At 32.8% G+C, this 72,089-nt stretch overlaps 1 long non-coding RNA gene across 1 annotated transcript; it reads right to left on the reverse strand.

Annotated features, from left to right (window-relative positions):
- Nucleotides 1-7,296: 7,296 nt before the first annotated feature.
- Nucleotides 7,297-27,827, reverse strand: LOC123657845. The gene is made up of 2 exons (XR_006743779.1): nucleotides 27,755-27,827; nucleotides 7,297-7,331 (listed from the first exon to the last, which is right to left on the reverse strand). It is a non-coding gene; the product is annotated as an uncharacterized LOC123657845 (long non-coding RNA).
- Between the last annotated feature and the right edge of the window lie 44,262 nt (nucleotides 27,828-72,089).

Genomic DNA, 72,089 nt, shown 5'->3' on the forward strand with positions numbered 1-72,089 from the left:
GTGTGAATGTCCAACGATAAACTAGTTGAAACATCTCTTTTATTTACATGGAGTGTATAACTATTGGAATTTCCATGAGCAAGAAAATAGTAAGTAATTTCCTCACCGTCTGCGTGCCAACTGCCTATTTTAACGACGAATTAAACGATTCTTCTATCGCACATTAAGTCGATAATTTGTAGACAATTGACGTGCCCCACGGTTTTATTTTAGTCTAGTCTATGCATATGTTTATAATTCCCACGACTGTATCTATTTTATTATTTTTTGGTTTTTAGTACATTTATCTTAAAACATTGCAATGTATGTTTAACATAAAACCGTTTAACTTAAAAAGTTTTTTTACCTATTTTTATTTTCTAGTTTTTAGTTTTTATTTCGCATTCTGTTTAATTCATTTAGTGCTTCATTATTGCAAGGCCCATCTTAAATATTGAGGTTGTATAGTGCACTGTATTCTTCTTGTCAAGCCCTTTTATTTGATACCCATATTGGTGGGATTGATAAAAAATTGTTATCAGACATTTGGTAGCGGCGGCCAGCTTAGATTTCAATTTTGCATAGTAAATTGTATTCTACTTGTTGAGACCTTTCATTTGATACCCATATTGGTGGGATTGATAAAAAATTGTTATCAGACATTTGGTAGCGGCGGCCAGCTTAGATTTCAATTTTGCATAGTAAATTGTATTCTACTTGTTGAGACCTTTCATTTGATACCCATGTTGATGGGATTGATAAAACCTAAGTTATCCACCATTTTGTAGAGGCCGCCATCTTGGATTTTAATTTTATATAGTACATTGATTATACTGGTTGAGCACTTTCATTTGATACCCATATTGATGGGATCGATAAAACCTACGTTATCCGCCATTTTGTAGCGGCCGCCATCTTGGATTTCAATTTTTTATAGTATATTGTATTCTGCTTGTTGAGTCCTTTCATTTGATACCCATATTGATGGGATTAATAAAACATAAATTATCCGCCATTTTGTAGCGGCGGCCATCTTGAATTTATAATGATAATGAATACACATAATTGTATTGTCACCAAAATCCAAAGTGTATACAAAATTTCAGATTAATCGGTTGACAGGAAGAGGGTGAAATTTGAATTACTAAATTTGACCCAAGAATAAATAATAAAAAAAAAATAAAACAAACGGGGTGAGCTAAATAAAACCGTTTAAAAACCACCGGTGTTTAGGCGCCTACATAGCGCACACAACACTACACCAATGTTGTTAAACAAATCACCTTACGGAATTACAATTAAAGAAGCTCTTTTATCATCAATCTTAAGTTAACAGATTATATTAAATATAATAAATTAAAATTAATATTTTTTTTAATGGAACAGGTAATTTTTCTACATAAAGTTACGATAACACTCATTTGTTTGTAGTTCATAATAATTTATCGAAAAATTTAAGTTATACGAGAAACGGAAAAAAATCACATTTTTATATAACTGTTAAAAAGATTTCAGAACTTCTTTTTAAAGTTTCGTTTCTTTAACCTAAGAATAATCCTAAATTATACTTCGAAATCGACACATTCGTGGTACATTCCAGACACCAGTCACCTTACCTCCTTTAATACAAACGGAATATCGAAATTACTAGAACGGAACAAATTTCAGTATTCCGTGTCCAGATTCATCTGTAGTCTATTCACTGAGCAAATCCAAATGCAATGAGGGTTTCCTAATTACTACTTCTCAGCTAAATGAAATCCTGTCACGGAAGGTACTCACGCGATACTCGATATTACACATTTTATTTTTTCAAATTACATGCCATTTTGACATTTATTTGTATACCCTATATGGGTTATTATTCTGCGAATTGTATCAAACATATTCATGATAGCGTAATTACCTGGAGTGCTACTTATTCATATATTTGTATAAATGAATCAAGAAATAAATGAGAAGTAAATGATATTATTGTTAAATATGATTTTAATAAAAATTAATAATTAAATAAAAGAATCTCAGTTGACTATTTTTTCTTTATTTTTTTTTAATTCTCTAAATTAGAACATTATTTGTTAATTGTATTTTTTATCTGTATTATTGTTTAGTTTTTATAGTTTTTACTCAAACAGTGACTATAATAGAATTCGATTTATATGCTAATCATTTATATGTGTATCTTAAAAACCAAACTAGTATAGTTTTCACCCAATGTGACCGCTATGATGATAAATTACAATAATATAAAAAAAAATATATATATATATATATATATATATATATGAGTATCCCTGTTTGTAAGATGGTTATTATTATTTACAGTAGTGGGGAACCAGTCGTGCTTAAATTCGACATACCTAAGTAATTTTTTGTAATGAAATACGTATGTTCCATTTAGGTTAAAAATAGCTTTATATAAACATTCTTCAAAGGCAGTTTTGAATTGTCCGTCAATACATAGAGAAGTTATATTTTATCAAATCAATTATTATTAACTGTCGACTTCAATTGCATCTAAAACAAGTATTGGCGAAAGGTAACATATTTATAGGGATATTATACCTAACATTTAAATATATAAATAAATAAGTAAGTAAATAAATAAATAAACATCCTTATTATAGTAATCATCAACCAAAAATAAATATATTAGTATAATATCTTTCCCATTCCCAGTATTTCACTACTAAGGACATGTCATAAAGACAAATCACCTTTTTAGACGTTATGAATAAATACATATATAATTATATTATATAGAAATGATACAGGATAATGATATCAGCCTGCCTTCTTGGTTATGATGTTATAATAAAATTGTCTCTTTCACATAATCGTATAATAGCACGTATTTCAATGATTCGAATTAAAATAATGATATAAAATATTTGTGAATTCATATATAATTTTTAATACAATAATATTTAATAAAAAAAAATCATTAAACCTTTCTCGAAAAAAAAAAGTTCGTTGAACATGTTACTAACAAATTTTTCATAAATAAGTACATAATATAAAATTTTCTGAATAATTTATTTTAAAAAATCGTCTAGGACTGACTATCTAATGTTATATCATCATCATCATCACCACATCAGTCTAACGCAGTCCGCTGCTGGACATAGGCCTCCACAAGTTCGCGCCAAAAATGGCGTGAACTCATGTGTGTTGCCCATAGTCACCACGCTGGGCAGGCGGGTTGGTGACTTTGTCGCACCGAAGACGCTGCTGGCCGTCTTCGACCTGTGTATTTCAAAGCCAGCATTTGGATGGTTATCCCGCCGTTGGTCAGTTTTTTGGGTTCCAATGTGGTAATGGAACTGTGTTATCCCTTAGTCGCTTTCTTACAATATCCATGAAAAGAGAGGGGGTGGCTATATTCTTTACTGCCGTGGGAACACAGCTTATGTTGTTAACCTGTAGCTTATTTTTGTGTGTCACACATTTTTTTTAGAAGCAAATAAAAAAAATATAATATTAAAATTGTATATTTACAGACCTGAAGTTGATGTCGGATTTGACTACAAGGGAGGCATTAGATTACGTGACAAATGAAATGCGAGCTCGCAAAATCATTGTTTTTAAAATATATTGCGCAAAAAACGTAAAAGGGGTGACGATATATTTTTATGTGTGAATAAGCTATGTATTTCAATCTGGAACTTAAAGGGGTTTGAATAAATCTTACAATTAAATCTCAATTTTATTGATGGTCTAATTAAATATTATTAATTAATATTAAATTATTAATTTGTCATTATAATACGATGTTTTTATTTGTAATTAAATTATTTAAAACCAAAGTACATTAATTCTATGAAATTTGATAATTAATACTAAAACCACCCCATTCATATCTTTGTCCTTGATATTTGGTGACTAATATATTAATGTGCTGTGTGGCTACGGCACCAAAGAATATAGCCACCCCCTCTCTTCCCGTGGGTGTCGTAAGAGGCGACTAAGGGATAACAAGGTTCCACTACCACCTTGGAACTTAAAAAGCCGACCGATGGCGGGATAACCGTCTAACCGCTGGCTTTGAAACACACAGGCCGAAGATGGGCAGTAGCATCATAGGTGCGTCAAAGCCAGCCCTGCGGTCACCAACCCGCCTGACCAGCGTGGTGAATATGGGCAAAACACACGAGTTCGCGCTATATCTGGCGCAAACTTGTGGAGGCCTATATGTCCAGCAATGGACTGTAATAAGCTGGAATGATGATGATGATATATTAATATTTTGATTTTAAGGATTGAACAAATACAAGATACCAAGCAATATTTTACACATAAACAATTCCGAACAGATGCTAGATTGTCACAAATTCAAACGTAAGCAATTCAATCTGATTCCGCTAAGTTTTTGAGTGCTAACTTTGTTTTAAAGTTAACGCTAAGATGGTTCACAGCGGTGTGGGAAAACATTGTACAAGAACTTGCATGTTTCAATTTCAGTTAATTTAAATCCGTGAGTATACGACGAGTAGACGACGAAATGAAGAAAACGCTATCATTCTAACCGCGTAAAGGAATTGATGTTTCGGGAAGATTTGATTAATGAGGATTTCTCTAAAGTTTTATGCTTAGATACTTTGTATTGATACCGTGAAATATATTGTTATGAAGCATGAGATTAAAAGGTTTTTTGGGAATTTGCTACTATTAAAGTACCATGTTTTATACTAAAATGTGGCAAAGCAGATACAGTAGCCTGAAATAGCTGAAAGTAGCTGAACTGCGTATAATTAAATGAAGCAGTACAAGTACCACTGCGGGTTTATTTTGTTCCTTCGTAGAAAAGGGCTTAAAGCTGAACACAGCAGAATACTCTACTATGTATTAGACGAAAAGTAATAAAATACACACGACAATGGCGTTCTGGTGTAATGGTGCATATGCTGTGTCGGCGGTGCCTAAACATCGGTCACGGGTTCGATTCCCGCTCCGAGTTGATATTTGTGTTTATACAAATATCCACTGCATGCTTCGGAGAGCAAGTTAAGCTGTCGGTCCTGGTTGTTATCATGTAAGTACACCTGATAGCGATCGTTATTCATGGTCGGGAATATATCTGCCAACCCACATTGGAGCAGCGTGGTGGATTACGCTCTGATCCTTTTCCTGAGCTGAAGCGTAACACAATACAAAAGTAAACTGCCATATTGTCCGATGAATAATTTCTCAAAGAAAGAAAACTAACATTTATTAAACTCAGTGAAACTTATAACCTTTTTTAACTCAAACTAAACTGGCATATTTTTTTAACATACGGTCGGCAAAAAATCCTACGGCTCACCTGAAGGTAAGGGATTACCGTAATTTATAGACATCTGCAACACCAGAAGCATCGCAAGCGCGTTGGTGACACTATCTCCAATTCCCCCAGGAGCTCTGGTCACCTTACTCACTAACTTAACTTACACTTCTGCTTTCAAGCAGTGATGTGTTCCTCATCACTGCTTGAAATCAGAATTATTTAGTTGTGATCTTCCGTAAGGTCCGCGGTACTACCCCAGTTGGGCTGATCCATATTTTGAACAGGGAACTCCTGCTGTGCCCTATGATTAAAAACAAATTATTAATTTATATTTAATATAATTGTATTTGCTCGCAAACGGAAAGAAACCGACTTCAATTACATCGACAAGTAATACAACGTAGATCGACAAAAAAATAGTCAAGTAACTACGCGTTATCAAAGATTACTCAAAAATTAGTTATCAGATATCGGTAAAATTGAAATATGACCAGATGATAAACATCAGCTTTCGATTAAATTAAAATTATCAAAATCGGTACACCCAGTAAAAAGTAATGCGGATTTTCAAGAGTTTCCCTCGATTTCTCAAGGATCTACTCATCAAATCCTAGTTTCCTTATCATGGTACTAAACTAGGGATATCTCCTTTCCAACAAAAAAAGAATTATTTAAATCGGTACATCCAGTAAAAAGTTATGTGATATAATACAGCGTAGGTTGACGAAAAAAGCGTCAAGTAAAAACGCATCATTAGATATAATTCAAAAAGTAGTTCTTAGATTTTAAATAAATTTAAATGGGACCAAATGACACACACCACCTTTCGATAAAAATCTTTATTGTCGAAATCGGTCCACCCAGTCAAAAGTTCTGAAGTCACATACATAAAAAAATACAGTCGAATTGAGAACCTCCTCCTTTTTTGGAAGTCTGTTAAAATATTTAACGGCCTATTACAGTGAATTTAATTTGTAGACGGTTAACCATTTATTATTTCTCTCCGTTACATTGAAACAACAAACTGAGCAAACTATGTAATTGGGTAAACACTTGAAACTAAATTTAAATGAGACCAGGGTATTAAGAACCTTTAAACGCTTAATTGAAAATATATCTTTATGAATTACTTTGGAATATATCTTGACAACATAATTTACAGTCTGTAACATCCCACGGCTGGGTATAAACATTCTTCACATCGCTCAGCTCTATTGAGGGTTGAAGAATACTCGTTACACATAATAATGTGTAACGATCGCTTTCAGGTGTACAAATGGAACTGGAAGCTCTCCGAGGCATGGTAGAAGACCCACAGAGACAGACATATAAATCGGAAAGAAATATTTTTACAAACAAATATCCATCCCGAGCGGTATCGAACCAGCAACCCGTTCCTATTCAGGTGCCTATTCGCACCACTACACTAATTATTCTGCAAAACTCCAGCTAAAAGCTTGTTAAATATATACTTACTTGAATTAAAGATATTTTACCTATCTTGTTCAATATTATATAGCCATCGCAATTTGCTTCTTGAAACACCAGTCGTCACTGTAAGTTAAATGGCTCTTAAAATAACTTTTCTATGTTTTTCCAAGCAATGATAGTCCACAAAGAATATCTTCGTGATAAAAGAGATGCCGTGAAACCTATTCAACGCGGTGCAACTTCAAATACAGACGAGAGCTAGCGAGTTTTCTAAGAACTTACTCGAGTTATAGCTCGTAGAACTTATCAGCTCTGTCAGCTATGTTAACACGCTTATGCTCATTATAATACTATTTAGTCACCAGAAGGTAGAACTTATCTGATTTAATTTTTTTAATATCTTCATTGCCAAACCAAAAGGTTTTTATCAGGTGGTCCAAATCCTTTTTTTTAAATTATCTTCTGCTAAGTACATCGAATATTGTTTCTGAAAATGTTTATAGTAGCATAATACTTATTCTAGAGGCCCATAAGACAGACATTAACGCTATGGCTCACGTAAAAAACCTTCTTACAATATTCTTTGGACACTACGACGCCACGAACGTGTTCATTTTTTTTTAATGTCACTAGGTCGGCAAACAAGCGTACGGCTCACCTGATGGTTAGCGATTACCGTAGCTTATAGACACCTGCAACACCAGAATTATCGCAAGCGCGTTGCCGACCCAATCCCCAATCCCCCAGGAGCTCTACTCACCAACAGGAACATAATACTGCATGAAAACAGTATTATTTTGCTGTGATCTTCTGTAAGGTCGAGGTACTACCCCAGTCGGGCTGCTCCATATTTTGAGCAGGAAATTCCTGCTGTGCCCTACCTCAGTTAATAATTTAAAAAAATCCTCCATCAATAATAAAATTTTACCCGTAAGTTAATCGTATATAGGACAAGTGTTATGATATTTGAACAAAAGCCAATTAAAAGTTCATGGATGTCGGATGTTGTATGAACACATGGGTACGTACACATACGAAGGAAGTACATTCTTCGTTAAGGAACTTTTTGTTGGTATGAAATCACACACGTCCTTAGCTATCACACGTATCTTTTGTCATAAGCTTTAATTTACACTCACTATAGTATGTAAATGGTCGGAAATATATTTCAATAACAATATTTAATTGGCTATAAAATGAGGAAGTTTCCAATTCTCCTATAATTTCTGGGTATGTTCCCATACACAACAATTTGGATATTATATTTAAATCTATGTATCATATAAATAGGCAAGCAGCTATAATTCGGGCAGCTGTATCACAGTCATATACTATACAGTAGTATACTATTACGGCTGCCAACGTTAACCTGTATATGTTTTTGTTTAAAATGTGAATACTTAATGTGCTGTAAATTGTTTTGTTAAAAGGACTAAATAAATAAATCATTATTAATATTTTTTTTTTATTAAATAGAAAAACAGATCTTAATGATTGTACCTAAAATAATCAATCAAAGACAAAGTTTGTTAAAATTTTCATATCTTTTATTTTTTGTCTGGGGAAAATCCTCATGGACCCCTCCGGCGCGGGGGCACCAGAAGGGATTCAGACTCATACTGGAAAAAAACTGCCACGTGTGTTCCGCCGATGCGCCTATGTGGCGGGGTTGCGTGGACGCTGTAGCATGCCTCCGCAAAGTCTAACTATATTTAAGCTGTAAATAAAATTGTGAGTTGTAATCTACAATATACATAGCAAAAATAAATACATAAATAAAAAGAAAAACCAGTAATAAAATAAATCTATTTAAATATTATTTAAACAATTTTTTTTTTTTTGACCACGCTGCGAAACAGCTAGCTACTTAAGATCGAGCAAAATATAAACTGATTTAAACTACGTTTAACTGTTATAGGAGTAGCTAAAGTTTTATACTGCGAGTCGTATGATCGTTTCACGTGGAAATTTCCACTTCTTATAATAAAAAAATTATCCATAATATTTAAAGTCGCAAAACTAACATTTGATGCGTGAAAACTAGAAGTTTGGTCTACAATATCTTATTTGTGATCATTTCTCATATAACTTGGTTTTTATTATAAAAGCGTGAATTCCTTTATCAGGACCGCGTTGCCTTTAACCGAACGATTCTTAACCTATGATTTTATTTTATTTCGACACCTCCGACGCATAAGGTCTTAACGCATTTTTTATTGAAAATCCATATTTTACATTTTCGTAATAACGTATATGAGCTTTATAAATTCCTGAAACCAGAATCTTAAAATTACTTTTAATTAACGAGTTTTAGAAACGCTTATGGTCGTATATTTTGATAGTCACCGCGCATATAGTCGCATTTCACGTTACGACGATAAGCATTGTACTATTGGTTCGTGCAAGACCAATCAAGGCCAGTTACCGCCGTCGTATGTCACTGACAGTGCATATAATAAGATATGCAAGTAATAAGAAATTTGAAGTGTTTTACGTTATGATATTATCAAGAGTGTGTTATGATATGTTGATTGTATTATATTACCACTACTTACGATCATCAAGAATTTTAAAATTAGCACTTAATGAAAATGAAAAAAATTACTTCTAATGAATCCAGTCAAATTGGTAAGTTTTGGTTTTTGATTGATTGTTTTTTATTAAATAGTTAGAAATCATATCGCTATACAAACTTATTAGATTAGATTTATTATTATATTTATGTGATTTTTTTCGAAATTTATAATTTTAATCTAGTTCCACGCATAACGTCGTAATATTATAGTTACGACGTTATCCGTTATTTTTTTTCCAGAGTTAACGGTCGTAACTAGTACTTACGACAATATGCGTCGTTATTAAAAAACAAAATCTGTGTTCTTATAGTCGTATGTAGATTATACAACGTTATGCTTCGAACTCAATATTAAATAAGACTTTATGCCATTTTTTATTTGCTAAAATCATAAATAAATTTAAAATTTTGTACCATTAATATGTTGTGGTGGTTAATGAAATGTAAGTGTGTGTTTTTTAGAATCACCTGTTCAACTGGAAACCGAGCATAACTGGAATTTGTACACGTCAATGGTTGAGGTCGATGAAATTAAAAAAAGTTCCCAAGAAGTACGACTAGCATTAAATAATTTATATAATACTAGCTCAAATCAAGACATGAAGAGTTTTATGCCTATCGAAGGATATGGTGAAACAATTAATGTGGCTTTAGAATCCGAGGTACTGTACGTAGTAGATAGCAATCAATCTCAAATTGATAAAACATTATTCCTTCACCCCTAAGCGAACCATTTGGAGTCGAAGAGTGACCTACTCATGCTTGTCCATCTGATCACAGCCTGGTGCCAGATTCGAATATCTGTTTATCAAACACCAATACCAGAGCTGACACACCTCTGCATAGTGACGCCTATAGTTTTATTTCTTCACATTGTTCGTCGGTTGAGGGAACACCATCTCTCTAGTCGAAAACGACTCAAGCGACGAGATGATTGGAAAGATGTAAAACGAAAATGTCTTAAAAATTTAGGTAAAGCCTACATAAGCAAAAAAGACAGCGTCAGTAGAGATGTTAAGGTGATTAAACTTCCGTGTACCTCAACACGTCGCCTTAAATGTCATCAGAAGTTCAGTTCTCAGCAACTTTATGCGTTTTGGAAGCTTGGTGACCATACTAGACAGCAAGATTACCTACTAATAATAAGTAATACATAAGTAATACTCATACCACTACCAAGGCTGAATCTAGACGTAAGGAAACTTTGAAATATTCCTTCCTACTAACAGAACCTAATTCAGATAATAATAATATTGTTTTGGTGTGTAAAACTATGTTCTTCAATACTCTTTTTATAGGAGAGCGAACAGTTAGTACAGCCGTGTCGAAGTGGTGTTCAGGTGCTGGATCTATTTCCCCAGACCATCGTGGCGGTTCGAGAGTTGTTATCATAGATGAAAAGATTAAACAAGGAGTAATAAAGCATGTACAAATATTTCTACCAGATGAAAAACACTATGTGCGCAAAAAGTTTACGAAACATTACTTAGATAGCGGACTCACGTTTACAAAGATGTTTTCTTTATATAATGAGTGGTGTACTAATGAAAATATAAAAAGAAAAGTTAAAACAGCTCGGCAATATATGGATAGTATAAATCACAATTTAAATTATTCATTTTAGAAACGGAAGAAGGATATTTGTAACGAATGTTATGCTTACGACACAAATAAAAATAATATGATAGAAGAAGAAATAAATAAACAAAAACAACATATAATATCAAAAAAATTAGCAAGAAATTTTAAGGAAAAAGACAAAAATTAGCTGTAGAAAGTAAAGGAAAAATAATTACAGCATGCTTCGATTTTCAAAAAATTCTGAATTATTCTCATGGAAATGTAGGTTTATTTTATTATAAAAGGAACAAAAGGAACCTATCGGTGCATAATTTTACAGTTTTCGATCTAGCCAGTAAAGAAGCATATTATTGTTACATGTGGCGAAAAATTAATGGGAAGCACCATGCATGCAAGTTGTGTCTAAAGTAAAAGATGGCGCTAAGGAACTCATTTTTTGGTCAGATAATTGTACTCCGAAATCGTATTGTGTTTTCATTTTATACTTATGCTGCAAAAAAATATGGTGTAACAATAAATCATAGGTTTTTAGAGCAAGGACATACTCAAATTGAAGCAGATTCTGTTCATGCTAGAGCGAAATTCAAAAAATAAACTATTATATACGCCATAGTAATGGTATGCTTTAGAAAGATGGTCAAAAGTTAACACGCCTTATATAATGTGATTAAGATGAGTATTACAGATATTTATAATTTCAAAAAGTTATTGGATGGAAAAAACCATTAATAACAAACTAAATTATAATAAAGTTGATTTGAAAAAAATATGTTTTTATTGCTACTAATCTTATTTTTTTATAAGTATGTCAAATTTTTTCATCTGCCGTTTATGGTGATCAAAGTTTTGATTGTTTGTCTACCAAGAATTACGTCGTAACAATTTGCAACTTGACGGTCTGTAAATTTCTTACCACGCATAAAGTAGCAACCCGGCGTAACTTGAAGGCAAGGAAATTTTACTCCACGCATATCGCTGTAACTCGTCGTAACATAATAATATAACACTTGCATCCCTACGCATAAAGTCTTAAGTATGTAATTTCCGTATTTTTTCATTAAATTACAATTCATTTCCTATAAATAGTGTTTGTTTAAAGATGACTTATGGCACCATTAATTATAAGCTTGATTAAAATTTAAATTTCTTTCTCGTTTTCGAGTAGTGAGAAAAGTAAACTTTAAATACCCATACTGTAAACTTGCCATATTCTGTATACGACCTTATGCGCTGGAGGTGTCGATTTGATCTAGGAAACAAACAGTACAAAAATACAAAAAATTAAAAAAAAAACTTATACAATATATCGTTTCCAAAAGTATACATTAATGAGAAATAATTTATATGATTTTAATCTTAGTGTTATTCTTCATAAACCAACCTCAGACAATACAATTTGATCGTGTATTTGCTTTGGTGGACTTTGACCCCTCTCTATTTGCTCATTGAATTTGACTAACTCTGTATCTATGGGCAAACTAAATAGTAGGTACTGATAGAAGGCATCGCTGACAGAAAATCTTTTCAGTTTTACAATACAGAGATCTTACAAGAGTCTAGATTAGTTTTTACAATACGTACAAGACCTAAATTTCGTCCTAACACCAGAACTTTAATCACAGCTCGAGGTCAATCCGCGGGCATTATTAATACAAATTACTTAATCGAGGCTTTAAATCAAAATTTCAAATTATGCTCGAGACCGAAAACGAGGGTTGTACTATGAAATCGCATTCATCAAAACTTGGAAATTAGCTCCCTTTCCTAATTAAACCTACCGGTTGTTAGCGCCGACCCCGAGGCCTTCGGATCTTGCGTAAATATTGAGTTCGAATAAAACTTTTATTATTATAGACTTATTGACGCCTAATATCCTTTTGTTGAATAGAGTTGATTCAAAATTTGAATCGAGGTCCACGTTTCACCTTGAGTAATTGTTTGCTAAGGGCTTTTTCGGGTAGGGCATTAGGTATTCAAATAATTCGGTGGTGTGGCAAAGTGTAAGACGTCGAGTTCGGTAAATTTTAAAATGGTTTCGTTGATTATGAGTTACTTTATAACCGTCTTCTAACAAAAGAGGAGGTCCTCGATTCGACTGTATGTATGTTACCTTAGAGCTTTTGACTCCGTAGACCGATTTCGATAATTTTTTTAATCGAAAGGTGGTGCGTATCGTGTATTTTTCGAGTTATATCTAATAATTCGTATTTACTTGACTATTTTTCATCAACCTACGTTCTATTATACCGTATAACTTTTCACTGGATCTACCGATTTTGATGATTCTTGTTTTAGTTAAAAGGTAATACTTGCTTCTCTTATTTAAATTTAATTAACATCTAATGATTACTTTTTGAGTAACTTTTGATACCACGTGTTCACTTGACAATATTTTTGTCAAAACTTCACGCTGTTACACATAGTTCTCTCTCAGAACTTTCTGGATTTACCTAGATAAGTTTATTTTGAATATGTTCTTTTCAATAACATACTTGAAAGTTGTCTAAAAATGTTTTTTTTTTCTTTTTTTATATATTAGGTCAGCAAATAAGCGTATGGCTCACCTGATGGTTCGCGTTTACCATAGCTTATAGATGCCTGTAACACCAGAAGCATCGCAAGCGCGTTGCCGAATCGCCCCTCAATCTTCCCCAGGAGCTCTGGTCACCTTACTCACTACAGGAATACAAAACTGCTTAGAACCAACATTATTTAGCTGTGATCTTCTATAAGGTCGCGGTAATTCCCTAGTCGGGCTGCTCCAAATTTTGAGCCAGATATTTCCTTCTGTGCCCTACTTCGGTAAAAAAATTCCGATTAAAATTTCATCACATGTATAGATTACCTTTCAATAATGTCGGTGTTCCCAACTTGCTCTGCCAAAGTAGAAGTTAGAGACTAAAATTCGCCTGAAAATTAATAGAAATCTCATCAAGATTTAGGTTTCTGTTCAAAGGCTGGTAACGAAACGTAGTTACTGTTTTATACATAGAATAGAAGTTTAATGGAAATGGTAAAGTTTAATAGATCGGTCAGGGAATAATAATCGTGGAGCGTATTATTCCGATTTTAACACGAACTTACTTTTGATACAATTTATTGTACTGTGTCTTCCAGGAACCTTCACATTGTAATTCGCAGTTTCAATAATAATTAAGCAATATTTTGTTGTATGAAAACTATATTTAACTTTTATGTATACACAATACAGCAAAATAGAACAGAAAGAAGATTGATTGATCATCAAATCCTTATCCTTACTTATAAGCCTTTAAAGTTCACAACATCTTTGCAGTTATTAATTAGAGCTACAGATGGTATTTCTGCATATCTGTTACTCTTTGGTCGAAGCCAATTGACGCTTAGTTATTCCACATGCGATGTTCAATTCGAAGTACAAAGTAAACCGTAGAGCGTGTGTTGTTTTGTTCTACTCGATACGTAATCGATTTTTATTCGAATAAAGTGTGAAGAGAGATAATGATTACTGTACTCGTAATACCAGTAGAGATATCCGATTCTGGGAGCTTGTGTTGATTAAAAATAAATATGAACGAAAAATACAGACTCATTGCTAAAGATATTGTGGATTAACTTCGTTCGTCCTACGGTTTTTATAGGGAATATATTTTTGAAATAAAATTGAGTTTACAGTAAATTATTTTTGTTAAATAAGAAAACAATTTCAGACACATAGGGAAATATCTAGCTCAAAGTTTGGAGAAGCCCGATTAGGATAGTACTCGACCTTAAAGAAGATCACAGTTAAATAATACTGTTTTCAAGCAGTGTATTGTTTTTGTAATGGTATGATGACCAGAGCTCCTGGTGGAATTGGGGAGAGGATCGACAACGCACTTGCGATGCTTCTAGTGTTATAGGCGTCTCTAAGCTACAGTAATCGCTTACTGTCAGTTACCCATAGACTTTTTTGCCTACCTATTTGTATAAACGTATTCATAAAAAAATATTGGTTAATGAGAAAAGTAAATTTAAAGATAAATTAAAAAGACAGTAACTCCATACACAATCGATTTTTTCGATGATTTTCGATGATATTGGGAACAATGTTACGGATCCCAAATAGGATCTGACCATTTTTTATAAATAAGGACATACAAGAGAAATCTAAAAAAGCGACGCTGGGCATCTGCCAGGCTCTATGCACTTCCTATTGAGGAGACCGCGCAGATGTGATGCAGGTTTGATTGCCTTTAGTCGCCTTTTGCGACACCTTAGGCAAAGCAAGGGGAAGCCCTTCTAGTCTTCCGGGAAACACACGGCAGTTTTATTATTATTATTATAGGGTTTTTGATTTATTTACGACTGAAACAGACTGTGTGTATACGTAACTGCTTACTAAACGATTTGTTCTAAAAGGATTGAAAATCTAATCTTCCACACCATCACTGCGAGTTAACATAAATTACGTGATAGGAGTAATCGTTATTAGGTATTTTCAAATATTAAGTTGTTTTTTGAAAAATTATACTTGCAAGTAGCAACTAAATCTTTAGAACATAAGACTGAAAGTATTCTTAAAATAAGTCGTTAAAAGTATTGACATCAACTTCAACCCTAATAAGATTTAAAAAAAATGTCACAATAAATTTACAACGAATTGACAACTAACAACAACTAAATATTGATCCTTGTTTATCAAAGTTACGTGTTGTTAAACAATAATTAAATAAATATTATGTCACTGGAAATAAATTTCAATTATATAAGTCTGTTTCGGGTAACGACATAATGTTCAATTCACGATCAAAGTAATAAGTACTAAAACATGAAAATCCTATGAAAGTAAAGGTGGCTATTCACGTTTCGACACGCGTGATATTTTCTCTTGTTGTCGATTGTGACAAAGTCACTCGTTCAGAGTGCCTAGTGCGAGTTTTGTTTAATCCGTCTCGCAATAACGGGCGTAAATTTTAACTTTATTTTGCATGGAAAATTCGGGATTTCAACCTAGTTCTCGCGTTTGCCGCTAGATGACTCTGTACCGATTGTATCGTATACTATTCTTTATTGTCTAGGCTACACTGTTTAAATTCCCATACAAAATAATCTTCACGTATAAACGCGTTTCTGTCATGTTTCTGTGAATAAAACTCGCACTAGGCAATCTGGTCTTTAACCATCATTCAGACACATTCCAAGTCTATTTACATAAATTATACTCTAATATGCTACGGAAGTGATTTTATATAGTAACAAATGGTATTTAAGAAAAATGGTCTTACGTCTCATTTTTCTAAGTACAAATAATATTTTTTTTATATTATTTTTTATAAATAAAAAAATGTGGATTAAGAGATATAAAATATATATATATATATATAAATTTCAATAAACCTTTCGTATTACTGTCTTGGCGTGAATGCATTCGTACAACCGACAACTTGCTTCTTTAATATTTTATACGAGTTCAAGACAGTGCAAGATTTTCTCGGAAATGCTCAAAGTTCGTTTCCACTGCTATCAAGCGTTTGAATAAAAATTCAGTTTAACCGTTTGAAAAAAGAAGTTGCCTTTTTAGAAAAATAACTGTTTATTTATTTAGTTATTTATTTATTCATAGAACACCAACAAAGTATACCTTGCAGACACCAACCCTGCCCAGCGTGGTGACTATGGGTAACACATGAGTTCACGCCATTTTTGGCACAAACTTGTGGAGGTCTATGTCCAGCATTGGACTGCGATAGGTTGAAGTGATGATGATGATGATGATTATCAAAGTATACACCATACATCAAGTACACCATACAATAACAGAAAAGTCTGAATGTAACTTAAATTATAGGTGATAACTATATTTAACTAAACTAACATACACTAATAACGTACATACATGAATAGCACACACATGACTAGAACTTAAGATAGTGGTTTAAATTACAATTAGCTAAAATAATAATAGCAATAATTTGTAAAAATATGCTTCAATAAAACCTTGATATCCTTTTTAAAGTAGAAAGTATTAGTAAAACAACATAACGAGTAGATATTAGAAACTTTTAACAATTTAATAATTGTATTTGCTCGCAAACGAAAAAAACCGACTTCAATTACATCGACAAGTAATACAACGTAGATCGACGAAAAAATAGTCAAGTAAATACGCGTTATCAAAGATTACTCAAAAAGTAGTTATCAGATCTCAACAAAATTTAAATGTGACCACATGATAAACATCAGCTTTCGATTAAATTAAAAATTATCAAAATCGGTACAATTCAAATAGGAGAAGCAAGTATTACCTTTTGACTAAAACAAGAATCATCAAAATCGGTACATCCAGTAAAAAGTTATGTGGTATAATACAACGTAGGTCGACGAAAAAAGAGTCAAGTAAAAACGCATTGTTAGATATAACTCGAAAAAAAGTTTTTAGACCCCAAATAAATTTAAAGACCAAATGACACACATCACCTTTCTATTAAATTTTTTTTTTTGTCAAAATCGGTCCACCCCGTCAAAAGTTCTGAAGTCACATACAAAAAAAAATACAGTCGAATTGAGAGCCTCCTCCTTTTTTGGAAGTGGTTTAAAAATATTCTGCTGTTCCTTCATTTGAATGGATGTAGAGATATATTATTATAGCTGTATGTTTTTAACGCTTTGTATAAGACCACGACGATTTGTAGAACATAAAATAATAGCAAATGACTGATGGCAACATGTGGCATATACTCGATTCCCCCAAATAGCAAATATTTGCATTTGCCATACAGACATACGTCGCGTTTTTAGCGTGTCTGCTTGTGTATTGTGTATTTCGAGAGCCCGGCGCATAATTCAAATCTTGGTAAAGGCCGTCATGTTTGAAACCTTTATTATTTAATAAGGTACGTTGAAACATTTTAAAAAGAACATCATCATGTACAGCACGACAATTCTTAGAATAAATATTAAGGTTACGCTTTGTGTAAAATCGAGCTGCTGAAATTATATGCTACATTGGCTATTAATATATGTGTTTTGTCAAACGTCGCTCTGGTGTAGTACTGAGTGTGTCGTGCCCAAACACCGGCAATTCCGGGTCTCCGGAGATTGGCTATTTCCATCTGTACAAACATGTTTTTGCCGGTCAGGTCGTCTGTCTGTGTTGGCCTCGGAGAGCACGTTAAGCAGTCGCTCCCGATTGTTATCATAGACATCTGAAGAGAATGCCACCAACCTGCAGTGGAGCAGCGTAGCGGATTAATCTGCGACCCTTTTCCTACATACTGAAGGAAGCCTATACCCATCAGTGAGATGTTACAGGCTGAATCATAACATTTATAATATTTCCATTACCTGTTATATATTGATATAATTTAAAATGCACATTTAGTAAAGTGACGAATGAAAACAAACATTTCGGTTTCATCAGACGGTACGCCGTGACCGCTATTAATCTAGATGAAGATTAATTTTAGTGCCTATAGAAAACTTTCCTTAATAAGAAATGACAGTTATTATAAAACTGTTACATTTCATCTAAATATTACAACGTCTTACAACAAACCAAATTAATTATTTAAATTTAGTAATTTAAATGCAGAAATAATAATATTTTGATATGCAAATACATATACTTATTTTAATTTTAAAAGTAATTATAGTCTTAAATCACTTCAGCGTATCGCAGTCCACTGGTTGACATAGGCCTTCACAAGTTTACGCCAAAAATAACGTGAACACATGTGTGTTGCCCATAGTCACCACGCTGGGCAGGCGGGTTGGTGACCGCAGGGCTGGCTTTGTCGCGCCTAAGACGCTACAATTTAGTCTTACATTAAAACTTAATTAAATTTTAGTAATGAAGGTTTCTTTGTTTTATACAAATTTAGTTTGGAAATCGAGATATATGGAATTTAAAAAAATATTTTAGTAAGTACTTCATAGAGAAATATAGATGAAAAAATGTAGATTTTTATGAATTGAATTGAATTATTATCACTGAATTATTTCAAACTGCTCTGACGTCACGCAAGAAGAGAAATAAATATGGCACAACTTCACAAGCCAACACTTGGGCCGATCGTTCCTCTCTATCGCTTGTTCCGCGCTTTCACTTGCACGCTCGGGCTCAGGCGGAACGTGACACTTTTTCGTGCGTGGTACCGTTATTCATCGATTTATAAGACGTTATCACATCAAAAATTAAATCAATACTCAATAACTTATTGTTAGTTTCATAACTTTATAGAAAAATGTCTAAAAAAATTATAGAAGTAGAATTACACTTATTATAAGAGATATTTACAATCTTATTTCTTAACTTACGGTACCAGTTTATATATAAAAAAACACACTTTAGACCACACGACTGAAGTGAAACTTATTCAGCTCCATCTAACTTATATCTCCCTCTTAACTTCCGTTCACCATGCCCGATCACACTTTTCGTAACGCTCTCATCACGCATTCACCAACTTACTCTCCAAGTCAAGCGTGCTTAAAGAATTTTCACTTCAAAATATATATAAAGTATATACGAGAAAAATAAAGAAACATACATCGTTCCACCTTGTAGCAAATTTACAACGCGACCTGCAAACTTGGCGAGCCATAAACAATAAAAATTCTCATGACTCCGTTACGAGCTGGAAGTTGTAAATATAGTGACAAAGTTATACACAATAAACGCTGTGAACTTTGATTAGATTCTGTTTTAAGGGTCTATTTTAGTTTGTTCTTTGTTAAAGGTAATGGTAGAGAATTTTGTTTTTGTTTATTTTTAATAATAAACATAGAGTCCATACAAACTAAACTAAACTAATTGTCACACTTGACTAGCTCATTGGCGCAGTTTGTAGTGAAACTGCTTTCTGCTCCGCTTGTTATGGCTTCGATGCCCGTCTGAATCTGTGTGTAATATTTGTATTTATGTATGTATTATTTCCATGTATACCTATAACATAAGCATTAAGTTGCTTACAATTGGAACAGACGTTGTGTCTATGTTATAAGAAATTTATTTATTATTACATCAAAAGTAATGGAATATACATTAGTCACATTTTTATCTAAAAATTGCTAAAGTGCTTTATATCAACTTCAAAGAGAAAAAATTAAGGTCGTTATTTCATACGAACAAACATAAAATAAAAAATAATGTTTATCAGTTCTTGTAGGTCTCCCTAACGTGCTTCGGAGAGCACCTTAAGCCGTCGGTTCCAGTTGTTATCACGTACACCTGATAGCGATCGTTACTCATAGTAGGGAATATATCCACCAACCCGCATTGGAGTAGCGTGGTGTATTAAGCTCCAATCCTTCTCCTACGTGGAGAAAGACGGTTATGTCCAGCAGTGGGATGTTACAGGCTGAAGGTAGGTTTCTATAATAACAACCGGAACCGGTAGCTGGACGTACTCTCTAAGGCATGGTAAGTGAGACCTAGAAGGCCAGAAAAGAAGACCGGATTGATATATTTCAGTACAAATATGTAGCGAGAACCGCACGCCGCCTTAATCAAAGCATAATTTACAAAATGTTTCATAAATATAAACACTATTTAACGCGATGTTAATGTTTCTATAATAGCGCGAAAACTTAATGAATTTACCAACCATGAAACAAAACCGACCACATTCATAGAAACATTCGAAACAAACACTAAATCAGTCGTTTCCAAACGATAAAACTGTTACATAAATTATTCATCCACTGGAAACTATTCTGCTGGTAAAGTTATCTATTTGTGTTATTAATTCCTATAACTTTACGAATAAACATTCGTGTCGCGAAACACGAGACAACTTCCGACAAACAACTTTATTGGTACGAGTTCCGACTTGATTCGACGATGGATATGGAAATATTCTGTTCCTATGAGAACCCTTTTATAACCTTTCCTTTAACCCCGTTGAACTGAAGTATTTGACTTGGGAACTCCTCCGTTCTTAAAAACCAGAGTAATATTATACTCAACCACCTTTGTCAATGAAAAGACCAATTAGGGAAAAAAATTGTGGCTAGAATTTTACAATAACCGCATTTAAACAAACAAATGAGCAATATAAACACATTCCATAACCAAAACATGTAACTACAAATATAGAAAATTAGTTACGAAACAAAATAAATAGTGTTTAAATATGTAGAGTACTATAATATTACTACAATATTACTTATTTTTATTGTATTTTTATTTTACTGTAAATGTAACCATGATAACATAATATCCATTAATACTAGCTGTTAAAACTTGTAATTGGCCGTAATTTAAACTTGTTTTTTTTTAAGTGCTTTATAATTGTAAACTAGCTGTAAGTTTTCGAAATTTGAAAATAACATAAAATATATTTTTCAACTTACAATTATCTCATACAAAAATCCGTTAACTTTTAATCTAAATTTTTTAATTATGCTACACCTCTGCTGTGAAGTGGCATGTATAAGATCGTATTTTAAATTTGCTTTTGTCAAAGGTATAAAAATGGAATGTCTGCCCGAAATTAAATATAGGACAAGTTTGTGGTACTGATTTTTATTTTTAATTTCATTACATGTGACTTCTTATTTGCTGTATATTTTATTTTATAGTTTTAAGATATTTTAAGTTAACTGAGGTAGGACACAGTAGGGAATTTCCTGCTCAAAATCTGGAACAGCCCGACTTGAGGAATACCTCGACTTTACAGTAGATCACAGCTAAATAATACTGCTTTCAAGCAGTGAGGTGTTCCTGTTGGTGAGTAAGCGCTCGGTTCGGGCGGGCAACGCGCTTGCGATGCTTCTGGTGTTGCAGGCGTCTATAAGCTACGGTAATCGCTTACCATCAAGTGAGCCATACGCTTGTTTGCCGACCTATTTGTATATAAAAAAGTTAGCATGACGACCATAGAGGGGTCATAAACGACGCGTTAACTCAGCGGTCAGAGTATTGGCCTATAGCTGTTTGCGTTGGCGTTTGCAACAGGCATACATTTGTATTAGCCATACAGATGTTTGCCGTCGTCTGGGTGTTTATGCTTGTGTATTATATTTATTCCTTGTTTCTGGATCCTAGACACAGGAGTAAATCCTAGTGGGGAGGGGGGGCATTGGTTGGGAAGCGTTTATTATTATATTATTATTTAATCAAATTTAGACGATGAAAGAACATTACGATCTCAAATTAATCGAAAGATCATATTAATACCTTAATTATGTAATTAAGAGCTTTATTGAATATTCGCTTCAACCTTAACAACATCTCATTTATAGCAAGTTAGCTAATAAGACAAAAATAATTAGAAGATGAATGTTTCGGACTTGAATGACAGTCGGATCATCTTGTATTGTATATTTTTTTTATATGTGTCTGTATTTTAGTGTAAATTAAGAATAAACAAATAAAATAAATAATTCTATTGCAGTAAAATAAATACAAAATGCATTATTATATATAAATATGAATGAACTCAAGTGTGTTTATTTGTTCCTCGTTAGCGAACATTACATTTGAATTTTAAATGGGTGAAGCAAATTATGCAATCTAGGAAGTAATCGAGTGAGGTGAAAATCTTGTAGTAAATTCGACATATCCGTAAACCACAAGAGAGAAGCTGGTTTATCTCTAAATACGATAAGGAAATAAACGAAAGGTATTGAATTTAACTATTTATAGCGTCTTTGGTGCGACAAAGCCAGTACCAACCCGCCTGTCCAGCGTGGTGACTATGGGCAAAACACATGAGTTCACGTTATTTTTGGCGTAAACCTGTGGAGGCCTATGTCCAGCAGTGGACTGTATAGGCTGTAATGATGATTTATACAACATATCATTTCTAAGCAACATAAAAACATTACTCAAATAAAAGCAGAATAAATCGCTTGATAGACGTATATAATATTAAAAATCGTATAACAATTATTTTCCATTCAACTATATATATGACTTTAGTACATATAACATTAGTACAGAGAGATGGAAAAACGACTCTAAAACAAATTCAAGCAGTATCATAAGTATGAAATTTTGATTATGGTGAGATAAAATAAGCAGTAAAATATTAAGCGCAAGTTTGAAAAAAGAGCAGATAAAGTTGATCGTAGAAGGCTGTAGTAACACAGAAAACAGAAGGCTGTAAGGTCATGAGTGCTAGTAAAAATATGGGCTATCAGACATCTCCCTTTTATTCTAGGGGATTACTGAGTGACTAGTAGATAAAGAAAATAAAGTCACTCAGATTGTCCAGTTCTATACGACTTCCTTGCAATAATTGTGACCAAAAATTACGTAACGAAAAGGAACTATTTCATATTCCAGAAAACCTGCAACTTTATCTTGACAAATATGTTAATACAAAAATGTATTGGCTTCACCTTGTACTTACTCTTGCTCATATCTATTAATCAGTAAATGTTTGAAGTTTTAATCGACACGTCAATTGACAAAGTTACGTTGGCGTTATTCTCAAGCAAATTTTCCAAACTATTTAAATACAATGGGTTTCCAATGCAAGAACTTTACATTATCATGTTATTTATCTGCCTTTGTTCTATTTGTGTTTCTAATTAAGATGGATATTCAAGAATGATTTAAATACCTTAAGACGAACAAATAAATAAAATTTAACATATAGCTGATAAATATTTTGAAATATATTACATTAGCCTAACCCCACAGTATCAGTGTGCCTCCGACTTAACTTCATACGAAGATAATTAAACAATATATTTGAATATAAGAAACCCAGGTATGCCCACAGCCTTATTTTCTGTGTACGGCACACGTGCAAAATTTCAACATCATTTCGGACGAAGATGGCAAGCAACGGAAAGCGACCACCGCAGAGACCACCGCAGCGACGGCCACACCGTGGAAACCTTTCTTCAACTTCGTTTTATTAAATCATTCTTCTACTTAACATCAGTAGGGAATCACCTCTTTAGTATTAAGTTTAATTATAATGTAGATTAATAAATTATTATAAGTAAATTGCTTTTTTTTGGCATCTGCGGCTGCAACAATCGTAACTGGCGCAGTCGGTAGGATAGTACTCGCGGGCCGGTTCGCGAGATTCGGGATCAAAAATCATCACGACGCGTGCCACCCGTGTGGTTTTCGAACTACGATCGAGTACTATACGAAGAATCTACAGAAGTTGCAGCCAAAGAGAATCAAGAAATCGATTCGGCTAAGAAAAATGCAAAGGTAAGGTACCTTGAATCTTTCAAGTTCCTTACCCAAACCTATCCTATAAGTCTTTTATTATAATTAAATAATCCATAAAAATTATATCGCATAATTTTTATGTCTGAATTTTAGTCGTATTATACATATTTTATACAATTATATGTCTGTGTTTTAATTTCAATTCACTTATTATAGTTAAATAATCCATAAAAATTATATCGCATAATTTTTATGTCTGAATTTTAGTCGTATTATACATAATATTTTATATAATCATATATCTGTGTGTTTTATAAATTAAATTCAAATATATTTAGGTAAGCCATAAAAATTATATCGCATAATTTTTATGTGTGAATTTTAGGCTTATTATACATATTTATAATTATAATTTATATAGCTACGAGTATGTGTTAATTTATAAATTCAAAAATTTTTCATCCGCGAAAAATTAGGAATAGTGGGTTAAGTAATATAAAGTTAAATTCAAAATAAAATATGCTCATCTTGCTCAAACACTACTGATATTGAGTAACGATGTAGATTATATTTCACAGGAGATAATTAAATTACAGAATATTCTAGCGTTTGTTAAAACTCCCACTTTACATCATTCGGATTTAGATCAAACCACCTTGCGCTCTATTATAGATAAGCTGTCATTATTATACGGCAGCGAACATATAATTAATTTAGACATAAGAAAATACTATGACATAAATAGGTAGGATCATTTTATGTAGGTAATAAGATAGTTTTAGTCTTTAAATTCCCAATAGTTATATCTTATATCTATAATTTATATAAGTTATCTATGGTTCCCAATAAATACCATCAGGTCCTATCACCCACCTTTCCATTCCTAGTTATCCATGAGAAAGAATTCAGGTACATAGAGGCTGAATGCCCGAAGGCCAACAAGTGGCATTTATGTATAGAAAAGCCGAACCCTCTTAATCAATCAGAAGACTGCATACAACGACTTATAACAACGCAGGAGCGCAGCCCCTTATGTAAGCCTATGACTGTCACTTTGAGCCACGCAGCATATGAAGAATTGGATGACAAGCATTACACAGTCAGTTTTCCTGAATCAACAAAGGTCCACTTGTTCTGCGAGCGATACTCCTATGAAACACTTCACGGCAGCTATTTCGTCATAATCCCTAAGCAATGTTATATGGAGACACCACAATTCACTATTTCTAATTCCAAGGATCGCTTAAAAGGATAGGCACTGAAATTATTGAATATGCCTAATTACACCACTGCCGATCAAAGCTTACAGCCTGCACTCACCCTTAACTCAGTAAGCTTAAAAAACCTTCAAGAAATTAATACTAGAATCTCTATGCAGCAACCTATAAAGTTAAAAACCGAAGAAAACTATGGTATCTATCACACTACGATACCTATGTATGTAACCATACTATTAAGTATATGCGCCCTTCTAAGCGTATACTATTGAAAACGCCGTACCAGGCCACCAGCTAAAACAACGAAAGAAAATGAAGAAAATAATCCGGAAATGCAAGCTGTCTACGCGGTCCCAGGTACCAGAAGGGTGGATCCTGATAATCTTCCAGCGCAGTTTACGACATCAGTCTTCAACAGTCGCTGTTCTACGGGGGGAGGTGTTACATTAGCCTAACCCCACAGTATCAGTGTGCCTCCGACTTAACTTCATACGAAGATAATTAAACAATATATTTGAATATAAGAAACCCAGGTGTGCCCACAGCCTTATTTTCTGTGTACGGCACACGTGCAAGATTTCAACATCATTTCGGACGAAGATGGCAAGCAACGGAAAGCGACCACCGCAGAGACCACCGCAGCGACGGCCACACCGTGGAAACCTTTCTTCAACTTCGTTTTATTAAATCATTCTTCTACTGAACATCAGTAGGGAATCACCTCTTTAGTATTAAGTTTAATTATAATGTAGATTAATAAATTATTATAAGTAAATTGCTTTTTTTTGGCATCTGCGGCTGCAACAATCGTAACTAATATAAGCAACATATTTTGGTTTTATTTTAGATATGAAATATTTATTTGTGTGTTATCCTTAAGCCATTGATTATTATTATTTTATTATTAAATATTAAGTACGTAAACCATAATATACCTATTTGACGTAAAAATAATTAAACTCGAAATATTTTGTAACTTTTTTACATATTTATTTGTGTGTGGGTAGGCGCAACGGTCACAGCACTTGTTTGTGGCTGTCACTCTAGCGTTTGAGGGTTCAATCCTCGCACATGACAAACATTTGTATTGGCCATACAAATGTTTGCTGTAGTCTGGATGTTTGTGCAGTCTTTGCGGGTCTCCCCACCGTGCCTCGGTGAGCACGTCAAGCCGTCGCGTGTCGGCACGGTTTGTTATCATGTACACCTGATAGCGATATTAGTATAGGAGTAGCGTGGTAGCTTAATACATTACGATCTGAGGGGAAAGAGGCCTATGTCCAGCAGTAGGATATTACAGACTGAAGTGGGTAGGCGAAAAATAGTGATATCATTCTTTCAATAACAAAAAAAATTATTTTACCCTCTAAAAAGAGGTTTTATTGTCTACCAGTTACTTTGTTTCAAAACATATGTTTTAACATATACTTGCTTTGGATATAGCATCTCACTCTTGACACTAAGCCTCTATACAACAAGCTGCTACAATAACACCATCGTCAAAATTTTTATTGTATGAACATCAATAGATACTGGTCTCCTTTTCAAGAAATTACGCTTTTGCTCAATATCGGGTATAATGACAAAATACAATAACAACAATATATTCCACTGGTGACAAGAGACCTGGTGCATTTTCCCCCAGGGAATCGGCATAGCTATTTTACGGGGAAATGCTGCCAGTATTCTAGACACCATTCCACTTTTGCATGATTTATACCGAAACTATCTGTACATACTTATTTAGTTCGTAAGCTGTGGATTATAATATGTAAAATATTGTAAAATTTCAATTTTTTTTTCATATTTTTGAATAACGATTTGATATGAACAAAAACGCCAACTCAGAACCGAGCTGAGGTGGATAATTATCGTGGTTCTATAAGTTTCTGGTTAATGTGGCAATGAACGTAACGTACTGGGTTAGTTCCGAGCAATTTCCCTCCATGAATCACTAGAAAGCATTCAGGTAGGAATTTGAGACATTAGTTTCTACTTAATGCCTAGTGCATTAAGGTGCATAAGTGTTGGGTTTTTGTTGTTATTATGCCATTTCTATTTTGATAGTGTAATAAATTAAAATACCAACATTTCCTTTTACAGAACCATATTGCGTTCTGGACGTTTGTTTTCTCATTGTGTTTTAAAACCCTCAGCTTTCTCATCCTTCTCTTATTTCACATGAACGTATATAGCACATGGAAATAAGTACTTGTAGTAAATAGCACAAGATGAATCTTGAGGTTAAATATTGCATACAATTAATACTTTTATATCTATATTAATATTATGAAACTGAAGAGGTTTTTTTTGGACGAGGTGATTTCAGAAACTACTGGTTCAAATTCGCCCATTGCCCGAGAAAGGCTACGGGCTATTGTTCAAAATAAACGAACGAAACCAGAGGGAACAACTAGTATTCGTATTTAAACAAATACAATAATTCACAGCCATTTACTAAATCATGAATATTTATAAGCACGCGTGGCGGTTTGGAGTATTGTAAACAGTTACATGCAGTATATTTCTGCAACTGTAACACTGTGTCACGTAAAACCGAAAGTTATGTTGTTTTTTATTTTTATACAACTAGGTCGCGTCCGACTCACCTTATGGTAAGACGTGACCGTAGCTTATAGAAGCCTGCAACATGAGAAACATCGCAAGCGCGTTGCTGACCCTTCTCCCAAGTCCCCAGAAGCTCTGGTCATCTAACTAAGCATAGGAACACAAGTTTCACAAGGATGCTGGGGTATTTCTTCCTTTACAGAGTGTGCCAGCAAAATAAGAATTATTTGTCAACGCATCTAATCTTCCTTCAGATAATTAAAAATAACTACTTTTTACAATATACATATAATAATACAAATCATCGACATTTTTTTTCCAAATATGTGAATGACAATAAAAAGAAAAGTTAAAAAAAGAATAAAGACATTTTTGTTCATGACTAATTCTTGTGTTCCGATGTAATTTCTCACAAGGTCGTAGTCGTGTTTAGTTTATTTTTTGCCTGGTTTCTAGAGTCACACAAATCAGATTTTTCGTATGAATAATCTTTTATTCGATGCTTTTAAAGAGAAATGACGTTAACGTTTCTCTAGCTTAGAACATTTTCATGAAAAATGTATTGTATTTTTTACCAGGTAAAAAGGGATTTGAAATGTGACAAAGAATACTATTTAGGACGTAACATGTACGTACCGTCGTCCATTAGCGCGTTCGCTATCGTATTCTATAAGTACTCTATACGAAGTTAGTTTATTCGGTAAAATTATGGTTATATTTATTTATATACAATCATATAATACCATCACGCCCTTCTTTTAACTTAGCTATGACGCTTCGCTTCAACCTGTAATATCCCACTACTGGGCAAAGGCCTCTTTCCCTATGTAGGAGAAGGATCAGAGCTTAATCTACCACGCTGCTCCAATGCGGGTTGGCGGATATTATTCCCTACTATGAGTAACGATCGCTATCAGGTGTACATGTTATCAACCAGGACTGACGGCTTAACGTGCTCTCCGAGGCACGGTGGGGAGACCCACAAGGACTGCACAAACACCCAGACCACGGCAAACACCTGTATGGCTAATAAGAATGTTTGTCATGTACGGGGATCGAACCCGCAACCGACAGCGCAACAGGCACAATCCATAGCTGTGACCGTTCCGCCAACGCGGCGTCTAACTTAGCTATATTAACTGATAATACGCTATATCAAGGTAATAATTAATTTAAAAAAAAAAAAGAATTGATAAAATTTGATATGAAATATTTTTCTATTTGTCTATAGTTTTGACAGTTGGTTTACCCTCCCATAAGTTATCACTTCGAAAAACAAGAGCGGTGAATCTAGTATTAAAAGTATTAACGTTTTTAATTCTATAAAATATATCTTTAGAATAAAAAGATTTAAAAAATTATTGATTTTTTTTATCATCAGTCATACATTACTCACATACTTAATTGAAATTCAGCCTCGACTTGGTTCCAATTTATCATTGTCAAACACTAAATTGCATATAAACTCTAGGATAAAGTGCTAAACGAAATTAAATTGCTTTAGCACGGTTTGTGCGTCCGAAATACGGATTAATGGTCAAATGTGTCGACATATTCCCATTTGTCTATCGCACGAAAAAATTTAGAAGAAAGTGAACCACAAATATTAATATCAAATACCGAAAATTTTGCAGACCTTAATTGAATGATTCATTTTCAAGTGCATTATCTAATTTTGTACATTAAAGTTTTTATATAGCGTTCACAGTTGCTAACGAAAAGTTTAAGAGTTTTTGTCCTAAGAGCATGAAATGGATGGCAATATTTCGTTAGTTACTTGGAAAGGTAGTCTAAACCGTGTTAAAAAGGTTATATTATTGTTTAAAAATCTTCAACTTCTGGTACTGGTCTTAGTTTCATTCAGTAGTATCAATTTAAGTAGATTTAATTGGTTCTCCATATTATTTGTATAGTCTCTATCTTAGGTGTTTTAGTCTTGTACGGGTTAACGCACATTGAGCAATATGATTGATGATTTTGAAAATTAATAACCCCTTTAATTTAGCTGATTTATCACGAAATTGTTATTTGACTGATGCAGATTTCTAATGAAATTAATATTTGTTTGCTACGAATGAAGTCAAATGACAACTGTACTTCTGCCTATATATATTCAAAATAATCTTAATAAATTTAGTGTTAGATCGACTTTCATTGGGGTTGGTATCCCTGGTTCATAACCTTCCTTCACATGTCATCTCTCACTCAAACATAGACTGTACCATACAAGTCTCATCAGCGCATCTTCGATAGAAAAGTGAATTTTCTAGCAAAGTGCGTTCCCATACTATATACTAGTTACTATTTCAGTAAAGTAATTGTTCAATTAGATATTACATCGTTACTTCAGGTATTCATTGATTCATATTAATTCCTACTTCTCATACTTTTTGCAATCACTCGTGGTTCATATACCGTGACGGTTACGCTCGCTTTCCTTTCGAACCCACCAATCAGTGCGCCTGATCTCAATCGCGCTATTAAAGTTTTTAATTTCATTTAATATATATACGAAATAATGTGAAACATTAACGGGGAGTCCGTTGTTACTGAGAAGACCGGCGTTGGCGAGGGCCGGACTCAAGTCTCGCTCTCAAAACCTGTAATTAATTAATTGTTAAATTAGTCAGTAGAGTGGTTCTGTATAGTTCAGTATTCGGAAGGTTTCAGATGAATGTCTGATGTCTATTAAAACCCTCTTCTTCGTCAAGTAACAAGATTGACTTCCTTTTATGTTAAATAACAAAAGTAAACGGTTGTGAACTTAAAATATTAATCTAACTTACGTATCTGCAAACTTTGATTTTACTTTTATCATATATGTATTTTAATTACATTTTAACAAAGAATAATAAAATAAAATGATTGTGAATAAAATTATGATCATTATTAAGTTCTATGGTTTTTTATTTACGGCGCTTCTTTACTATGTGTATAAAACTGTTATTTTAAACAAAAAAATGTACGCAAGTTCTTTTTTTAATAACAAAAAAAAAACGGTCGAATTTTAATAAATTAATTAATAATACTTCTACTTATTAGTTACGTATTTTTTTCAGTTTCTGCTATTAAGTAAAATTATATAAAACAAACTTGACCCAAAAACGCTAGACTATATTGAGTAAAATCGTCTATTCTTTTTGAGCGCGTAATAAACGTAAAGTTGTAAATCTTTTCACATACTCGTAAAACATTTTACGATCCGTTTACGGATACGGTACCAGGATATAAGTAAAATCTTTAAGACCACTGCGGTAATTAAGAATGTACTTAGATCACGTTTATGTTCGACTTTATCACGAAGGGATTAGTATTATCTTAATATACTCGTAACTGTCGCGGCGTCTTGATGACTTTTTGAATCGCTTAGTACCAATTTTTCTTTAATACCTACGTTACTTAAAAAGATACTTGTTTTCCTATACCTTTTCAAACAGATATGGTGTGACGTTTTGGAGCATATGTATATAATATCGTAATGAAATCGCACCTTAAAACATAAAAGATTTTTAACACTGAACCTAGAACCCCCTAAATTGACGTGTTCAAATGAGCACGCTAACAAACAAATGAAATCTAGAGATTTCATTCCTCGATATATTATAAATTTCTCTATTCTAAATTAATTGGTAAAGTAATTTTATTACATTTTCGCGATGAAATCTTTAAGCCAAATTTATAATTTTGAATTTAAGTTGACGCGAAATCAATAAAATATAAATTTCAAATCAAAAACATTCCATTTTGATTCAGAATTTATTCCACGGAAATCTAAGCAGGAGAACCTGATACCAGAGAATTCACGAACATAAAATTATTTACTGAATGTTCATAAAATATTTTTATTTCTTTGCTTACTGTCTTACCATACCTCTTCCAGAACTTTACGATGTTTTCTTTATCAAAAAATATACCTTTGAAAACTAGAATTCAATTCGAGCACGCGTATTTTCCTGGATTTCCATTTGGGAAATCTGGTGTTATTTTTCGACAGCTACGGTATCAAATTCAATGTGATATACATATGTTATTGAAACAGACTCTAAATATTCTGTCAATGTCATTATGTATTAAAAAAGGGCTTAACTATTATTACGGAATCAGAAAATAACTAAGTGTATTATCAATTTCATACTTGGCTTTAGATTTTCCTAAAAATGTCTGACGTGCTAGATGGGTGTCCTCCTAACTCTTCACTTTGACGAAATCTAAACAAATATTTTATTTAAATTTTAAGATATAAGACAATAACAAGAACAGAAGAAAAAGTTAGGCGCAGAAGTCACAGCGACGTAATTCTAATCTTCGCTCAAGATAATCACGCATAGATCATATTGTGTATTCCAGGACCCCAAACCAGTAAATCTGTCTTTTTGGGGCCTGTTGGGACTTAATTATTTATTCAAATCGAGATAATAACTTTTATAACCTCGGTAAGGATCTAAATATTCTACCCTCAAACACTTCAGCACAGCTCATAAAAAATAAAAAGGAAATCCATGTAACAAATCTTAAAAATATAACATTTTGCAAACTTCATTTCCATATTTATCCCGTAGCAATAAACCGTTACGCACTAATATCTCATCCGACAAGCATGAACGGAACTTCACCTTATATATTTTTATGAAAGAGCCTCCGTCACTCTTTTCCCGTTAGTTTCCCTCGGGAATTCGGAGTTCGGAAACCCGCAGCCTTACACGGATAACTTGCTTTATTGTATGTCAAAAATTTCACACAAAAAACTTTGCATTTACAAACGAGAAAAGTATAAAAAAGAATAAACTACGGCGTATACGATTTTTTCATGAAAGCTGCTGTTTTATTTTTCAAGCACAAGTGTATTTTCATAATGTATCGGTGTTTTTAAATACTAAGGGAAACATCTAAGTAATATTTTATAAACACCTTTTTTATTACAATAATTATATAATTATATTATATTTTATATATTATATTATAAGCTAAAACTTCCACTTTGAATTATAAAATTTCATTCTCTGTAACGAAAATCCGAGGTTATCATGTTTTTAACCCCCCGGGTCCACTATATATTTTCATTAGATATAATTATACAATAAACAGATCAAACCCATGATAGTGAACATTAACTGTTTCACTCAATACCATTGATTATGGAAAAATTTAATTGGATTGAAAGTCTGAAACATATCTGGGTATATCCTTCTGTATATGTATACATATAGTATTGAATCCGGTACAATTTTCACAGTTACGATGATAAATTATAAGGCGTCTGTTGATACAATTAAAAAATTTATTACGCCTGGAGCCTGAACCATTACGTTCTTTTTTATGATTATCTATTTAATCGTCAAACTGCAGCCATTACTGTTTTATGTTGGATCGTTTGAAGTGAATTGTCTATTTAAGATGTTATTTCATTATACCCAAAATATTTTTATTTTACCAAAAAATAAGCTGACCTAAAAAAAGTAATAGAAGTTATCGTTACATGTTATGTCAGCGGATACTTTTTGAAGTGAAACTCTTTAGAATCGTTGTGATTTGAAATTCGATGAATCAAAAATACGTCACGATAAAGGAACCAACGGATAAATGTATAGAATAGAATGGGATTGGAGATTCTACATTACTTACTACATAATGTATGTTACATTACTAGCTACGAGTTTTGCATGGCGTCCACGACCTTTTTCATGAGAACGTGATTCTAGGACTTTTCTGATGTTTCACTACTGCTGTGTGTGAATGGCACATACACATACACACACACACTCACACACTTTTTTTAATAAATAAGTTACAAGATGTGACATTCCAATGTGAGAAACATTTTCAATTTTTTCTTATCCTCATAGAATTTAGTAGCATTTTTAGTAGTATTTTAGTAGCATTCAAGTGCACATAACGTAGGCTAAAACAATTCACTAAGCGACTGAAAGATATCCTGGTAAATGCAACGAACCTAGAACTGCATTCAATTGTTAAAGTAATTCCTATCTCATTGAATGATTTTTTATCTATAATACTTTATTAAGTGATTTTTAAGCTTTTAAGAAGGGTCGCCTAATATAGGCCTCATAAGAAGGCTCAAAGTCGCTCAGCGGGCAACGCTCGGTATTGCCACCAAGGTAACCGACATTGTTCGAAGGATCGCACAACTGAAGTGTTAATGACCAGGGCATATAGCTCGAAGAACAAATGGCCGATGGGACGGAAAGGTTCTCGAGTGGCAACCGCTTATCGGACGCCGCAGCATTGGCAGGCACTCCACGAGGTGGACCAACGATCTGGTCAGGGTCGTGGGAAGCCGCTGGATGCGTGCTTTGCAGGACCGATCGTCGTGGATAACATTAGGGGAGGCTTATGTCCAGCAGTGAGTGTCCGTAAGCTGATGTGATGATGTGATGAAGAAGGATACCAGCAAATTTGAGGTAGGGCACAGCACACAGCACAGAAATTTCTTGCTCAAAATATGGAGCACGTGTAGTACCTCGACATTACGGAAGATCACAGCTAAATAATACTGTTTTTAAGCCATCGCTCCTGGGTACCTTCCTAGAATTACAGACGTCTATAAGCTATGGTAATCGCTTACCATCAGGTAAGCCGTACGCTTGTTTGCCGACCGTTTACATAAAAAAAGCTGGTAATTCTGTTAAAGACTCCCCAGTGTCGAAGTTTTGGAACGTACAAATCATTTATTCAGAACGGACATATTTTTAGCAACGATGAAAACATGTAACCTCTTACAGAAAAAGGAATTGTAGGGAAAAATGTAAAAGCCCATCGACCCTCCGAAGGTCGGCCGCAATATGTTTCATTGAAAGTCACTTAGGACGAATCGTGAGGAGTTAGGGTCATTTATAACTTCTAGATCCATTTCGATAGTGAATTTGTTTAAACATTTGCTTTTAAGCTTTTTGTTAAGCACGCTATATTGATATCATATAGCTGAAGAATTGTTTCGGTTATACAAAATTTTTTGTAAATAATTGTGAGAAAGAGATGTGCATTCAGTAGTCCTTGAAAAATAATTATTTTGAAACAGAAAAAGTTTTTTTTTTTAAGTGACGCAAAAAGTGCAACGCAACTTAAGTGCAACTTAAGTGACGCAGTTGTTCTTAGTTCTATCACTTGCTAACACATCTGTTAGCAAGTGATAGAACTAAGAACAAGCAAAGTCATCACTTTGCTTGTTTTTATACGAAACAACCGAATTAAATTTACATTGAAAAGTACAATGAATGTAATACATATTATTGCGAATAATTTTAAAACCACCTGTCGGATCTCGCTCAGATTTAAAACAAACCACACGACAACAAGCTTTCGAATAAAAAAAGAATTATCAAAATCGGTGTACCCACTAAAAACTTGTAACGCAATATACATAGAATTTACTCTGTCTTTCTCTCTTTCTCTACTCTAATCTGTTCGGTTTTTTGTTTAAACGCGATAATCGCAGGGAATATTGGTTCTAATTTTAAAATATGGTTATGATGATGATGGGGTGTCACTTTCTCTTTTTTTTAAATATTGTAAGTGTTGAACTGTATTAATGTAGTTATATCTAAAGTTCAAATATTTTAGTTATTTATGTTTTTTTGTGCTTTTAATCATTGTATTCCAAAGTGTTATGTACACTTGTAAGTGACATACATATCAGATACTTTGTTATTATGTATTGTTGTTTAATTTAAAAAAAATATAAGTATGTTGTAAGTGTAATTAAAATAAATAAATAAAATTCTTCTCGTGTTAGATACTCTATTTACCCAGGAAGGTTATATAAAATAGGCTGTATAAAATATTAGTAAGTTTTTTCCTTAAATTAACGCGAGTAGAACCGTGGAACACAGCTAGTATTAAACATAAGAAGGTCTATAAATGTGAGCAAATAACGCCTGAAAAATACCCGGTAGATCGCTATTCCCTTATCATAGATGAGTGACAAAACGATTGGTTGGAAGCGGTCGGGATGCGACATAATACGCGACAACTTATATTTATTGTAAGTAAAATTATGATTTCATATATTTCTGCCTTATCGCATTTCTATGGGGATTTTACTTTATATTTTTTACATCAGTAGAACAGTTTTTGCTTATTGATAGACTTCATACTAGTTGGTCGAAAAAATAATTATAAATCAGTTTTTGTTTTTTAATCATTTTTACAACATCTACAGGCTTTTAGTTGCCCATGCCTTTTCAACTACATAAAATATTTGTTTTACTATTGGCATCCGTTTTTTTTTTATAATTTAACTTCAGACCAGCAGTTTTAAAATGGTCTATAATTTTTTGCTATTATAATACATCAATTTGTAAATATTTAGTTCTTAAGTTGTGAATTGTAAATATGTATGTATAATATTGTTTTTTATTACTTGTAAAAAAAGCACTTCGTATTATCGACATTCGACTTACAATTTTAAAAACAGGCTTTTCTTTCGTTAAAGACCTCTAGAATACTTCTTTTATTTACTTCTATTATTTACAAGTTTACGCCAAAAATAACGTGAACTCATGTGTTTTGCCCATAGTCACCACGCTGGGCAGGCGGGTTGGTGACCGCAGTACATATATATATATATATTACGCATGCTTGGCTTAGGGAGTAAGCTGATGAATGCGTGACGAGGCCGTTACGAAAAGTGTGATGAAGATAGAAAGAGAGAGAGTTACACTTCGTAAGTTTTACTTCAGTCGTGTGATCTAAAGCACACTCGTTTTTTTTTTTATTGTAAATATATAACAGTTTATGGGTCTACAATGATGTTATTATGATACAATTGAGTCAATAAAATGTTAAACATTTGATAGATTACTGTGCTCTGGGTACTGCTGCTATTAATATTAAACGTTCTAATGTTGTGACAGTTATTCTTAATACACTAAACAGTAAAAATATAAGAAGAAACTAGATATAATTTTTCATATTTCAAAAATATATTTAAATTAAGATAACATTAAAAATATATATCATTTTCTATCTAGGTAAACTAAATACATTCGAGGTAAATTTTCATCCTCTTATTATAACTTTTTTTTGTTATTTACTTTATGCAAGCGTAATTTTTTTTGCAGATAAAAAGCTGTTTAGTAAAAACTTAAAAGGTTCTGTTTATACTCTGCTGTTTTACGAAATTTGTTTACCTTGCGTATAAAAGCTAATGCATGGATTAAACGTGAAACTTTCAAAATTATACATTTAAAATCTACGTAAGTCGTGAAGAGTGTTTCAAAAGGCCTCCCTTTAATATTAGCTTATCTAGTACTAATCCTTATTTTAATAACGTTGCCATTTCTCACCTTGTTCTTAAAACTCTCTCCTAAAATCCTGCCCAATTTTAATAAAGTTTTCCACTATGCCATTAAGTTCTTATCTTGCTATTGATTTTGGGCTCGAAGCCAAGAATTTGGAGCAGAGATTATTCTAAATTAGAACATCTAAAGTACGAAATACCTCAACTTAAATCAGTTGGTCATATATCGCGTTCTCGTGCGGGAATTAACTGAATTGATAAACTGTGACATTTTTTTTAGTTTTAGTTATACTAATGCTTATAACACACTCAAATATAATATGTACAAAGGACAGTATACTTTTTAACAATTTTCAGTAAATAATAATTAGACAACCTGGGAAACCACAGTAATTTGAAAAAAATATTTATCAGTTATTAATAGTTATATAACGCCATTCAAGTAACAGTCATATACCACAATATTTAGCACAAAAAATTGAAGGTAAGTTTCTTGTAAAGGCATATTATAAAGATCGCTTCAGCCTGTAATATCCCACTACTGGGCATAGGCCTCTTTCCCCATGTAGGAGAAGGATCAGAGCTTAATCCACCACGCTGCTCCAATGCGGGTTGGCGGATATATTCCCTACTATGACTAACGATCGCTATCAGGTGTACATGATAACAAGCGGGACCGACGGTTTAACGTGCTCTCCGAGGCACGGTATTATAAAGGCACGGCATTATAAAGATATAAAGATAATTTTCTGATAATATTATACCTTAATTAGAAAACATTTTTTTTTAAAGTAATCAAAGAATTCCATCACATTTAAACGTGCCTTGAAGTGCGATTTTATACAAGTCTGGACCAGCGCCCGCCGGATAGGCTCAGGGCAGTGCTTATTCAGCTAAACGTGCTTTGGAATAATATGGATACGTAAAGTTGCACTTTTGAAATTTATGTCTGTGAGCTGAAATAATTTATTGGATAGAGCATAGATTAGTCAAAAATTTCCGACAGATTTTTCAAGTGTATAGTATTGTAGCAATTTAGAAATTAATAATATCATTTAAAATTCTTTCAATTAAATCAGCGGTGAGTTACGGTACAAAACTTTGTTTTGTGTAATAATAATATAATAAATAAATATAATAATTATATTCCATTGTTTTCAGCTGACCAACAGATGAAATTCTATCCAACGTTGGGACAATTTCAGCTTGTATAATGAATGATAACCAATTTAAATAGTTGTAATATGAGTATAGATTTATATAGAAAAAAGTGTGCTTTAGACCACACGACTGAAGTAAAACTTACGAAACGTAACTATCTCTTTCTATCTTCACTAACTTCTATCTCCCTCTTAACTGTTGTTCACTTCGCCCGATCACACTTTTGTAACGCTCTCATCATGGATTCACCAGTTTACTCCCCGCGTGTGTAAAGAAGTTTTACTTCAAAATATATAGAACGTCACACAAAAAAAGACTACCAACTATGTACTTGAAAACGTTTTTATAATATTTAAAATTGGAAAATTTGGGAAATATTACAAAAATGTTTTTAATTTATTTATACGAAATGTTCTGTTGTGAATTTAAGAAAAATTAAAATAATTTCGAAATCGAAATCAAAAATAACTTTATTCAAAATACTTCAAAATCACCTTTGAATCGTCATGTCAGAAAAAAAAACTGTATTTTGTTATGAAAGTGATATCTTACATGAGATAATTTTTCACTAAATCCACACGTCTTTGTATTATAATCTCATCTTTTATACTAATTTATTTTTAATACAAACTCTAAATTTATTTTAATTTAAAATCGTGCCTGACATCTATCGTTTTGTCGACGGTAGATCCATATAAATATATCGCTTAGAGACAATGCACCCAAGAGACAAGTGGATCGTTAACGTTGAAAATCATCGATAGTATTCTCTGTACCCCCGAATGCAGATCTGTTCCGTTTTTTCTTTCCACTATCCTTCTACGAATCCGATACGATTAGTCGTCCGACAGCGATATGAGAATTTTGAAATTGGAACTTGAAATTTTTATAATTGTTGATGTTTTTATAAGTCTTAAAAATATTGTTAACGAACCTGTTTGTACCTTCCACCTCATTAGTGACGTGGGATATTGTATTTTAAAATTAGAAATAGATAGATGACTTTCCCATAAGAAAAACTATTTGTATGAAGTATATTTTCATCATCATTACAGCCTATCACAGTCCACTGCTGGACATAGGCCTCCACAAGTCTACGCCAAAAATAGCGTGAACTCATGTATTTTGCTTATAGTCACCACGCTGGGCAGGCGGGTTGGTGACCGCAGGGCTGGCTTTGTCGCACCGAAGACGCTGCTGCCCGTCTTCGACCTGTGTATTGCAAAGCCAGCAGTTGGATGGTTATCCCGCCATCGGTCGGCTTTACAAGTTCCAAGGTGGTAGCGGAACTGTGTTATCCCTTAGTCGCCTCTTACGACACCCACGGGAAGAGAGGTGGTGGCTAAATTCTTTAGTACCGTAGCCACACAGTAGTAGAAGTATATTTTAGCATTTATTATTATGGCGAAAAAGATCTCGCTCAAAATGTGCAGCAGCCCAGTTTGATAAATTCTATAATATTCCAGAAAATTACAGCAGCGATGTAATTTTGCAGTGATGTGATCTATCCTATACTTAGGAAGCCAGGGATTCTGGAGATACACCGTGTTGACAGTAGGGTTAGGATTGCTTTTCATGCTCCTAGTGTTGCATCGAAATGAAATGAAAACATTTATTTCGCCATGAGGACACAGACTTAATGAAAGTCCAAAATAATATCATTTACAAAAAAAAAAACTCAAAAATAATAAAAGAAAGTTAAGGTTGCAAAATATCATAATAAATAATAATAATCATAATAAATATTTACACAATACACACACGGTCGTCTGTTCCTAAAGTAAGCAACTTAATTAATGCTTGTGTTATAAGTAACAGCCGACTGGTATATAGCTACATATATTTTTTTTTTCGATAAACATACTTATAAATAATACATATATAAATATATAAATAAATATTTATATTACACCCAGACTCGGGGTGGGAATCGAACCCACAACCCTCGGAGCAGAAAGCAGGGTCATTACAAACTGCGCCAACGGGCTAGTCGCATATCAGGCAATAAAATAAAAAATTACATCTTAACATTAGGTATTTTACAAACTTAGGTAATTAATAGTGTTATAAGCAACCTTAACTTAGTCAAAATATTCAAAATTAAGTTACTCAAAATTTCTAATGTCTTGATAGACATTATCTTTCTATTACATCACGTGCATCATCAACCTTACGTTTTGTTTTCAAGCCAAATGATAAAAAAAGCTTACTCATGGTTACGATATGTTCTACGGGTTAAAATGACTCAAGTTGGAAAAACTAAGAAATTTTTCTCTATAAAATTTAAACTCAATAAAGTTTTTCTTCCCAGCGAAAACTGAATTTGAATTCCATTTAAGTTATTTCATCACAATTTTATATTATAAACGTTAGATTGAAGAATAATATTACAAAATGTATAATTTTATCTCAAGTTGTTAGACTTACATAAATTCTTCTATTATGAAGAGTGATTTTGAAACCTTTTAAAAAGTCAATTTAAACTTGATTTTTCTCAATTAATTCAACTCTTGTACAAACGACGATGAGGAAAAATATTTATTTTACGACGATTTTCGTGAAAAATCTTCTTAAATATAATTGCTTCTCGAATTTCAATTATAGTAAAAATAATTATTTTGTTAAAATAAAAATGATACATATTATAGACAAAAAAAAAATTTCATTATCAATTAGAAAAAAAAAGAAATCCATCACATTATTGATTATTTGTATCAAGTTCTCCTTTAACTTAAAATTTGAATTTAGAAAACGAATTTTTTTTTAACATTTTATTTTGTATGATATATAAGAACTAGCTGACCCGGCAAACGTTGTCTTACCGCTAAACGCTATTTAAAAATAGGGGTTGATGGTAGAGGGTTGAAAATTTAGGGTTGTATGTATTTTTTAATGTTGTATCATAAAAAAATAGAAATTATAAATTTTGTCAAAAAAAAAATTTAGGGGTGGACTACCCCTAACATTTAGGGGGATGAAAAATAGATGTTGGCCGATTCTCATAGATACCGGATAAGCACAAAAAATTTCATCAAAATCGGTCAAGCCGTTTCGGAGGAGTATGGCAACGAAAACTGTGACACGAGAATTTTATATATTAGATTTGATATTTCTTTCTAAAGTTATTAGATATTGTTTAGCTCACTTGCCCTTAGCAGTCCACTACTGGTCAAAAGGCTTTCCCAAGTCCGGGCCAAACGCGCAGATTGTGTCGATAATATTTATTATCTATTATAATTTTAATTTCAAATTTTTAATAATAAAAGATATAAAGTTTAACGTTATTAAATTGTATATATATGCACATAATATGCATGTCTAATTAGAATAAAGATAATATTTAAAAACTTAATTTCGTAATTGTTTAAAAATTTTGCATAAATTGCTGATAAAAACTCTTTAATACTTTAATAAATAGTTTTTAACTGCTATTCAATTGGAACTGATTTTATAATTAAGAGTGGATTTTTTTTTCTTTAAGTATTTCAAATTTTCAAATACAATTTTTTTATTGTTTCTCAAAACTTCATAACTGGTGCTCTCAAGCAGAATTGGGATACTATGGTAAGGAAAGTAGCCAGAACTCCCGACGACGGTCGGGGTAGGGTTGCCAACACTTGCGATTCTCTGGTATTGCAGGTCATGGTAACGCAATCATAGCCCACGGTAATTCGCCAATAGGTGAGCTATACGCGTATCAAATTGCTATCGCTCCTGGATTATTGATAGTAAAGAGGCTTTAAAAGAACTCGAAACGTAAACAACAGGCTATCGAGAACTATTGTATAAAACGATCGTAAAAAAAACACCATGGAGATTAACCGACTCATTTAAAATGATACAAGGCACTCGACGCGGTTGCCAAATACTCCTGTTTCCTACTAAAGCAGAGTCTTATTCTGATTATTATGTACTTCTCGTTTCGTTAACTTAAAAATGAATAAATAAGTTCCACAAAATTTTAAATCACTATTATTAGAAAATTCCTTAGTTTTTGACTTTATAAAATATATATGTACAATATGTACATATACTACCATATGTAAATACCTATTATATTATTACTTAATGAGCTGCACTAGATTCTAATATGGTACGAAATTTTGATAGATAGATATTATTTTAACGGTTATATGATTCGAAAATCACGATGTTCCAGCTTCATTGATAGCATCAATACTGTCATCCAGAATATGCCTTCAAGCTAAAGCCGCTAAATTTAACTGAATGCATAAATAACGTGCTTAATTGGGGATGAAATCATGCTGCAGTTTTGATGAACTGGCTGCATTTTTATGTCGCCTTATTGGCTGTGTATAGAGTTGAACTCGTTAAATTCTATCACAAAGAAATAACGAGATTATAAGTTCACTATTATCTAACTTTAAAATTTACGTAAAAACTTGGAACATGTTGTATATATACTCTTATGTGATTTTATCACAATGATGAAACAAATTTATAAATGCAAGTCTGACTTTTGAATGTATTGATTTTTTTTTTTTTGGTATCGCAGGGAAACCCATTTACGGGTGATATCCAGGACGCCCGGGTAAGCATTCCTAGACCGTATGTCGGCTTCAGCACTTGGGGGTGCAATACCGACCAAACCCCTGCGGGAACCTTCAGCCGCATTAATTGGAGGGTCCCGGATCTGCAGACAACAGGATCCCCCCAGCGACAGGCTGGCCTCAGCGAAAAGGCCAAATTTCTCCTCCATGGGGACTGTCTGGCTCACCTCTGAACAATCCAGACGACGCCATGTCTAGTAGAACCGGGTTCCCATCCTGGCCCGAGACTGTATTTTATAACGTGCTTAGCAAAAAGCAAGCTTTTAACTAGTGGTTCTACCGATAGTTCTTTTGATTATATTTTTGAGAGAGTTCCAATCAAGTAGGTTTTGGGTTATCCCTAATAATGTTTATTGCATTATACTTTTTATTGTAAATTAGAGTCGATGTTTTTTGTTTTTTTGAGCAAACACAAATATTCGTTACTTACTTATAATATGCTCTTCTAATAATTGCTTTCAATTTCGATTAGCCTTTGACATTTTATTGTTAACATATCTAAAAGTTATCAGGTTACATAATAAGACAAACATGTTAAGGTAAATACAAAAGCTACCATACTTCAAGCAGGCTATATAAATTAATAGTTAACTTTTTTGTTATTGTACAATAGTTAGATTTATTATTATTTAGAACCAGCTTAACTTTGCTAAAAGTACACGAACAATAGATATTAATCGTTTCTGAACTGTCTACGTTTGCTTACATCAATATTTTGAAAGCATTCACCATCGCCTAACTTGGAAAATTCAATATTTTACCAGCATCCAGGCCGAAACGGTTGCCTTCAGAAAGTAATTTTCGATAAAACAATTTGTCGTGCGGCCGTTCCACACATCTGTGACGTGAGTGATTTTCCGCTAACCCACGGGTAAGTATTTGTGTTTTCTTTTATTAAGGTTAAACTTTTAACTTTTATTTCTGATAGGTTTTTGATATATGTTTTTGATATAAGTTTATGATAAAATTCTGTGGTCACTTAGATTGATAAAAAATTTAATTATATATTTCAATTATAAAACATATGCGAAATGAAATAAAGGGTGTTCTCTTACAGACAAATATAATTTGTTTTTTTTATAATATTATCTGAAAAGAAAATTTTTCAAAGGGAATCCTAATAAATAACTCGTCATAAAGTTTACACCTGTCTCGTTTGATTTATGTAGCGGGATTTGTTTCAGTCTTAATCAAAACGTATTTAGATATGATAATATGTTCGTCCAAGTTTGAATGACTTTTAAGTTCCTGGTTGGCAATAGAAAAAAAAAGAAAGAAAGAAACGTGTAAAAAGAGGGACGCGTTAATCGGCAAAGTTATACGAGTCGTTGTCAACGGCTTAAGAGTTGAGTGATTCCGGATTTTCATTCGGTTCGGCGGAATTCAGTTCGGAACTGCGATTAATGACACGAGTCAAATTTGAAAAGTCGCGAAATCCGCTTACGGCGCTTTTTAATAGAGTTTTGGGAAACCGAATGTTCTTATACAGACCCCTGGTTTATATTACGTGAAATACGGTTCGTTCGATTGTTTTAATATCGAAAATTACCTATTCATTGTCAATTTTCATTTAAGATGTCAATGTACTGGTAATTACTTTTCCTTTTTGAATACTAAATCTTTTTGCAGTCGAATGTCTGCCGTTTCGCGCTTTGTATTGCATTTTGAATATTTTTGACAAAATTGTATATTATACTAGCTGCACCCTGTTTATTTTTTGGTCGTATCAACTCAGAAACCTTAATGGGCTGAAGCACAACACTGCTGAAGATCACATGATCAAATTTACGATTTTATAAAGGACATACAGACAACAAACCAGAATCTACATAGCGAAATATTTATAGATTTGTAATTACTATTAAATAATGCCTTAATTATGTGTGTATATGACTATTAAATAATTCCGCGTGATTTATTTTAAAACTTCAGATTACCTATACGTGTTATATAAGTTAAATATTATGATTTTTTCCAATAAACAACAAACTAGTTTCGTAACGCAGTCATTCGAGCGATGATATTCGACGTCAGAAAGTTTGATGAAGAAAAAGTATTCGAAACTCATACTTTATAGATGTAGTTACTTTAACTTCGAGTAGGTAAAATACTACGATTTTAAAAAAGTTTTCGCTGTTTTTTTTATTATTTTTTATTCCTACTTTAAATTTGTTGTTTGAGAATATAAAACATTTGATCCACTTTCTTATTTATTAACTGACCTGAGAAACGACGTGGTTGCACTCGCATAGAATTATGACAATTTACAGTTGTGTTGTCATTTTAACCGACTTCAAAAAAGGAGGCGGTTCTCAATTCGACTGTATTTTTTTTAATATATGTTTCATCAGAACTTTTTACTGGGTCGACCGATTTCGATGACTCTTTTCTTAATCGTAAGGTGGTGCTTATCATGTGGTCTCGTTTAACTTTTATCGAGATCTGAGAAGGACTTTTCTCGAGTGATATCTAATAAAGCGTATTTACTTGACTATTTTTCGTCTACCTACGTTTCGAAATTGAAGTCGTTTTTTTTTTTTTTTGTTTGCAAGCAAACACAATTATTATGTAGTTACTAGTAGTATCAGCGCCTGTATAAATTAAATAGTAAAAACTGTTAACAACGACTTTGCTTTCAGATTTCCAATCGACTATTCATGTCTAGTTTAAGGTATTTGTTTAATTTGTTTTAGTTTCTATTATTTATAAATTATGTTTTTTTTTGTTTTTTATTTCAACAATTTAGAGCTTGTCCAAGAACATACAGAAGATTCAAAATTTCTGAAAGTTCTTAAAAACTGCGTATTGCTTCATATAAAAAAAAATAAACGACGGCCCCATTAGGATCTTCTCCGGGGTTGCGGAAACTCACACCATACACAATCACATACGCCCAGACCATGACAAACATCTTAATGGCCAATACAAATGTTTGCCATGTATGGAAATCGAACCCGTGAGCGCTAGCGCAACAACCAATACTGCGCTATCGTCGTCAGTAATTATATATTATTATTAAAAACTAGCTGACCCGGCGAACTTCGTATCGCCTAACACAAACTTTATCATATGGTATTAAAGTTCAAATTGACTTTTAAGTATTATCACAAATCTTTTGTATGGGAGTATAGAAAAGTGTTGCTTTTAGACTTTTTCAGGAAATTTTTTTTTAGAATTTTTCTCTCCGTAAGAACCACCATCCTCGTACTTCAAGGAATATTTTAAAAAAAGAATTAGCGAAATTGGTCCAACCGTTCTCGAGTTTTGCGCTTAGCAACACATTCAGCGACTCATTTTTATATTATAGATACACATCCTCACAATATGCAAAGATGCTACACGTCAATTACACATATGACGCACACTTTGGTTTTAGTACAAAAAGTGGCGACGTTACATTTCAGAGACTTGTTACATTTTATTTTTTGTGATATCCTCTCCTATTCTTTGTTTATTCCGATTGATAGCATTTAATCTCTCTCAACAAAGAAGTCACCTACGCAGAATTTAAAAATTGTACCGCTGTACAACAAAATAAATCTAAGGCTAATAAAATTTAATATAGACATTAACCTACATAAGGTTGGAAAAATACTTCAAAGCTGTTTATAGATATTTAAAAAAAAAAAAATTGTTTAAAAAGAAGTTATTCTGACAGAAAGCAAAGAAGATCGACAACCTGTATAAAATTATATATATATACATTAATTACAAAATTTTCGGAGCGTAATTTAATTTTAAAGTTGTGGATTAGAAATTAATTTTATGGATCTTAGTTGTCTGATATAAACAATTTTTATTTTATTTTTTATTAATAAATAATCGTAAATTTAGTCACAATTATCCAAATGACAAGCAGTGCTGTTAAACCCCCATATATATTACCAATATAATCTTGTACCAATTGTATAAATATTAAAGATCTTTTGTTAATGTCTACACTTATATTTTATAGACTAGCCCGTTGGCGCAGATTGTAGTGGCCCTGCTTCCTGTTCTGCGTGTTGCGGGTTCGGTTCCCGCCTGAATCTGGGTGTAATATAATATTTGTATTTATATATTTATATAATATCTATTATTTCTATGTATGTTTATCAAAACAAAAAGTTATAACAGTCGGCTGTTACCTGTTACACAAGTGTTAAGTTGCTTACCATAGGAACAGACGATCTTGTGTGTATGTTATATGATATTTATTATTTATTATATTATACTAAAATAACTTTCCCAGAAAAAAATGCTTAGCGAAATACCTAAATCACGTTTACGATTATAATCCCTATTTTTTTTAAATAAAATTACATTATGTGGCCTTTGTGAACATATTTTTTTAATTTTTCTCAAGATAAACAATCTTTTTTTTGAATATCATATCAAAAATTGACCGCTCCAGCGGGATTCTAGCCAATTAAGCTATGGAACGATGTACCCGCTAGAGCGAAATTTTTGATATGATGATTTTTATTTTCGGTTTAAGCGAACCCCGCTGGAGCGGTCAATTTTTGATATGATATTCAAAAATGTTTAGAATTCCTAATGTGTGGGTACACAAAAATAAAATCGTACATATAAACAATCTTTATTATTTTTATATTTGTGTAACATTTGTATATTGTTATCTATCTTTATTAGATTTTTCATCCGTTTGTATCCATATCAATAGCAAACTACTAGTGTTGTGTGAACAACGTTACAGTAAACACACACATGAAACACACAGGCCCTAAATGATCTCCGTAATCATGGGTCTATATGAATCGTAAAAGTCTTTGTGGGTCTCCCCAGTACGCCAAGAGAGCGAGCACGTTAAGCTATCGGTCCCGGTTGATATCGTAAATATCTGATAGCGATCGTTACTCTTAGGGCATAAATCTGCTAACCCACAGTGGAGCAGCGTGGTGGATTAGACTCCGACCCTTCTTCTACGTGGAGAAAGAGGCCAGATGAGGAAATATGTTAATTGACATTATATATATATATATATATATATATATATATATATATATATATATATATATATATATATATATATATATATATATATATATATATATATATATATATATATATATATATATATATATATAATCAGTATATTTCATTACTTATTTAATAGTTAGGTTTCCATTTTATGTTTTTTTTTTGCAAAATTTCCACTTTTCTTTTCATTATATTTTATATACTTTAAGAACAAAAGAGCATTATAATCATATAAATAAAATACAGCTGGTAAAGTTAGAAAATCAAAAAAATATGACGTAATATAACTGAAAATATACGTAAAAGTGAGAAATAACAATACCTTATACCTAGAAATATTTAGATATGCCAAATACTTATTCAACATTAAGACTATCTTTGTCTGAAACGCGCTGTCTGTACAGGGCTTAACAGCGTTCATATAAAGTTTTGCTGAAGAACGCGGTCTGAACCACAGCGGTATATCACTTGAGAACGAAATTTGTCTCGTCAATTTATACTCGAAGAATAAATCTAAGGGAACGGTGTTTTATTAAAATGTGGACAAAGATTATGTACAAAAATATATATTAGTATAAAATATTTGAAAGTGATACTTTTACCCAACATTTTTCGTTCATCTATCACATGTCGCATGTCGCAAGTCTTCTGCGGTATTTGTGTTTTGATCTGTCTTCTTCTTCTTCTCACGGTGCTTCGTCTCTACGAAGGTTGGCGATCATCATGGCTATCTTAATCTTCAAAGCTGCAGCACGGAAGAGAGAGCGAGTACTTAACTTAAACTATTCACGGAGGTTCTTCAGCCAGGATATTTTCCTTCTGCCAGGTCGGCGTTTTCCCTCGATTTTTCCTTGAATCACAAACTGAAGAATCCGATATCTGTGTCCTCTCATTATGTGACCAAAATTCAGCTTCCTCTCCTTCATAGTCCTCATTATTTCCAACCTTTTATTCATTTGACGCAGAATCCCAACATTTGTTATTCATAGTCCACGATATTCATAGTCCAGGATATTCGGAGCATACGTTTTGATCTGTGTATGAATGTATATGTTTTTATTCAATAAAGTTTCACTTGCGTCGTGGTTTCACAAAACCACAAAATTTTCTTTTCAAGTAAAATTTAAATACAGCGCATTACATATAATTGTGTTTGCTCGCAAACGAAAAAAAAACGACTTCCATTACATCGACGAGTACGTAAATATACATTTTTAGAGATAGCTTAAAAAGCACTAATCACAACCCAGTTCAATCTACATGGGATCACATGAAATGCACCACCTTTTGATTAATAAAATAATCATCGGAATCGGTATACCCAGTAAAAAGTTATGAGGTAAAACACATTAAAAAATACAGTCGAATTAACCTTTTCCACCTTTTTGAAGTTTGTTAAAAATATTTGCTTGAATAAATTTTGTTATGCACAAAGGATGCTTGAAGATAATGTATTATTATTAACATATAGTACAATGATTACAGATAAGCGTGTACGAGAATGTCAATTTAAAATGCTTAAACATTCCTTTAAACATATTTCCAACATAAGGTACCAACTTAGGTATACAATCATGCGTCTTTTTAGAACTGCCAGTAATCAATGCAAGTAAACAAAATCTTGGTAGTTACGATACATTAAAACTCTCCAAATTGAAAAAAAAAACTGTGGCTGTCAACACATAAAATTTCTAAATATACTAATAAAGTTTCTAAATATCACAAAAAACTGTCACGCCATAAAACTATAAAAGAAAAATCAGTAACTAAAGAAACTTTCACAAAAGGATTTGATTTCCTTTGTGCTACATCTAGAACATAAAGTTCAGAAGTTCTAAGTTCACTTAGATTTCAACAAACTAATCCCACCTAATAGGTGAAGTTGTAATGGAAACTTGTAATAAGAAAACGATTGAACTGAATTGAACTAAAACCTCCTGTAAACATTCCTCTGCTGCGCGAATATCTTCTATCCATATAGCAGATGGAACACTGTATGCTAACGATGAACTTCGCTGGTTCACTATAAATAAGCAGAAAATTTCCCAAATAACAGTCAAAGATTTTATTTAATAAAAATTTAATTTTTCGAAATATTATGCAAATAAGATGAGAGGATTTTTTGAACCCACCTGCGGTAGTACTACTTTATTTCTAATTTTACAGCAGTAAACCTGATTGAAACGGAAAAAAATAAGCCATAATATTTATATTTTTAATATTTGTTTTTCCTTTGTAAAATTCGTGATATTCATTTATTTTTCAAACAATACCTTCTCGAAACAATAAAAAACTCCTACATAATTTACGCCATATCTACATATTTTCTTCTATGATACGGGGTTTCAAATAGGAGTGAGTTTCGACATTTCATTATGAGAATGAGGAATTCTGCCGCGCCTTGTGTGAATTCAGATTTGATTCTTTGATTGTTTTAGCCTTAGGATTATGGTAAATCGATCTTAGTTAAATTATATGAAATGGTGATAATAGTGAACCCAAAAATAGACCCATGGTCAAAGTTGATCTAATTATATTATTGTAAGTATCAATTTATTTCGTATTTATAAACTCCTAAGCTGATTTGAAACTCACAATTCATTTGAAATAGCATCGAAAAAGTCAAATATTCCCTTTTCGACCATTGTCAAAGCTAAAAATTTTGTGCGCACTTTTAGCTTTCCGATTTTTTGCCATTTTATAAAAACGGACTGACGGGTGAGTGGCAAGTGGACCGCAGCAAGTGCAATTTGTAACATGATGATATAAAAAAAAAACACGTTTTAAAATAATAAATTTGTTGTACACTATGTTTCGAATTAAGCAACAAAAGAGCAAATTCAGCAGCTGTGAAATGTTGTACCATTTTTTTAAATTTAAATCTCACTCTGTTTCAACCTCCTTAATTTTTTCCGTGAACTACGTCAGTTTAAATTGAGTTGACGATGTAATTTACAACGGTCTAGATTTTTATTTCTATAAAATGTAGTTATAATTTCATTACATATTTTTCTTGGGCTCATAGTAATTATTGTTAATATTCATCTGATTGTTTATTTGTTTGAACTTATTTTTTTTAAATGTTATCTAATGATTTCAAGAACAATTCCGTTCCATTCCATTTCCGTTTTTTATTGTTCTAACTTTAATTATTAGGGCTAAGAATAAGAGGGATATGCCCAGCCGTGAGACATTACTATTAGAATTGACTCTTTTCTTTCTCGTTGCAGATAAAGTTTATCCTGCATATAAGTTTCGAATAAACTTTAACAGTAGGAGGAAGAGCAGACCATTAGTACATGTTTTTCTTTAATTATTATACAACAAACAACTTTTTAATTCATACTTGCAAATAGAATTCTCTCAAAAATGTAGTGGGATTCGATGGTAAAAAGTATATTAAAAGCTTTTATTAGTTAGATACCGTTATCTATCAAATAACAACCGCTCTGGTGTAGTAGTGCGATTAGTCGTTTAATACACCGACGGTTTGCGAGTTCAATTCCCGCTCGGTATGGAAATTTGTATTTGTTCAAATATTCCTTTCCAGTTTTAATGCCTGTCCTTGTGGATCTTCCTACCGTCTGAGAGCACGTTAAGCCATCGGTCCCGGCTGTTATCATAAATAGCAGATAGCGAACGTTACTCATAGTAGGAAACCAAGCCGCAGTGGACCAGCGTGGTGGATTAAGATGCAGTTCTTCTCCTACATGGAGGAAGAGGCCTATGCCCAGCACTTGGGTGTTACAGGCTGAATGCGAATGCAAATGCGATCTTTGTAATAGCATTATCGACAACCGATAAAACAAGTCTATAATGTAAAAATAGTTTTCATAGCTATAAAATTCGTAATTATTTATTAAAAAAAAATAACTTTCTTAAATTTCAATCTATCATTCGATTTACGTTTTCAGAAACAGATTTTGACACGCACATCGAATCATTTTGGTTCATTCAACTCGATAAAACCGAAAATAACAATCAATTTATTTTAATTCGATTTCTTATTTGCTTTGTCGCTTACCTATGCATCAATTTTACTCTCGTTCATATTAAATGTCAACTGAATGAATTCGATTTAAATCGATAAATAATTAATGATGTAAATAATTCCAAGTTAATGATATGTTAATCGCATTTGATTTACAACTTTTAATTAATGAATTTTGTCGCTGTAATTAGTGGACGGTTTCAGGCCGTTTAGGCTCAGCAACTAATTGGCTAAAGAGTGCAGCTAGGACAAACGCTTTTGGAGGACTTTGGTCTTTATTTTAAAGATAATTAGGATCAAATTTGTAACAATTTTAGAAAGGATTAAGAACTATTAATCAATGAAAGTAGTGGTTAAGTAGAAATAGTAATTTGTGGCCGGATAATGTAATGAAGAATTGCGCTCTTATTTCAAAATTTAAACGCGGACTTACTCGTTTGCTTCGATGTTAATTATATAAGTGCATTTAATTATGTATTTTATTAAAATACTTAGAACTTCTATATAAATTGTACATTTTATTTTGTTATATAAATGTTGACTTTCTTTTTCTTTGAGTTCTTGACTTTCATATTTAATTTTAGAAAGTCCGTAACGTACAATAATTGTGTTTGCTCGTAAACGAAAAAAAAAAACCGACTTCAATTACATCGACAAGTAATACAACGTAGATAGACGAAAAAATAGTCAAGTGAACACGCGTTATCAAATATTACTCAAAAAGTTGTAATCAGATTTCGATGAAACTTAAATGTGACCACATGATAAACATTAGCTTTCGATTCAATTAAAAATCATCAAGATCGGTACACCCAGTAAAAAGTTAACAGGTATAATACAACGTAGGTCAACGAAAAAATAGTTAAGTAAAAACGCATTATTAGATATAACTCGAAAAGTAGTTGATAGATCTCAAATAAATTTAAATGAGACCAAATGGCACGCACTACCTTTCGATTAAATTTTTTTTTTTATCGAAATCGGTCCAGCCAGTCAAAAGTTCTGAAATAACATACATAAAAAAATACAATCGAATTGAGTACATACCTCCTCGTTTTTGGAAGTCTCAAAATCAATATTTTGATTATATTATAAGTCAAAAGCCCAAAAAAATAAGAACCGTAATTCTATTTTTTAACCGACTTCAAAAAAGAGGAGATTTCTCAATTCGACCCGTATATATATATATTTTATCTGTGTTCGCGGATAACTTCGTTGTTTCTGAGCCGATTTTGATGATTCCTTTTTTGTTTAAAAGAAAAAAAATCCCAAAGATGGTGGTACCATGATAAGAAGACCAGTATCTTATGATGGAATTCCAGAGAAATAGACCTTCGAAAATCTTAGTGATGACTATTGCTCGTCTACTTACGTTGTATTACTTGTCGATGTAATTGAAGTCGGTTTTTTCATTTGCGTGCAAACACAATTATAAAAGTAACTATTTGAACATCTAACATTACTTCTTGCAACAAAAAAAGTAACTATGACAAAGTTTTGGGTCAAGCCTTAAAGCTATAATACTTAGTTGAGTGAACAACTTTTCTGTACGATAAACGTATGACAGCAACAAACTACATACTTTGTGAAATAACTTTTCTCTGCTACCAGTTTAATTCAAACTAACTATACAAATAAATAAAATTGGACTGTCTGTTTGTAATAACCGCTAATATTAAATAACCGCTTTTTACTAAATGCATATGTATACACGGTACGTATACCAAAATAAAAATTTTTTACAATTTTTGTCTATCTGTCTGTCTGTCTGTCCGTTTGTTCCTGCTAATCTCTGAAACGGCTAGACCGATTTTGACGGGACCTTCACTAGCAGATAGCTGTTGTAGTAAGGAGTAACCTAGGATACTTTTATTTTAGGAATTTATTTATTTTATAACTTTTTTGTTAACTCCCACGCGGACGAAGTCGCGGGCACGGCTAGTTTTTAAATATATGACGTATACAAAATGTTGTAAAGCATATTTGAAAGCGTATTACATCATATGACAACCGCACCGGTGTAGTGGTGTGTTTTGTCGCCTAAAACACCCACGTATTGCGGGTCGATTCCCGCTCGGGATGGATATTTGTATTTGTACAAATATTTCTTTCCGGTTTGGATGTCTGTCCTTGTGGGTCTGCCCATTGTGCCTCAGAGAGCACGCTAAGCAATAGTTTCGGGTTGTTATCATAAATATCTGATGGCGACAGTAACTCATAATAGATGTTACAAGTTGAATCATACTACACTACATACATTTGACATGGCGTGCTTCATGCCACCTTATTTTACTTTCCGTTAATATACCGATTTTTAGTTTATATTAATACAAACCTTATCCCGACCATAGCGAGAACAAATAAAATAAACGTTATAAACTTTAAAAAAATAAGCTTTTATTATAAATGCTCTTGAATATTAACAAACTTAGGTAAAATTATATAATTATTGCCTTCCTTATAGTCACTAGCATCAGACTCCATTATAAGAGAGCGTGACTGTGAACTATTAAGGGACTGATTACTGGTATCAGAAGTTTGAGTTTTAATTGGAGTCGTATTAAGTACGCCTGCAGTACCATCTAGCTCATGAAATTCATTTAAATGTTCACTAGTGATATCCGAATGCACTGAAGTATTCATCGTATGCCCAGAATCAAGCCAGTACTGATATTCATCATTAAGATCTAGCAAGTCTATGTTAGGAAGTTCAACAACCTTACGCTTGTGTGAATGTGCATAAGAGCAAACCGGAACCGAAGTGTCCCGCGAAGGAAGTGAAAGACTCTGGATCAAGGCGCGACCGGCAGACACGAGAGAGTAGTACTGGCAATCGAAGGCCTCGCGTCCCTGAGCCTCGTCCTCAAGTATATCCGAACACTCGTCCAGCTCACTCTGTAAAGCATCGAAATCATCGTATAAACCTTCAATTTTATCTAAACGCAATTGAAGTTCGATCTGTGTTTGCAAATCATTAGTTAGTTTACTGTGCGTAAGCGATTTCAAAAATTTACTAAAGCTAATAAGCTTTCGCTTAATTATAACTTGTTGTCCAATCAAATGTTTTATTTGTTTATCACTCATTGTTAACTTTGATTAAAATATTAAATATTATTCTCAGTTATTATAATTTATTAACAATGAGTTATTAATTTGCAAGAATTATTTTAAAGATTGTTTTTTAAGCAAAGGCAAGCAAGGTTTTAGTACGTAAGAAACAAATTTAAACTTCAATTCATTAAAATTTTAAAAGCAATTTGTTTGAGTTAAAATCCTTATGAAAAAGTAAAGCAACCAACTACTAGTATATGCGATTGCTATTTAAAATAGCTAGGCACCTAATATTGCAACTACAATGGTACAATTTTATTTTTGAAATACCGACCTGTAAATAAAAAATTATAGATTAGCAAATTTGTTAAAAAATCAATTTGAATGCGAGCTACAACTAATGAAAATGATGATATAAGCTATTATTTAATGAATAGTAATGCTAATGATTGTAAAAAGCTGGCGATTAATTTATTTACGTAGGTAGATGCTAAATTTATAAAAAGTTAAAATATAAAAATATTTACGTAAAATATTATGATTTAATCTTATTTCTATAGAATTTTATTGGATGAATACTCTAGTTACTGATTATGATGATCTAACGAATCCAAGACTACGAAATAATGAGATGAATAAAATTTTAAAAAGGGTATGAAATGAATCGAAAATGAAATGATGATTGATGAATGATAGGATGACACTAGGATATGGAACGATCTCACGTGTATCCTTGATGTATGATGATCGCAGCTTCTGTCGTTTCCAAGACCTGATGTATTCCTGCTGACTAATGAATTGCTTCTTGTCCGGGAATGTCAGCTATGAGTGCAGCAATGTTCACTCCGGCGAAACAACTTGAACAGGAACAATGCAAGGCGGTGACTTTCGCTCGACCTTTGACGTAGCACGTAGCCGTTTCGATGTTATATCCGGCTCGAAGGACCATATGTTGGGGCCAGTGCCCTGTGCCGTAATGGTTAGGGAAAACTGGTACCCGATGCTGGTTAATGAAAGTGGACTGTATTTTTTCGTATCGTATATTGTAGTTTAAAATATAAAAATATATAAAACTATGGACGGCTTGGCGTCGCGGATAAAGAAAATATTGTGTTGACGGCTCGGCGTCGCGGATGACAATTTAATTCGTCGGCGCTGCGCTCGCATCGTCGCCGTTACTCCCCGCCCCTTGCGTCGCGCGCGCCCCACGCGATCATCAGGCGCGCACGTACTCATACACAATCTTTTCCTTTAAAACTCTTACTATAACGCCATCACGAAATATACAATTTATATGATACTAGCTGTACCGTACGTGAGTTGCTAGGTTTTTATATTAATATTTTTTTAATCGCACCAACTCGGAAACCTTTGTGGGCTCGTGCAATACACTTTGCTGAAGATCATGATATGATTAATGCAGTTTACGATTCTATAAAGGACATACAGACAAACATATATATATATATATATATATATATATACTAGCTGTGCCCGCGGCTTCGCCCGCGTTGAAATCAGTGTGTCACAAAGTTTTCCCGGCACACTTCCAGTTAAACTCTCATTATAATCGGCTTAGCCGTTCCGTAAACCTTCCTCTTGAACCGCATGAAAATCCTTTCAGTAGATTTTGAGGAAATCGATCACATACACTTTTGGGGACTTTGTTTTATAATACACTAACTGTTGCCCGCGACTACATCCGCGTGGTTATGAAGATATGCATTACTATTAAGATGTTTAACGCATTTTTTTTTTATTTCAGTCACTTGAAATGCTTATCACACTGAGTAACTTTTTAAAAGGCACAATTTAGTATAATTTAATACTTGTTTTTATAAAACCTCTCTATACACCACATTTTTAGATTTATTTTCAGGCTGCAGTATAAATAACCTATCGACGAATTTATATAACTGCTGTATATGTTTCATACAAACTATCGACCCCAATTAAGCCCCCTTAGTGGTGGAATATCGCTAAATCTCTCTACTACTATTATCTACTAACTAAAATCTACCTCCCTGCCAAATTTCATCTTTATCCATCCTAGATGGATGGACCTTCCAGCTGTTTTTGGGTTCTCGTGATGAGTGAGTCAGTGACCTTTTCTCTTTTATATATATAGATTACGATGTATTATTTGGACACCTCCTCACCATCTATAGAGCATATATTTTAAATTTCAAGTCTCTTACTTCAAAGACATAGAACTTTCATACAAATTTCCAACCCCCGTTTTATCCCCTTAGGGGTCGAGTTTCGTAAAATTTGTTCTTAGCGGATGTTTACGCTCTATAATGAACCTACCTATCAAATATCAAATTTGTAGCTGTTATAGTTTCGGAGATTTCGTGATGAATGAGTCAATGTACCATCCTCTGTTTTAACCCCGAAAGGGAGTTGATTTCTAAAGATACATTGTTTAGAGACCTCCTCACCATCTATGGAGCATACATTTTAAATTTCAAGTCTCTTACTTCAAAATCATAGGACGTTCATAGAAACTTGGAACCCCCATTTCACCCCCTTAGGGGTCGAGTTTCGTAAAATTTGTTCTTAGCGGATGTTTACACTCTATAAGGAGCCTTCCTGCCAAATTTCAAGTTTGTAAGTGTTATAGTTTCGGGGATTTCGTGATGAATGAGTCAATCTACCATCCCCCGTGTTAACCCCAAAAAGGAGTTGATTTCTAAAGATACATTGTTTGGACACCTCCTCACCATCTATAGAGCATACATTTTAAACTTCAAGTCGTTTACTTCAAAAACATGGGACTTTCATACCAAATTCCAACCCCCGTTTTATCCCCTTAGGGGTCGAGTTTCATAAAATCCGTTCTTAGCGGGTGTCTACGCCCTATAAGAAACCAACCTGCCAAATGTCAAATTTGTAGCTGTTATAGTTTCGGAGATTTCGTGATGAGTGAGTCAATCTACCATCCCCCGTTTCAACCCCAAAAGGGAGGTTATTTTTAAAGATAAATTATTTGTACACTTTCTCATCATCTATAGAGCATACATTTTAAATTTCAAGTCTCTTACTTCAAAAACATAGGACTTTCATACAAACTTCCAATCCCCGTTTTACCCCTTTAAGGGTCGAGTTTCGTAAAATCAGTTCTTAGTAGATGTTTACGCCTTATAAGGAACCTACCTGCCAAATTTCAAGTTTGTAGGTGTTATAGTTTCGGAGATTTCGTGATGAATGAGTCAATCTACCATCCCCTGTTTTAACCCCGAAAGAGAATTTATTTCTAAAGATACATTATTTGAATACCTCTTCACCATCTATAGAGTATACATTTTAAATTTCAAGTAGCTTACTTCAAAAACATAGGACTTTCATACAAACTTCCAACCCCCGTTTTACTCCCTTAGGGGTAGAGTTTCGTAAAATTCGTTCTTAGCGGATGTCTACGATCTATAAGGAGCCTACCTGCTAAATTTCAAGTTTGTAAATGTTATAGTTTTGGAGATTTCGTGATCAGTGAGTCAACCTACGAACCCCCGTTTTAACCCCAAAAAGGAGTTGATTTCTAAATATACATTATTTGGACACCTCCTCACCATCTATAGAGCATACACTTTAAATTTCAAGTCTCTTACTTCAAAAACATAGGACTTTCGCACAAACTTCCAACCCCCGTTTTACCCCCTTAGGGGTCGAGTTTCATAAAATTTGTTCTTAGCGGATGTTTACGCTCTATAAGGAACCTACCTATCAAACGTCAAATTTGTAGCTGTTATAGTTTCGGAGATTTCGTGATGAATGAGTCAATGTACCATCCCCTGTTTTATTCCCGAAAGGGAGTTGATTTCTAAAGATACATTGCTTAGAGACCTCCTCACCATCTATGGAGCATACATTTTAAATTTCAAGTCGTTTACTTCAAAAACATAGGACTTTCATACAAACTTCCAACCCCCGTTTTACCCCTCTAGGGGTCGAATTTCGTAAAACCCGTTCTTAGCGAATGTTTACGCCCTATAAGGAGCCTATCTGCCAAATTTCAAGTTTTTAGGTGTTATAGTTTCGGAGATTTCGTGGTGAGTGAGTAAACCTACCATCCCCCGTTTTAACCCCAAAAGGGAGTTGATTTCTAAAGATAGATTATTTGGACACCTTCTCATTATCTATAAGGCATACATTTTAATTTTCAAGTCTCTTACTTCAAAATCATGGGACTTTCATACAAACTTCCAACCCCCGTTTTATCCCCTTAGGGGTTGAATTTCGTAAAATCCGTTCTTAGCGGATGTTTACACTCTATAAGGAGCCTTCTTGCCAAATTTCAAGTTTGTAGGTGTTATAGTTTCGGAGATTTCGTGATGAGTGAGTCAACCTACCATCCCCCGATTCAACCCCAAAAGGGAGTTGATTTCTAAAGATATATTATTTGAACACCTTCTCATCATCTATAGAGCATACATTTTAAATTTCAAGTCTCTTACTTCAAAATCATAGGACGTTCATACAAACTTGCAACCCCCATTTCACCCCCTTAGGAGTCGAGTTTCGTAAAATCCGTTCTTAGCGGATGCCTACGTCTTATAAGGAGCCTACCTGCCAAATTTCAAGTTTGTAGGTGTTATAGTTTCGGAGATTTCGTGATGAATGACCTTTCGCGTTTATATATATTATAGATATATAGATAAAAACTTGTTGCGTACATTACAAGTTAAATAAAAGATCAAAAAAGAAGATTTATCCAATTTCGTGCAGTCTTTCATAATTTATGCACACACAGACACTTTAGCCTATTGCAGTCCACCGCTGGTCATAGACCCAATTTATGCCAATATGCGCGTACAATTCTGTGCCGGAAATTCAAGTCCATTTTACATAGATTAGTAAATATAATATCACACAGAATATGACGCCTTTAAGTTCGAAATATTTAGTTTAGATAACGAGTTGAAATCGAAATGTTTGAACATTGCTTAAGTTCCGTGATCACTTTAGTTTTAACAACAACTGGTAAATATAATACACTATTTATACGCTATTTACTACAAGGAATTATAATACATAATATGTGTGTAAGCATGAAGCGCAAGTACGATAAAGATCAAATGTTATTTTTTTCTATAACTTGTTTGGTATATAAAAATTCACTTAGCAACTTTACGCTGTGTGGTTACGACAGTAAAGAATATAGCCTCTCTTCCTGTGGATGTCTTAAAAAATGACTAAGGGATAAACAGTTCCAATACCACCTTGGACCTTAAAAAGCCGACCGATGGCGGGATAACCATCCAACTGCTGACTTTGAAATACACAGGCCAAAGACGGGCAGCAGCCTCTTCGGTACGACAAAGCCAGCCCTCTGGTCACCAGCCCGCCTGCCCAGCGTGGTGACTACGGGAAACAAACATAAGTTCACGCCATTTTTGATGCGATTTTGTGGAGGCCTATGTCTAGCAGCGAACTGCGATCGGCTGAAGCGATGAAGCAACTTTTAGGTTTGGGTACATAAGTGTCAAAACACCATCAGATTATCAATATTCTATTTTAAACGTGTCCATAGAATACCATCATTTTCCTTCTTTACTCCCACCACTTCTGACATCAACTTCACATATGTATATACATGTTTACAATTTGCGACTTAAGAACTAAATATTTACATATAGCTACGGTACAAATCATGTCCGCGTGGAATGGTGCTAAGAATTCTGGTAGCATTTCCCCGTTGAATCGCTATGCCGATTTTCTGGGGGAAAATGCATTGCATGCATGCATGCTTCTGGTCACCAGTGGAGGAAAAAAGCGAGGAGTTATCTCTTTTAATTTTTTTTTTTAGCACTGGTACTCCAATGTCCAAGTACTTCAACTGCAAACGGCAAAAAGTTATAATTTGGAATTAATTATTTTAACTTCACATTCATATACATCAACCTAACATTTTTTATGTGCATGTTTCGAATGCATAGATTTATAACTAAAATATTATATTTACTAAAATATGTATAATATATAGGAAGTTATTTGTTTAGGTCAATTAGGTATCTTGGCGTTTCCATTAACTCTAGACTATTAATAGTAATAACTAATCATCTTTACTGACCTTGCTGTAAATCTTATCCCTATGTTCTTACTGAGACATAAAGGGGAAAATTTGTATCTATTTTTCTTTGTTTCATGCTACGCTGTTATTCTTGTAATTGTTTTTATACCGTTCTCCAAATAAATAAATACAATCGATCAAAACTTAGTATTACTTAAATGAAGAAATAAAAAAAACCTGGTTTCTCAAATAGAACCTAAAATAACTTCATTCCTCAATTTGTAATTCTATTATATATTGTACTGTTCGGTCCGATAGGAACGAATCATCCCGATTCGAAAATCCTAGACAATCCATGTCTTAGTTCTTTCTTTATTTCCAAAGGGCACCAAAAAGAAACACCGAAAAATAAAACATCAAACAATATGATCTAAGAATATTTGCAATAATGTATTTTATCAAAGCCGTTATGTACAAAAAAGATAAGAATAAAATCTTAATAAATATCGTTTACATAGTTGTACATTTCGAAATGTATTTATTAATAAAAATAAAATTGTAATATATGATAAAATGTTACAACTGCCAACTTTAATAAATAAATAAAAAAAAAATAAAAAAAAATGTAACAATATGTAGAATAGTCTTGGTCAGTGGACTCGCATCGATTTTTAGAGATTCTAAGGCTAGTACTTAAGTTTTCTAAAGAAAAAAAAAATTAAAAATTATGGAATAACAAAAGCACGGGCATTAGAAGCCTGTGGATATATCACTTATATACATTTAAAAAACTTTAATAAATAAAAAAAAAAATTTAATAAATAAATAAGAGAATACGAAACCGATTATTCCGCATAGTTACAAATTGTGTTGCATTGATTATTATCAGCGTATCATTAAATTAAGGAATAGTAGGAAATATTTTCCTCAAAATTTGAAGTAGCCCGACTGGGTTGGGGTTTCCACAACCTTAAAGAAGATCAAAGCCAAATAATACTCCTCTCAACTTGCATTCTGATGGTGAGTATGGTGGCCAGAACTCCTCAGGTGAGTTTGAGGTAAGGTTGGCAATGACTTTGCAATGGTTCTGGTATTGCAGGCGTAACCCCCTACTATCAAGTGGGACGTTAGCTGACTTGACTCGTGTGTATAAAAATGAGGAAAAAAATATTAATTAATAAGTCTTAAACTAAAAGTATAAATGAAACAATCCCTCCTTTAATAGCATTTTATGAAAAGTGGACGGGATATTGAGTTTTTTCTATAATGCCAATGTCAGCATAGAATGACCTTAGCCAGTTGGTCACTGCTAAAGTAATCAACAAGTGGCCTATTTACTTCTACGTCTTTTTGCTATCCATTAAAATGAAAACAATGATATTCGACAATAGTCTTAACCCTGAAATGCTCTGTTTATTTCAAGACAAAAGGTGATTTTAATATTAATATTTTTCACATTTTACCGCGGTTTTTTGAAGCGTAATTTGCTGCATTGTCGTAATTAAAAATAATAATACTTTCTTGTAGTTTTTTCAAACTAATGTTATTACGTATTGTATACTAAACACAATTTAACAAATGTGCAAAGGTAACAATTATCATCTGCGTCGACTCCATAAATCGATAACACCATATTGGTGAATTCCCCTTTCAATACTAAAAACTATTTGTTCAGCCTACACGATTTCTCATATTTTTTATATTTTTTTGTTTATCGAATTGTCAGTGTTATATGATATTTCGTACTCTACCATTTTGTTGTGATGGGTTCGATGAATTCGAATGCAGAGTAGTATTTTATGTAGTTTAGATGCGATTTTTGACCTTCTTACATTTTGGTCAAAATGAAAGCTAATCTTTATATAATGCAGGTTTGTGGACTTCTCCAGAATAACAAAGGCATGTTTACTTTTCTCTTCTAGTTTTCTTAAAATGCTAACATTACTGAAGGATATGGTATATCCTTTATGAGAAACATTTTGTATGTAAACACTTCGTACAAGTTATCCAGCCATCAAATATGGTAGCGACGGATCCTTTCGATTGACACAAGCAATGACTAAAAACGTCAGGACTCAGGACTATCCTGTACTAGCCTGTCATTATCATCATTATCATCATCATTTCAGCCTGTCACAATCCACTGCTGGCCATAGGCCACAAGTTCACGCCAAAAATGGTGTGAACTCGTGTGTGTTACACATACTAACCGGTATTGATAACAAATAATTTGAAACTTACCTTTATAAGGAAACATTTTATTCGGTATAGCGATGTATAAATAGATTTTTTTCTTATTTTACTACTGTTGCATTTCCGTACTTTGTCGTCAATCGTGAAGTTTACTAAGTAAAGTAAGTAAAGTAAAAATAAACATTTTTTGAATATCATATCAAAAATTGACCGCTCCAGCGGGATTCGAACCCGCGTCTCCGACTGACCGTGTCGGCGCTCTAGCCAATTAAGCTATGGAACGATGTACCCGCCAGAGCGAAATTCTTGATATGATGATTTTTACTTTCGGCTTAAGCGAACCGTGGCGCCGTCTATAGTGAGTTCTTTACAGAGACCCGTAACTATTCATAGTTTCATATTACAATGAAAATCTTTGACAGGAGACGACACCATGCTATTCTTAATATGTACGATTTTATTTTTGTGTTACCCACACATTAGGGATTCTAAACATTTTTTGAATATCATATCAAAAATTGACCGCTCCAGCGGGATTCGAACCCGCGTCTACGACTGACCGTGTCGGTGCTCTAGCCAATTAAGCTATGGAACGATGTACCCGCCAGATCGAAATTCTTGATATGATGATTTTTATTTTCGGTTTAAGCGAACCGTTCGGTTTAAGTAAACCGAAAATAAAAAATTTAGTTTGTTAGCCATAATTTAGTTTAGATTACTCAAGTAAAATTTATATTTAATTAAAAGTTAAATAACTATATTCAGCAGTTTCTTAATATCACACACACACTTTTTACATAGTGTCGCAATAATACTAAAGGTAATACAAAAAATAAAACTCCAAAGTTATGGAATACAATATCATTTCATATAGTCACGGCACCTGCAAAATCCAAATAAAATAATCCAATTTACGACGTAGCCACTGCAGGGTTAATTAACTTAGCTTAATGAACAAATGGCATTGTACATATATTTTTTTCTTTTACACCGCGTTACCGATATAAGCCACCTGTGGCATTATAAATCATTGTTCGGGATATTGTTAGATACAAACACTATGGGGCCCGGACGGAGTAATATTTTTGTAAATATAGCAATAATAACATTCAGTGCTTTTGTAGCAGCGCAAGATTTTTATGAAGGTGAGAAAAATTAGTACTTAACCATATATACTCAATATTTGTGAATATTATTCTAATTACAAGTTTTTATAATTTAGAATAATAGTATTAAAATAAGTAACTATAGGTTGTATTTAATTGTGTATTAATTTAATATCATTCGACACTTTATAATGTTATAAGGAACAATCCAACTATGCTATCTATTTATAGTGTTTTTACATTCTGGGAAACCTAAAGGATGGTTGTTTGACAGACGTGTAAGAAAATATAATACAAGTACAAAGAATATGTTTTTATTCTTTAAAGAGTGACAGAAATACAAAAGAGAACATTGTTTTGACTTGTTGATCACCAAAACGCCAGCCAAAACTAGCTTTCTTCGGTGGTAGCTGTGGCTCTATTTTCTTCTTCAGAGTTGAGGTTACGGAGAATCTGGAAATAGTATAATTTACGTTTCTAAAACATATCAATATATCATACCAGTATATACAAACAAATAGTTGCCTATTTCAGGAACTGACGACCGTGTGCGTGTGTGTTAAGCACACTTATTTACGCCTTATTAAAGAAATATAAGAATTATAGTTTTGATACAAAATTTAAAATATAATATTTCTAATTGTTATTTTTTAAAATATTTTTATCACTTATTCATTCCTCATTTGACATTTTAGAACATCATAAGAATAAGATTAGATCTCAAGACGAACACTTTACGGAAATACCAAAGAAAATTGAATTCGAATTAGAGGGGGAAAACGCTATAGCTAATTTCAATAAATACGTGACAAACATACAAGATTTAGCTTCAAAGAAAAACGTACAGGTAACATACAAAGTTCAAGTAAACACTGTAATCAAGAACAAGCACAGAAAACCAAATAAAAATAAACTAAGCAACGGTAAATCAAAGAAATACAATATACCGTTGAAAAAGAAGAATATGAAATTATCTAGCTTCGAAATGGTTCTAAGAAAACGCGTGAATGATGTAAGTTTCAAACATATAAATGAAAATGAGGAGACTACTACAGACAGACAGAAGATTGTATTTACAACTCGATCAACATCATCTGGTAAATACAAACCAGTTGTGAGTGGAGCGAAAACGAAATACGCAAAAATTGTACGCCCAGTTCGAAATAAAGTTATTACCTTAGAATCGTGAAGATAAGCTTTGTATAAATATTTTATATCTTTTTTTTAAATAAACTGCATAAGTAACTTATTTTTTTCTCCTCTTTATAAATCACCGTCTTTTAGTATTATTTTTAACGTAGGCATTGCATTGTATGGAATTCAACTGTTAATCTTTAAGAAGTTTCTACTCCCTGGATAACTTTCATTTGACATAAATAAAAAAAACACTGTTAGCGTAATCATCATACATCGCACTCTAAAATTTAATACTGAGTTTTCATTTCGAAAAACATCTACAAATACAGGACAGAACATGATAAACATTAACAACTAAAAGGCATCTTAAAACGTTAAAAAATGAAATGGACATAAAAGCAGGCTCATTGATATGCATCTGAAATGTGGTTCAGACAAAATGCTAACACATTTGTAGTCTGAAAGGGGTATTCATGTTCAGAGGTCAGCACGAGAAAAAACTTGCATATTGCAGGCACAGTCAACAAAGAAACGTCCACTATCAGTTTTGTTTCTCTCGCCATGAAACAAGCCGCGCTCATGAAACATATTTCAGCTGAATTACTTTACGTTGATCGTAGAAATTGTGGAGACGATAAATTGTGTTATTATAGTATTTTAAGCATAAGTGTCGTATACTTTCTTTGACCAAATTGTATTAAGAAATAGAAATGCATCAAATTTAATTTTAAGTGATATGACAAAAGGTCTTATTATTTTTTATTTATTTAGATGACTTCAAATTTTTAAAAACCAAAAGCATCTTTGTCAGTCACTTTCGAAAGTGTATTCGTAATTAAAACTTCATTCATTATTATTTCAATTGGTTTGCACTAATCTATACAAATATATTTATTTGTATAAATTGGAGTGTCTGTTTGTAATATTAAAATAACCATTTTTTACTAAATACATATGGATGTATACACAGTACATATACCAAATTAACATTTTTTATAATTTTTGTGTCTGTCTGTCTATCTGTCTATTTATTCCGGCTAATCTCTGCAACGGCTAGACCGATTTTTGACGGGATTTTCACTGACAGCTGATGTAGTAAGGAGTAACTTAGGCTACTTTTATTTTAGAATTTTATAACTCTGCGAACTGAACAATAACTTTTTTTAAATTCCACGTGGATGAAGTCGTCGGCACAGCTAGTTGTTTTATAAATCTAAATATCTACCATCTAATAGTATTTTTTAGTGTAACAACCCTTCAAACTTTATGATATAATTTTTTTTAGGAAAATAGAAAATAAAACAATATTCCATTGGCAAATCATTTTTAACGCCATAATTGAAATTTTTGAAAGTCTAAATAGTTGTACATTGAATTTACCAATCTAATATAAATGTTCACCTTAGATACGTGAAATGATTAAGGCTATAATTAACTTTATAGCGAACAAAGTAACAAAGTTTCCGTTATAAAGTTTATGTAACTAACATCATGCAAAGGTATGCAAATTTGATCAGTCGCTATGGATCGTTTGTATTATAATTACAAATGAATGAATGCTAAGTGACCGATTCTACGTTTGCGGCGAGATATCTTGTCTTAAGTAGGAACAATGTATATATTCAAAAATGGACTTTGTGTTCTACGTGATAAGAGTTATTAATCTGTACAGTATTTTCTTCTATTATATTCATATATCAAGCATCACATGTATTTGTTAGGAACATATATCAATCGGTATGTGGTTTAGATCAAAGATAAAAATTTATTAGCTTTTTGTTACGTATAATTTCTTAAGTAGTCAGTTTTGATTAAATTGGAGAACCTGGTACATTTTTTTTATATAACGTTGTCGGCAAACAAGCGTACGGCTCAACTGATGGTAAGCGATAACCTTAGCTTATAATTAGTAGTAACATAATTTGTTTTGAAGCTCCTTATTATTAAACTAGGTCTATAAGCAAAGTCCAAAAGTTTTTTTTTAGGTATTTTCTACGTAAATGCGGGGACCTCATCTCATGAGAACCATACAAATTAAACGATTAATGAAGGGCTTTAGCTATCTCTTGTCTGTTGTCTGTTACACCAGAAGCATCGCAAGCGTGTTGCCGACACTATCTCCAATTCCCGCCAGGAGCCTTGATCACCTTACACACCAACAGGAACACAACACTACTTGAAAACAGTATTATTTAGCTGTGATCTTCTGCAAGGTCGAGGTGCTTCCCCAGTCGGGTTACTCTATATTTTCAGTAGAAAATTTCCTGCTGTGCCCTACCTCAGTTAATATTATAATACATTTAAAACCAATGAATTAATTACGATTCAGCCTGTTACATCCCAATACTGAGCATACGCTTCTTTCTCCATATAGATAAAGGAGAAGGATCAGAGCCTAATCTACCACGCTGCTCTACTGCGGGTCGCTAGATATATTATACTATATGAGTAGCGATAGCTTTAAGTGTTTATGGTTAAAACCGGGACCGACAGCTTAACGTGCTTTAGCAAGGTGTGTGTGCGTGTGTGTGTGTGCGTGTGTGGGGGGGGGGGGGATTAATTACTTCATTTTAAATGTGGATGTTTCATTATAGATCTTATAATATGATTATTATGATATTCCTCTCATAACTGTTGTACTCTCAATGTATGTATTTATGTGTGTATGTGTAAATGTATGTATGTATGTATGTATATGTGCATGTAACTGTATATGTAGTTATGTATATATGTATTATTATATCACTAATTTTGAATATATACATTATAAAATAAGTATATGTTTTTTTTTAAACTTTTTGTTCAGTTTTTTTTTTACTTTATCTTGCGCTTACGAGTCCCGCGGTAACATCATTTCTCACCACCATGGGTAGACTGGTAGAGATCTCTTTTAGAGATAAGTTCGCCCTTGCCAACATCCCTTGTATAAATGATTTGTGATTATGTTTTTTTAGTGCAATAAAGAATAATAATAATAATAATATTTTTAATAAGTAATTTGAAAAATTATTTTATCGTAACTGAAGGCCAAAATAATGAATACATTTTATCAAAACAATTTTAATTGCTCTTTCGGCGATTACGTGAAACCCAAGTTTGTAAACGTGAGTGGTCGCGTGGACATCGGAAATAATTTTAACCCAATACAGCTATTCCTTTGCCCTCGGGAAACCCTTCAAGTAGATAAAAAAGTATTCGATACTCAGACCGTATCACTTATTTTGTCTCCACTTATTGAACTTTTTTTTGATATGGAATGCGTACATAAAAATAGACTTAGCATTTTTAAACCATATCCAAATTAATTTCCCGTTAGATTGTTGTATTATAACGTTCATCCCGTAGCAGCCTTATACAAGGTATTAAAAAACTATCAAAAAATCACTGAAAATTTTTCGCTCAACAACACATTCAACAATTCATTTTGATTTATACAGATTGTATTAAAATTTATTCAAATCGTAAGATCTAAACAGACATTACATAATTAGGAAAGAAGAAACGTGTTTAAATATAATTTCGTCTTATTTTTTGAAAGGAAAATATTTATGAGAGCGAAGTGTGTAATTTAAAAATCCTTCTTAACTCGGTGAGAGGCTCAGCCCCACCCCTCGCAGGCTGTTTCGCATTCTGTGGCTTCGTGAAAACGGAAGAGCTATAAAGCCCTGGGGGTGACAACGATTGCAGAAAATAAAATAAATCGCTCCAGGTATATGACATATGTTTTAATAAATTCGAATCGAGAGTAACTTTGATTTATGTATTTTCAAATTTCAATTTCTATTGATATATCTCTTTATATGAACAGAGTAAACAGATTGAATGTGTAATTGGAATTTCTATCTGTTAGCTTAGTTATATAAATAAAAATATTAATTGATAATTTGTTTTTTGTAATAAAATTGTATTCACGAGTAAGTATAGAGAGAACTAAACGTCCGTATATGAATCTATCACTATGTTACGAACAACGAAAAAGGTTTCCGTATCGTGAAGATTGAGAAAAAAAAACCTTAGCACTAATTCCAACATTTCTTTTATTTGCTGAACTTCTCTATTAGAAGTTTAAAAACCATATTTACGTAAAAAGTTTCTTTTAGTTATCGTTATATTAATAATCCTTTTCTTATGTACATTTTATTTATTCACTTAAATAATTATATATTCCCTTAGAACTTTTCAGTAAACTAATCACAACAATTTATCTAAATTTTTTAAGTCAAAAATCGCTTGTTTGGAGGTGGTTAAATATAAAATATCATTTGAGCAACATTTCAGTAAAAGCAACTTAATAACATTAATTAATCTATAACGAAGAAAAATATTAATACTTAAATAAAAATCATGATCGAGTTTTACTCACTGTTCACCTTTTACTGATTATTCTTTAAAACTTAATTGTAGCCATAAATTGATTAATTCAATTAACATTTATTCCAGAACAGTTTTTAAATTCCAATACTTATCATATATTAAAACTTTACCGTATCTAACCTAACCTTTACATAATTCTGTCATCCAATAATTCGTGTTTACCTCAAACATACCATATTTGTTTTATTGATTGCGTGAGTAATGAATTAAAATTAACTTCGCTATAAATATTGAACCAAATCGTCTGTGAAGCTCAACTGACGTTTGAGTTATATGTTTAATGGCTATAATCACATTTTGCGAAAATATCTTGTTTGTGAAAGAAATTTCTGGAATTATCATCGTCGATCAAATAAAATGGTTTTGAGATTTAAATTTATTTCAGCCAATTGTGAATTTATCAGTTCGATGTTACGATTTCGTTGACAAATTTTTATTGTATAAGTGAATCATTATGTGAATTTGAATGATTGTTAAAGTAGAAAGTTTTTTTGACTTTTTTTTAAATATATGTTAATTACCTCAGAACTTTTGACTGGGTTGACCGATTCTGATGGTTTTTTTTTTTCTAATCGAAAGGTGGGTGCGTATCATTTTAATTTCACGATAATCACGAACTTTCGATCAAAAGGAGCGTTATTGAAATCGGTCCACACAGTAAAAAGTTCTAAAGTATTTTTAGTTTCCTATATGTGGTAACTTGTTATTAGCTTGCTTTGATTTTTATTCTGTATTAGTTATAGTTATAATAGCTGTGGGCTATCGTAATAAAATAAAATCAAAATACATAAAAGAAAGAAAAAGAAGTAAAGTCGAATTAGGTAAGAGTAATCCTTTTTTTGAAGTCGGTTAGTAAAGAATGTATTTGAAAATATATATACAGCTACCACTACCAGAACTATTTATTAAAACATTAATACTTATTACTTTATACATTTCCAACAACTGTTACTGAGAACAATAATTAAAGTAAGGCACAATATAATTCTCTGTCTTTTTGCATGTAAGATATCAATTCAGTTCAGCATAATTTTGGTCGGTGGACTCACGTCTGCATTAGGGATACTAAGATAGAATAATTAGGTCTCTTAATGTAAGCTGCAGTAGTGTAACAAGTAAACGATCAGTAATAAAACTAAAAATCGGAATAACAAAAGCACGGGCACTATAAGCCTGTGGACATAACTTTATATATAAAAAAACAACGGTTACTATTAAATTCCATATAAATGACACCCAAATGATTATTATTAATAAACGAGACTCAATGTATTTATTATTTTGAGACTGAAATAGAGGGTATTTCGGCAATGCTGCAGACACCATGCAATGCAGTCATCGATTGCCCCAAGAAGTGTTATCGTATTACTGTTTTTTTTTTATTATTATTACTACTTGGCATCCGACTCTCCGACTCACGAGTCTCGAAAGGTGATTGTTCTTAACCTAAATCATTCATTCCAGTTCTACTAATTACGCTTGTTGTAGTTTCATTTTCATATTATTTTTTTTGTTATGACTAGTTCGTTGGCGCAGTTTATAAAATAAGGTAATATATTTTTTGTTCATATGTCACATACAAAGTTAACACGATTATATATATATATATATATATATATATATATATATATATATATATATATATATATATATATATATATATATATAACACACAACATATATATATATTAACACACAATTTATAAACTTTAAGAAAAAATTAAAAAGCATTTAAAAAATTACTAAATAAACAAAATAAAAATGTTGTTGTCAATTTAATTGTAAATATAAATGAGACTAAAGAGATTAATTATAAGTTCCTGCTCAAAGTATGGAGGAGCCCGAAAGGGGAAACACCACGACCTTACAGAAGACCAAAGCTAAATAAAAATTATTTCAAGCAGTGTTGTGTGCTTGTGGGTAAGTAGAGTGACCAGAGCTTCTGGGGGATAGTTGGTAGAGCCGGTAACGCGCAAGCGTTGCTTCTGGTGTTGCAGACGCCTGTAGATTACGGTGATCTTTTACCATCAGGTGAGCCGCACGCTTGTTTGTTGACCTAGTCACAAAAAGGGTTTTTATTCCCGCTTGGTTACGTCAATGTCCTTGAGATCAACAGTGATCATATCACAGGCAACATTGAACCAGGTCACTTTAAATTTACCTTTAATGTCATTAGATATTATATATAATTTTTAAAGTTGTAAAACACTAAAATATCTCTTGAGCCTAATAGATTAAACTGAAAATTTTGCACTTGAATGATATTCAAGTGCAAAATTTTCAGTTTAGTGTAGTTCAAAATTGAGGAAATGTCAAATATTTTACGACTATACATATGTCAAATGACGAACCTGATTTAATTTTTTTTTTTACTTTTTTGAAGTAAACCTATCTTCGTTTTTCTGTTATAAAAAATAATAGTTTAAAAAAAATTAAATACACAAGCTTTTATAAATAAATCAATCTAAAAAGTAGAAAATCTTATGAAATTAGTGTAGTGTCATGGATCCTCGATAAGTCTACTAAGTTTAAATGAAATCTGAACG

Source organism: Melitaea cinxia, chromosome 11, assembly GCF_905220565.1.
Source record: "Melitaea cinxia chromosome 11, ilMelCinx1.1, whole genome shotgun sequence".
NCBI classification, from domain to species: Eukaryota; Metazoa; Arthropoda; class Insecta; order Lepidoptera; family Nymphalidae; genus Melitaea; species Melitaea cinxia.